The sequence below is a fragment of the Apis laboriosa genome, unplaced genomic scaffold, assembly GCF_014066325.1.
Source record: "Apis laboriosa isolate Shangri-la unplaced genomic scaffold, ASM1406632v1 scaffold53_cov140, whole genome shotgun sequence".
Classification (NCBI taxonomy): Eukaryota; Metazoa; Arthropoda; class Insecta; order Hymenoptera; family Apidae; genus Apis; species Apis laboriosa.
In genome coordinates, this window is record NW_025223656.1 from 831 (window position 1) to 70,551 (window position 69,721).

The 69,721-nt window shown below is 40.0% G+C and overlaps 7 protein-coding genes and 1 long non-coding RNA gene across 14 annotated transcripts in view; 3 read left to right on the forward strand and 5 right to left on the reverse strand.

Annotated features, from left to right (window-relative positions):
• The first annotated feature begins 1,560 nt into the window (after nt 1-1,560).
• On the forward strand, nt 1,561-4,919 carry LOC122717623. Its single transcript, XM_043941862.1, has 3 exons — nt 1,561-1,690; nt 3,618-3,762; nt 3,855-4,919. The coding sequence occupies exons 1-3, from the start codon at nt 1,633-1,635 to the stop codon at nt 4,012-4,014; spliced, it is 363 nt and encodes a 120-aa protein (XP_043797797.1). The 5' UTR covers nt 1,561-1,632; the 3' UTR covers nt 4,015-4,919.
• Nucleotides 4,920-4,957: 38 nt separating this feature from the next.
• Nucleotides 4,958-22,303, reverse strand: LOC122717621 (CAD protein). Its single transcript, XM_043941858.1, has 26 exons — nt 22,153-22,303; nt 20,731-20,869; nt 20,316-20,601; nt 19,899-20,215; nt 19,262-19,826; nt 18,857-19,090; nt 18,130-18,774; nt 17,502-18,054; nt 17,059-17,434; nt 16,577-17,003; nt 16,304-16,502; nt 16,070-16,221; nt 15,884-15,988; nt 9,979-10,227; nt 8,955-9,206; nt 8,678-8,842; nt 8,431-8,592; nt 8,134-8,305; nt 7,943-8,058; nt 7,307-7,724; nt 6,821-7,164; nt 6,611-6,752; nt 6,470-6,540; nt 6,202-6,380; nt 5,914-6,118; nt 4,958-5,604 (listed from the first exon to the last, which is right to left on the reverse strand). Exons 1-26 carry the CDS (start codon nt 22,271-22,273, stop codon nt 5,407-5,409), a joined length of 6,792 nt encoding a protein of 2,263 aa, XP_043797793.1. The 5' UTR covers nt 22,274-22,303; the 3' UTR covers nt 4,958-5,406.
• Nucleotides 10,756-15,672, forward strand: LOC122717622. Of its 2 annotated transcripts, none has more exons than XM_043941859.1 (5): nt 10,756-11,037; nt 11,249-11,509; nt 12,530-12,834; nt 12,924-14,647; nt 14,981-15,672. In XM_043941859.1, exons 2-5 carry the CDS (start codon nt 11,283-11,285, stop codon nt 15,545-15,547), a joined length of 2,823 nt encoding a protein of 940 aa, XP_043797794.1. In that variant the 5' UTR covers nt 10,756-11,037; nt 11,249-11,282; the 3' UTR covers nt 15,548-15,672. The 2 variants fall into 2 exon arrangements, with proteins under 2 accessions (XP_043797794.1, XP_043797796.1); XM_043941861.1 differs by lacking the exon at nt 10,756-11,037 and adding an exon at nt 11,071-11,178.
• A 458-nt stretch (nt 22,304-22,761) lies between the features above and the next one.
• On the reverse strand, nt 22,762-24,415 carry LOC122717633 (pyridoxine/pyridoxamine 5'-phosphate oxidase). The gene is made up of 6 exons (XM_043941877.1): nt 24,119-24,415; nt 23,614-23,756; nt 23,429-23,528; nt 23,290-23,364; nt 23,026-23,228; nt 22,762-22,963 (listed from the first exon to the last, which is right to left on the reverse strand). Exons 1-6 carry the CDS (start codon nt 24,188-24,190, stop codon nt 22,834-22,836), a joined length of 723 nt encoding a protein of 240 aa, XP_043797812.1. The 5' UTR covers nt 24,191-24,415; the 3' UTR covers nt 22,762-22,833.
• Nucleotides 24,416-24,499: 84 nt separating this feature from the next.
• Nucleotides 24,500-37,163, reverse strand: LOC122717631 (atrial natriuretic peptide-converting enzyme). 2 transcript variants are annotated; one of them, XM_043941876.1, is made up of 14 exons: nt 36,528-37,163; nt 34,983-35,197; nt 34,772-34,935; nt 30,533-30,716; nt 28,027-28,240; nt 27,359-27,730; nt 27,021-27,253; nt 26,715-26,921; nt 26,424-26,637; nt 26,201-26,346; nt 25,956-26,127; nt 25,629-25,876; nt 25,091-25,209; nt 24,500-25,002 (listed from the first exon to the last, which is right to left on the reverse strand). In XM_043941876.1, the coding sequence occupies exons 3-14, from the start codon at nt 34,871-34,873 to the stop codon at nt 24,826-24,828; spliced, it is 2,388 nt and encodes a 795-aa protein (XP_043797811.1). In that variant the 5' UTR covers nt 34,874-34,935; nt 34,983-35,197; nt 36,528-37,163; the 3' UTR covers nt 24,500-24,825. The 2 variants fall into 2 exon arrangements, with proteins under 2 accessions (XP_043797811.1, XP_043797810.1); XM_043941875.1 differs by having other exon boundaries at nt 34,772-35,197.
• A 438-nt stretch (nt 37,164-37,601) lies between these two features.
• LOC122717630 (armadillo segment polarity protein) lies at nt 37,602-44,794 on the reverse strand. 5 transcript variants are annotated; one of them, XR_006347235.1, is made up of 8 exons: nt 44,635-44,794; nt 43,672-43,735; nt 41,955-43,591; nt 41,700-41,879; nt 41,290-41,592; nt 40,187-40,283; nt 39,622-39,683; nt 38,603-38,691 (listed from the first exon to the last, which is right to left on the reverse strand). XR_006347235.1 is itself a non-coding variant. In XM_043941873.1 (7 exons), the coding sequence occupies exons 2-7, from the start codon at nt 43,706-43,708 to the stop codon at nt 38,507-38,509; spliced, it is 2,436 nt and encodes an 811-aa protein (XP_043797808.1). In that variant the 5' UTR covers nt 43,709-43,735; nt 44,635-44,794; the 3' UTR covers nt 37,602-38,506. The 5 variants fall into 5 exon arrangements, 4 of the variants coding, with proteins under 4 accessions (XP_043797808.1, XP_043797806.1, XP_043797807.1 ...); XM_043941873.1 differs by lacking the exon at nt 39,622-39,683 and having other exon boundaries at nt 37,602-38,691; nt 41,700-41,876; XM_043941871.1 differs by lacking the exon at nt 39,622-39,683 and having other exon boundaries at nt 37,602-38,691; nt 44,635-44,793.
• Nucleotides 44,795-63,642: 18,848 nt separating this feature from the next.
• LOC122717548 (zinc finger protein 91) overlaps nt 63,643-69,721 on the reverse strand; it is a 31,364-nt gene continuing 25,285 nt past the window's right edge. Inside the window, exons 9-10 of the mRNA XM_043941749.1 lie at nt 68,599-68,776; nt 63,643-64,804 (exon numbers count right to left, since the gene is read on the reverse strand). Of these exons, the coding sequence (XP_043797684.1) occupies nt 64,565-64,804; nt 68,599-68,776 (418 nt within the window). The 3' untranslated portion in view covers nt 63,643-64,564. The remainder of the gene's footprint in view (nt 64,805-68,598; nt 68,777-69,721) is intronic.
• LOC122717550 lies at nt 64,669-67,283 on the forward strand. The gene is made up of 4 exons (XR_006347230.1): nt 64,669-65,046; nt 65,229-65,307; nt 65,441-65,558; nt 66,601-67,283. It is a non-coding gene; the product is annotated as an uncharacterized LOC122717550 (long non-coding RNA).

The window sequence follows — 69,721 nt, forward strand, 5'->3', positions numbered from 1 at the left end:
AATTTTCGGCCAAAAGTTTTATTCATTTGATCATTTGAAAAATTCCCAAAATTTTTATTATTCCGAGAATTTCATTTCCAAGAATTATCCAAAATTCTTAAAAAATTTCTCGAACAATTTCCTATCAATTTATATTTTTTTAATATAAAGTAAAAATTTCAGCAACAATGCAATTGTACAAAAATAAATATCTGTTAAATTAAAAAGGAAGTTTTAGTAGAATAGCATTTTTTTATGAAATATGAAGAGTTGCATTAATTAATCTGTTAAAAAGATATAATTTTAATTTTGAAAGAATGAAATTAACTTCCACTGATTTTTTTATATATCCATTTCTAAATAATACGAGAATATAAATTCATATATATTCTTTTTACTAAATTATTTAAATTTTATTTGATATTTTATCATTTTTCGCTATATACAATAATAGAGATATAATTCGTGAATAGTATCAAGTGAAATATCTTATATGTGGAAATGAATGGGAAAAAAAAAAGGAACATATAATATAAAGAAATAACACAATATCTTTTATTCATATTTTTATAAATTCTTAGAATTAAGAGAAGTATTGCTATAAATTAATATAATTTTCTTTTTCTCTGTTTTCAAAATGCAGGATATCCACATTGATAATACAATCGAAAAATAGTAAAATTTTATCACTCAAGTTCTTGTTTTTATGAAAATTGAAATTAAATATATATTAAAAAAAAAATCATATAATTGGCAAATTGTCAAATTCAATTTTTTTTAAATTAATTTCTATATGAAAAAAATTTATTCTATATTTTCTATACATTATTATATATTTTCACATATATAATTACTTCTTTTTAATGATTTACTCATCAAAAGGGAAACTCATATCTAATCGGAATTAATCACTTTCATTTGTTGAAAATTTGTTGGACTTGATTTATTTTAAAGCAAAGACTCAATAGAGAAAATTATGTTCTTGATTTTTTTTCTTATTTCTTCATTATGATTCATCTTTTCCTAAATTATTTATTTGACATTCTGCATATAATCTCTAAAATGGCAAAATTAGTTAAAAACTTTTGCCTTAAGAACTAAAAATTCTTTATTCTATTAAATTAATAATTAACATTTAATATTAATGTATTATCACGTAAAAGTAAACGAGAAGTAATAAATTAATTGTTACAAGATTTCTTATTGTTTTAATAATTAGTTCCACGTTAAAAGACATAAAAACTACTAAAGGTAAAGGAGAGTTTAAAAGAAATGATTATCAAGCGAGGTTAATTGTACATGCCAGATTGTACGTGAATCACGAACGGTGAATGGAAGTTATATGTTGATCCTCATGGAATCTCAGACGGAGACCGTGAGGTTTCTCTTTCCTCTCTGCCCCTCCTTTCTCTTCCCGCAATCCACGAAGCGTAGCTAGCCTTTCTTTCTTCTTCTTGTTGGCTCATTATTGTCGGTCTTCATTGCACGCTTGCGGTTTCCGTTTGCCTCGTAGAGGCCTCACCAAGCGTATCACTTGACTCGAGGCATGTGGCGGACAGTTTACTTCGTGATTTCGAACCGGTCAATTCGTGGACGATTCCGAACGCTTCTTTGCAAATAAAGTGAAGTAAGAAGAAAAGATTCATCGTTGATATGGGGGTGCACGCCAGGAATGTCAATGACAGTCTTGGAAATGCGTTATCGACCAAAGGTAATTGTTATTAATTCGATGTAGACTTATTATTATTTTTATATCAAAATTTGGTTAACAAAATTTTATTACAAAATGGCTCGTTTAAAATGAAACGATTGATAACTTCCCTTCTTTTCTATTTTCTCGCTAAATTCATCTAAAATTGAGACTAAATCTTACATCCTATATGAAACGCAACAGGTGGCAAAACGTGAACGTTGCTTTTCTCTCGTTGCCTATACACATACCTAGATAGTTTGTATAAGGGATTGTATAAGGGACGAAACGTATAGAAAAAATTATTCCGGTTTTTCTACTTATTCTTGTAACTGTAACATAATATTAATAATATCATGAGATCAAACTTTATTCTGAGAATGTTGAATTTGAATTTGATATAAATTGAGACATGTTCTATTTCAAATATATCTGGTGGGATTTTAAATAAAAAAAAATTTGATTTATGTATACTGACGTTATAAAAGAGGAGAAGGTAATCAAGTTATTGAATGAAAACAAGTATTTGCTTATAACAAACAAATCGCGACACCAGAGGAAAGGATAGGTATACACTGGTACTGGTACGTACAGGCATCGATAAAGACTTATTGTTATACTCTGCTAACCTGTCGTGATCACACGATTGTAATAACAGTTATGTTGGATCTGGTTACATGACTACTTATTGCGATATTTATCATTCAATATTATCAGTGTGATTTGTTGTTTTATTATGAAGTAGAAATTAAAAGCAATTGCGCAAATGTGATAAAATTTCTTGGTAACCTACAAAAATATTTCCTTTATATGTTCATTGAAAAGTCGTTTTCATGAAATTAAGATAATATCCTTTCCACAAAATATTAAGAATAAAATCTAAAATAGATTATAGATTATTAATAACATATCATTTTTTACGTACAAATTTATCGGTATAGAGCTGATACCAATGCATCTAACGCCCCTCGTATTAATCAATGGGCGTTAAATATATAAATTTTCATTTTCAACTGAAAATATTACTTTCAATTTATTCTATCATAAATTGAACATAAAAGATTCTATCTTTTCAAGATAAAATTATAATTTTAAAATTATTCATTCCTGAATAATGCATATATTTGATTCAAACAATTGAAAGTTTCTAAATACTTGAATCAATGATAAAAGACTTTCAATTTCTTCTTCGATGCATCAAATATCGTAATTTAAAAAGTCCATAGAAAATAGATTTTCTTCGTGAATTTTTACGATACTGGAACAAACAGTGATATTTCATCAAGCGTGTACAATCTTTCCTGTTATGTTTAATCCTACCAGAACAAGTTTTAGCTTCGATGATTTACTGAATCTAACACGATAGTACTCGTATCGCGAACATGTACCGTTAATGCGTTATTCCAAAACTGCCGACCAACTTTTGATACAACGGACTTTCACGAGTACACAGCGTGTATGCGATAATGATGCTTTCGAATAAGTACATAAGACGTTTTTCGTTCGCCAGTTTCAGTGATTGCATTCCAGCAAACAGTTTCAGACCCTTTCATTTCCTGTTTCGTCTGGCCGGTCGAATCTGATCAGGGTGGCGTACGTGCTCGAAAAGACGTCATCCGCAACTTCTTACGAAGAACGGAAGCTATGGGATGACGTCAATCGCGTCGAATTATTAAATCTTTCGTCCTCCCTTCCGATATGTCCAAACCTGTATATATCGCGTGAAATTTAAATATGCAAGACTATGCTTTTTCAGTAGTTGAATGTTGCAAGAGATCAAACCTTGCAATATCGTTTGGTCATTGACCGGAAATTTATATAAGCTGTTAGGAAATAAGCAAGAATGTGTGTAAAAAATTTTTCGAGAGGCGAAAGATTCCATTGTTTTTAAATTTGTATGGACACATTTGTCGTTATTATATCATGTATTTTTTTATATGTTGGACAGGAGAAGTGTCGTGGTCAACGACAGAGGAACCCTTTACTCCCGAAGAAGAGGACGCGATAGTAACGCTGGTGGTAGTCGTGATCGGTATCATCATAGCTATAGTGATATTATTCTCAATGGGAATATTTATCGATTGCAAACATCAGTACGTAATTCGTTTCCCTTTTGGGAAATTTTTTTCAAGAAAGAGAGGAAACAGATGATCGATTCGTAATTTAATTTTTATTGCCATTTTAGAAAGAAGGATGTTTTAAAGAAAAAGAAATTGAAATTGAAAATGCCACCGTTGTCTCGAATGAGAAAAAATCAAAAGGAGGACGCGAAATCCTTGGCATCGGATATGTGTCCAAACGGTGCTAGCGACGCTGGCTTTCGAACACGTGATGTTATAGTCTGACATCTTTTGCGATACATCGATTTTCAACGCGCATAAGGAACGAAATGCCACCGGTTCAATTTCTTCGTTAAACAGGAAGAAAGTCGTTATAAGTACAGTTCGATGAAAAATTAAAAAATGAACAGAAGAAATACGTTACACCGAAAATTGTGTTAATCCAACATAGATCGAGTGGACTTATCGTGTTTGGATAAATGACGTGAATCAAATTTTGCGAATAACCTATCTTTCACAAAGTTGTTCAACTCAATATCGTTCGCGTAACTGTGATTTTCATGTTTTTATTTATATCTTAGTTATCAACTCTCTCGATCGTATCGATCGCATATTGCGATTGCTTTTAAAAATGAACATAGAAATTTAAGTAATAATAATTTAAATAATAATTTTAAAAGGATTGAAAGTCAACGATACGAATCTAAATTTTAATAATTGCTCAAATAATCGAATATATGTATAGATATTATTAACTCAATTATTCAATCTTCAAGAGAGATAAAATAAAGATGAAAGAATGCGATCGCATACTCGAATGCAAATCTGTTATGTAGAGTATGTACGTAAAGGCAAGTTTTCTACGAAACGAATTGAATCGAATCAAATCGAATCAAATCGAATCGAGTTGAATACGAGTATTTTCATTTATACAATATCATCTATTCTTTTGAGGTCTACTTATTCTTTCGACCTTATAACAATTGATAAACGATGAAACATCGATGTTTTAATCATCTTATTACTAATGATTCGACTAAATGATGATTAAACTGATAAAAGTATGAAAGAAATGCTAATGTTAAAAGCGAATATATTCGCTTATTATGATATGCGAATATACGATATACACATTTACCATTTAATGTGTAATTGTATATTAATTCTAAACAAGTATTTACTTATACGTATATTATACGTGTACATACGAAAGAAAATTGTAAATAAATGTATTGTCAAAAATAAAAGATTTTATTACAAAATATAAGGTTTTATCCATCTGTGTACAATAATATATGGAAATATGGGGGAATCGGTGATAAATTTCATTCTTTTTGTAAATATATTACACAAAGATAAAAAATTATCAAAATATACTCTTATCAAATTACGCAGGCATTAATAAAATACCGTTTTTTTTTTTTCCATTATAATTTGGACGAATTTAATATTTTTGCCAACTCGCGTTGGCCAAAATATTTTTGCTTATCATTTAGCTATTTCTATTTTTGAAGATGTCATTTGAGGATATTTATTCCTTTGATAAATAATATCGTTATCTCAGTTAATTGGAAATGCAATTGGAAATATTTTGTCTTTTTTATATGTTATTGATAATACATTTAAAATCAAGCTAATCTTGATTTTGATCAATCTTATTCCTTATTTTCGAATATGTCACGCACGTCCAAGAACCATTGCCAAAAGTGCCATTCGAACGTAGACACCGTTTTCGGCTTGTCGAAAGTAAGCAGCACGTGGATCCGTGTCAAATTCTGTACTGATCTCGAATACTCGTGGCAAGGGATGCATCACTACCATTTTTCTTTTGGCTCGAGACATTAACTGTGGAGTTATTATAAAATGTCCGCAAACCTGTAAATATACGAATATCCTGTTATACATTGTACATTTAATTAATGTGATATGAATTTTTATCGAAGATTTTATGATGTAACTTTTCGAAATGAAAAAAATGCCTATCTGCTTACGATTTCGTGATTTTTTTTTCATATCTCATTCTAAATACATAACATTTATCTTGATAATAAAATTTCAAGATCGTATAACGTATATCGCAATTATCACGTTAAGAACAAATTTTAAAATCAAAGCCTATCGTAAGCCTGCAATATTCAATGTCAGATATCGAAGAGAATTTATAACCATATTGACGGCTTATACTTTTTTATACTCCTCTTGAGAGGCGAAACGTTCTTCTTGAATGCGTGTCATGTAAAGAACATCAGTGTCGGGAAGAGCTTCTTCGAGTGTAGTAAAATTGTCCTGACGTATTCCATGATCGGACACGTACTTGACAACATGGTCAGGCATACCAAGGCCAGATGGGCACACGTAACGAAGTTCAACGTTGTACAGAGTCAATAATCTGTAACGCGAAACGAATATTTAATAGCAGCTCTAAGTCGATTAATTATAGATTCTTAAAATTACACGCAAATAATTCCTGACCTTGCGAGAGAATGGACCGTTCTGCCATGTTTCAAGTCCCCAACCATGGTGATTGTCAACCCATTCACCGTACCGATCTCGTCTCTTATCGTGAAAATATCGAGTAACGCTTGAGTCGGGTGTTCTCCAATGCCATCACCGGCGTTCAGTAAAGGTTTTCTACAGTGTTGGGCAGCTCTCTGAACACGAATCATTTACAGCAAATAATATATTTATATTTTTAAATATTTTCGCATTACAGCAAAAATAAAAAATTAAAAACATTTACCGCAATGGCAGTAGACTCGGGATGTCGGAGCACCACTACATCCGCGTAGCCAGCCATCATTATTACCGAATCTGTAAAAGATTCGTTCGTTAAGTTAAGTTTTGATTGCGTTCAATTACTTATTCGTATAATGTTGCAAACCTTCCAAAGTTTCTCCCTTTTTTACCGACGATGTTGTACCGTCCATGTATATCACACTTCCTCCAAGTCGTTGCATGGCAGCCGCAAAACTGCAAGACGTTCTCGTGCTAACCTCGTAAAAGATCGTCGCCAGCAACTTTCCCTACATGCGCAAAATCAACATAGTGAAAATTGAAATTAATCGTGAAAATGGAATATATACGTTCTTACCCGTAAAATATGATCCAACAGTCGTTCCTTTCTAACAGCGCTGCGAAGAATTTCCGCAAGGTTAAATATATCTTTTAACATGTCTTTGTTGAAAATATCCACTGTCAAAATGTTATGTCCGACTAGATTGTGACAAATGTGGACCGGCGTGATTGGTGGGACCGAGGTCAACAGAAGATTGGGATTGCTGTCGCTTTTGTGTTTTGTCGCATTGCTTATGGGAAGGGGTGAGATCGTGCGTTGTTGACTTGTTAAAAGTTTCGAATGTTCGCGCGTATCTACATCCAAGGCGAAGTGAACGTTCGATTTGTGCGCCACTGTTTGCAACAGATGCGCGTACGATTCTGGAAACGATGAATAAAATCGTTATTTTATTATTAATATTATTAATTATTATTAATATAATTAATATTTTATTATTTATTAAAATCGTTATTTTAATAAAAAATGGCTCGTGTTTTCTCGATCGGAAATAGATTTTCATACCGTTTTGATCTTCTTCCGACATATCCGTTATCCGCTCGATATAATTGTTGTACTTTTCGTAGTTTGGCGACAAAAGGCCATCCAATGCCGAGTTTGGTCGACTAGTGGTTACGTCAATGACCGGCGCGTTTACAATTGTTTGAACTTTCATTTTCGATTGAATCTCTCTAATATCTTGGCCAAAGCCAGGATTCACCAGAACTTGCCCCTCAACGTAGGCAACTTCTCCTCTAAGCACTACACGATGAACGGAACCACGAACTTTCATTCCGGCGAAAGGCGTCCATTTTGATTTGCTGAAAGGCATCGCTTCAGGAATCGTCCACTCATCGTCGAGATCCACTTCGATGTAGGTGTTTGATTGATCTGGCACGTTAAAGATCTTTTTCGGATTTCTGTAGAGTTTGTCTATAATGTCCTAGAAGAAAAGAGAGACAGAGAGAGAGAGAAAAAAAAAGAAGTAAAATTTCTTTCTATGCTCAAAATGCTGATAAAAAAAAAATCTAGTCGAACAAGATACGAATCAATTATCTCACCACAATGATATATCGAAAAGGAATGTTTTTATACGATATTATACGATATCTCGATCGGGATCTTAAATTATCGTTAATTTCATAAGTATATTATAATTACTTCTATCGTTAATTTTCCTTCGTGAACCGCAGTCAACAAAAGTGGGAGCATAGTTTCGAGGCCGGGGAATCCAGGTGGTGGTTTCTCGCTCGATTTTTCTTGCAACGTGTGGGGTGCTTGAAACAAACAAAGACACGTATTTTTATTTTTATTTAAATTAAGTTTGAAAGAGGAAGTAGAATAAAACTAACCATGATCCGTAGCGAAGCAATCGATTATATTTAAATTATTCCAAAGAGCTTGTTGATCTTCCTTGGTTCCCAACAATGGCCTCACTTGGCCTCGGCCAGGTCCTATCCGTTCAAGATCATCCACGCACAGGAACAAGTGATGCGGACACACTTCGCAAGTGACGGCCATTCCCTGCCAACCAAATATACAAAATGATATACAATGTGATATACAAAATGTGAAATCATTATCGTAATAGAGATAGAAATAGAGATTGGATCATTTGTAAATGCATAATGACAACGTAATAAGCATACTTTCTCCTTAGCCGCGCGTATTATTTGAATCTCTTCCTTTCGTGCTACATGGCAGACGTGAATAGGCCTATTATGCAACCCAGCCAGCAAGAGAATCGCTGCAGTTGTTTGACCCTCGGCGTGAACGCATAGGGGATATTTCTTTGGCCAACTTTGGAAATGCTGAGAAGAATAAATAAATTAAATTAACATTTCGATTAAACGAAAAACGAATATATATATATTATTCTCGTTTCAATAATTTTACCTTGATCCACACGGTAAGATCGGACAATCGAAGTGTTGTGAAAGTCTCGTTGAGATACATTTTAAGACCCGCCGCTAGGGGCGCTAATTCGGCCGTTATGTTGTGATTATCAGACGAAGCGCCGACATAAATTGCATAATCGCATCTAGCGTTTGAAAGGGCGCGCTGAAAAAGAAAAAAAGAGGGGCGAATCTCGTTATTAAACTTGCAAGAATTTTTTTTTTTTTTTGTTTTTTTTTTTACTCAGCAGAAAAACGATTTTTTTTTTTCTTCTTACTTCTTTGGCCAGAGCGAATGATTGATGATCGACGACAGCAGGATTCGTGTTGGGCATAGCAAAGATCATGGTGATACCTCCGGCAAGAGCAGCGGCCGTACAAGAAGCGAAATCTTCTTTGTAAACTGCGCCTGGATCACGTGTGTGTACGTGAATATCGATCAAGCCGGGAAGTTTAATCATCGTCCGCGATGACATACAATCCGTATGAGTTTTCATTCGAGGTGCACGTCCGCCGAGCATTCTCATAGCCTACGAAACAGAATGCATATTTATTGTGACGTCATTTCTCGATAATCATAACAGTGCCAGTGCCGCTACCTCGTCGACGATTACATATGCTCGTTTATTATATATGGCTGGTTACATGCAGGCTGAATAACACGTTCAAGCCGATATGAATTGAAAATGAAAAAATTAGAATAAGTAAAACTTATAAAATTTTTTCGTCTATAGCTTTTATTAAAATATTTTTAAGCGGAAATGAAATTGGTTAATTTCCGATTGGATATGAATTATCGTGATGAAAAGTTATTCTACGAATGAAAGTAAAAATAAATAGAAAACGAAGAGTAAAATTTTATCAAAGTAATTCCACGTTTTTGAAAAAATTCGAGTTACGAATATATATATGTAATTAAGATATTATGTAATCGATGATTTATAAAATTCACATTTAATTTTTTCTTATCTTTTAACCATGAATAACTTCCTATCGATTTCAATTCATTGGAAAATAATTAATCAATATAATCGATTTCATAATCGAACTCGAAAATTTCGAAAGAAACGAAATCTCCAAGGAAAAAATTTTATTCCATTTTTTTTTATTCTTATTTTTTCAAGGAATTATGATGACTGCTTGTTGTTCGGTCGATTATACGTCACTTCAACGACAAGAGAAAAAGGAAAAGAAAAAGATAAAAAAAAAAAAATAGTTCTACACGTGCCAAATGTAAACGATAATTGAAATTATTACGAACCTTTTTAGATGAGATATAATTATATCAAACTTTACACTCACTTCAACGAGCAATTTAGCACATTTAACATCCGTGATTAAAGGAACGGAATAATCGACGGCGAGCCTCCTCGTACGGTATCCGTGTGTCATGAAATTGGAAACTCGGCGTGCACCGCCGTTCCTCATTGGTAAATTAATCACAAGATCAAATTGTTTCTTCGATAGAAAGTCGGCCAAATGTCGAAGTTCGCTCGGGCTGGAATCTTCGTTGACGCTGATATTCTCGAACGTCCATTGTACGGGCTCTACCTAATATTTCAAAAGAAAAAAAGAAAAAGAAAAAAAGAAAAAAAAAAATACAATTCATCGTTTCTCTTCAAATTTTGTTATTCCTATATGTGCTCTTTCATTTCTTTATCTTATTTTTTTTTTTTAAGTAACATTTATCCATTAGATTCTATCTGATCTATCGTATCTACATCGATAACGAACTTCTACGCGTTAAAGCTTTATTGAATCTTTACGAAAAATAGCAACACGGATCAACGAGGAACAAGCAATTATTTTATAATTTGAAATTCCAAAGATGAGAGAAAAAAAGGAACGCGTATATGTTATACTTAAAATACAAGAATATTTTTTGATTCGATATATATATATATATATATGTATGTATGTATATAATAAAAATAATTATCGATTGATTTCGATTTAGACTTGAGATTAGATAAAGATTTCATTTTTTTTAATCTTACGAAATCAATATATATGATTATTCGTGAAAGAAAATTCATTCTACCTTGATGTCATCGCATCATTAATTCTAATTCTTTTCCATTATTAATCCGCAAGAACGTGAGATAATCTCGCATGCAGATTAAATTTATCGAAATCGTGTCCAATCGATCTATAAAATCAGATATATATACAAATATCAATCCATTTTTTTCTTTATCGATATTACTTATTAATTATTTATTTTTTTTTTATTTTTTTTTTAGATCTTAGATGATTTACTTATGCGAAAACAAAAACCGCTCTTGTACTATTTCTCCCGATATAGTCGATAGCGAGCGAGGCGATTAAAACGTTTAAAGCTGACCGTGATGATAACGATAGGTAAGATGACGATATATCGACGATACCTATCGACGATACTCGATTATTGTCTCGTTGAATACTTGTTACACGTTTGTGCCTTTTAGACGCGTCATGAACGCCGCCGTTTATTCTTCGTCAAAGTGTCCGATTCGAGAACGAGTAATATTTTGCGAGGAGATGAGAGGGAACACAGTTCACAGTTTATAAACCGCTTGCTTCTTTTTTTAAGGGTGAAGAATCGCGTGAAGAGACGAGAACGAGAAATGGGAAATTCGAAATCGAAGATCAAGCGGACAGAGAAAACGAACGCGAAGAAAAGTGGGAAAAGTGCTCGGTTCGAAAGTATTTCTAAATCATCCGATAATTCCATCGAGGAATTCGCTAATGATCCGCAATTATTGTTATTGAGACAAACCATTAAAAGGAATCCAGAATTGTTCATACTGAACAATCTCATGATGTGCGTTCAATTCTTCGGGAACTACGAAGAGTAAGATTATGAAGATATATATGTATATATATATTTTTTTTCAAAGATCGTTTGCGCAACGTTACGGCAATAATAAGAAATCGATTCGATCGGGCGGACTATCTTTCGATTTTTAAAAATACAATTTCTATTTTCTATATTTTTTTCGGCAAAAAGAGAGAAAAGAAAAGATGATTCAAAAGTTCTTTTTACCGCGTGATTCACATTCCGTCACACAGCGAAAAAATTTAATTATCGTTATTTTTATCAGATTATTCTTTTTTTCCCCCGTTAATTTTATTATTGCAAAAATTGATTCCATATTTATCGATATTCATTTCCTGTTGTTTTAGAGATAGATTAACGACGAAGTAGATATTTTTAATATACAGAGATATTGACTTTAAATATCAATAAAAAAAAAAAAAAAGAATTGCGTATTAATGAAATAAGATTTAACCAATGTCAATTAAAATGTAATGATAATTGTCTCGAGTAAAAAAAAAAAAAATTGGATTTCGGCATACGAACTATTTCAAAGAGAATATCATATCATTATCTCAAATTGCATTTTTTTCGTATTCATTCATTCGTGTTCGTGTATATATATATATATAAGATAAAATAATATAAAAGTTATTATGACAAATTAGGTCGGTTTTAAAGATCATGTGTCATCAAAATTAGATCATAACTTTATCACACCGATAATTTTCTCTTTTAAAAAAATTTTACTCTCAAATATAATTCTATATATAAATTTCGAGGGTAATTTATTTTCCGCAAAGTAAAAGAGCGATATTTCAATAATAAACTCTCGAATACGTGACAATATTAAGATATATCCTCATTATCAATTAACTAAACACATTCCTCTTCCGATAATTATTAGACGAGCAATTTTATTCTTCCGAATGACACATTACATGGTTGACCTCGATAACGCGATTAACACGTGTAGACGATAAAATTCACAACGATTTATCACAACGATCGATCGGAGAAATAAATATTTGATCACGACTTCCCCATTTTTTTCAGGGAAATCAAATATCTGAAGAAGACGCTGAAGTCCTCGCGAGAAATGAAAATGAACGAACAATTGAATAAACAATCGCAGAAACGAGTTTTAGTTCCAGACATTCTTCAGGAGCACATCACCCGCCACGTCGGCTTCATCTCGAGGCGACAAGATATTCGATCTACGATCGAACCCCTTCAACCGGTTCGCATATACATGGTCCACGACAACATCGATATCACGGAGGAGAATTACTCGTCCCATTACAGCAACGTGAACGATTCCATTACGTACAACATACTGTTGAAACCAACGAAACACGAAGGTGGAAAGTTATAAAAATAGGATAAAATATAAACAATATAATATTAAATCCACGATGACATAAAGTTGGCCTGTTTTCAATTTTTACAGGTTACGTTCAGCTTCAAGTGTTGGACGACTTGAACGATTTCTTGTTGAAGAAAAAGTCGATCAAGGAGGATGACATGGATCTATCCTCCATACTCGAGGATGACGACGAACTGTACAGCGACGCCAGTATTTACGGGTCGAAGGCCCGATCTAATATATCCGTCAGTTCGAATAGATCGGCAATCTCGAATAGATCGAAGCAGGATATGCTGAGAAGCAGGCTGAAGCACACGAGATCGTTGCCAAACTTGACCGAGGATTTGTCCCGCCCCGATATCATGGATTACGACGGGGTTTCCTCGCCCCTCGAGGAGCGAAGGAATCAGAATCGATCGAAGATGGGCGGGAATCAACGTTGGCAGAAGGACGCGCAGCAGTCGAAATTCCAGGTGAATCAGGATCATCCGAGCAGCAACAGTTCCGGATACCGATCCGACAATTACGCGATATACAGCGAGAGCAATCCGAGCCAGAGCTCGAGAGTTTCCCAAGCATCCTCCAGTTTCGAGGAGATAGATGAATCTTGGATAACGAACGGGAGATTCCCGAAGCGTTGTTTCAAGAAGGTGACGTACACGAGCGACGGGAAGATGTACGACCCGGCCGAGGAGAAGATGAACATGTTGAACAGTAAACAGCGTAGGATCAAATTGGCGATGAAGCGGCACAACTACGATCTGTTCTACATAAGCAGTACCGAGTTTATGAAACATTTTATAAAATTGTTCGTGTATAAGTTGGGGTATTCGTTGTGCTTCGATCGAGAGACGGTGGAGGACGTGAAACGGGAGGGATGCGTGCTCTACTGTGACAAAATTATGATATCGGACGCGTATGATAAGGACAGCCAGATAGAACAGTACGAGATAATTCCCGCCATATGGCTGAAATGGCCGATATGCGGGCAGGAATGGTTGAACAGGTCGCGGGAAAGTTGGCCGAGCGAGAAGGACATTGACAAGGTGAAAGATTTCGGGTGTTACGTTGTGCCGGAAGGGTACGTGCCGAAAAGTGGAAATAGCAATCTCATCGAGGATCTCGAGTGGCAGCTCACGTTCCCGACAGCCGAAAGGTATCTCGAGACCTGCATGACCCAGGCCCAAGTGCAGGTATACTTGATCGCTTTGATGCTTCACAAGACGTTCATGAGGCCGATATTCGACACTATGTTCGGGATGACTACGGCGCACATAAGGCACAAGTTATTTTGGATGATCGAGGAGAACGACAAGCCGTCGAAATGGCCCGAGAACGGGACGGGGGAGTGTTTGTTGAAGTTGCTCAACTCATTGTACTACAATATCAGCCAGAACGAGCCTATATTGAGGGATTACTTCATCAAGGGTAGGAATCTCTTTCAAAGGATACCGTGCGAACACCTTCTGCACACGCAAAAGCAGTTGAAGCGCATCACCGAGAACCCGATAATGTACGTTTTCCACGCGATGGAAAATATTCAGTACAGAAATAATTTTTTCCCGAGATTAGATTTCGAGCTGTTGTTGAGAATATTAACGGGTGAAACGTTGACGTTGATCAATCCGACGTTGAACCGATACATATCGAAACAGTTGCCGCAAAAGTATGCAAATGTCGTCCAAGAGGATAAATACGACGAAAGAGGATTTTGGGACACGCAACGGGTCAAACGTTCCGTCAAATCGATTAGATCCAAGACGTTGATCAACGCTCGCAAAGCTACAGATTCGATCATTGAAATCTCGGTGAGCTCTTATTGATCCGTTATTAAATTATTAATTGTATATCGAATTAAACGAGATATATTCTTTTTGAAACAATTTGTACAGATATATATATATATATATATACAGATGTCTTTGATAAATGAATTATTTCTAAGTACGATAAGAAACAATACAATTGAATTAGTTTATTTCATTTATGTTTCTAACAAAGTCTAATCTTATCTGAATAATCATATTATCTATAATCCTACGATCTATCATATGGGATGACATTTTATTGATTAAAAAGAAACTAAACGATTTATTCATCTCTTTTTTTCTTCTTTTTTTTTTTTTTTTTTTTTTTTTCAGACTCGATGCGCCGAGTTGGAAGGTCCAAGGCTGTGTATACTTTTAAACTTCTTCATAAAACATTTCATAGAAATCGCTGAATGTTGTATTCAATACGAAGCGTATCGACAGAAAACAATATATCTGAATCAAGCCGATCGATTGTCCATTCTACTTTTCGAGGGTGAAAATTACAGGAACGACGCTCAAACTTATCGCGAAAAGATAAAAAGTCTCAGGACGATGAATTCAAAATCGAGAAACGAGCCGTCGAATAGTTCCCTAAGAAATGCGGAAAAGGCCATATACGTTGAATCGTTGAACGATCGCTTTACATCGAGGCCCGTTCGTCCGACGGAAACGAAAGAAAAATTGTCAGAAAAGCGATCTGATCAAGAGAATAATCGTACTCACGTTGTAAAGGCGATTATTCACGAGAGGCAATACGAAGAACTGGATAAATTGAACGATAGAAGTAAAAGCGTAACGATTAATGAAAACGAAAATCAAATTTCAAAATCGAAACGCAATAAGCCTCAATCGCTGCCATTTCTAACTTCTATCAAATTAAATGATACGAATATTTAAAAATTGCCAAAGCCAAAGCACACACCGATCCTTTATTATCCAATAAATTTCTCAAGCTTAGAAAGTAATCCATAATTTATTTAATTTAGAAATTATTTATATTAAAAAAAAAAAAAAAAAAAAAAGAATTAGAAAACTATAGTTTTTATTTCTTATATATTTAGAAAAACTAATACGTAGAAATAATAGAACGAGTAAAACGAAATTTAAATTATTTAAATCTATATGTAAATTAAATTTTCGATTAGTTAACTTTAATCCGAATGTAAATATTTAAATATTCGTATGTTTTAAATTTGTAACAAAAAAATTTCGTAACATGTCCCTCTCACTTACCTTCACTCCGTGTTCTGTGTAGAAATCTGCGGTACCCATACTAGCGTATAATTTATAACCCATCTTATGAAGACTGCGAATAGATGGCAACAGTTCCATCTTGTGCTGTAATTGAAATAAATAATAACGAATTAATTACGATCTCTAATTTTATTAATTTCAATCTTTAGACCACGAAAACCTTACTTTAAAGCTTCCTATCGAAAGCAATATTCCTCTCTGAGGTATGTGAAAACCGGTGCTCATTATTCCCTTCAAATAAGCTTCGTATCGATTATCCCCGAAACAAGCCACTTCACCAGTGGATACCATCTCCACTCCCAACATCACGTCAGCCCCTACGCAAATTATTATTATTTAAATATATATTTTCACATATGATTTGAATGATTTTTTCTCAATATATATACTTGCACATACCCGCAAGACGAGAAAAAGAAAATTGTGGAACTTTAACCCCGACTTTGCCACATCCAGCGAGTACATCAACCGGTTCTACGGCCTCTCCAACGATCAATCGCGTAGCCATAGCAACGAAATCGTGATCCAAAGTCTTCGATACAAAAGGGAAAGATCTTGACACCCTGACGTTACATTCGATGACTTTAAGCTCGTTATCCTGTGGATAAAACGCGTTTAATAATTCTTTGCTCGACCCTCTCATCCTCCAAGAAATATCAACCGTATTTTTACCTTCGCGATCAATTGCATATTAAAGGGGCCGGTGACGCCGAGGGACGCGGCAATCGCCTTCGACATCATTTTGATTTTCGTCAAAGTTTCCGCGTTAATATCCTGCGGTGGCGTGACCAGAGTAGCGTCACCCGAGTGAACGCCCGCATTCTCCACGTGTTCCGACACCGCCATGCAAAGAATAATTCCGTCAAAGGCAACCGCGTCCACGTCTATCTCCTTCGCTTCGAGGATAAATTTTGATATAACCACTGGATGCTCCTTGTTTACTTCGCTTGCGCTCTTCAGGTACGACTCGAGATCGTTATTCGAGTGGGCCACGTTCATCGCAGCGCCACTTAACACGTAAGAAGGACGTACCAAACATGGATATCCAACTTCCTCGCAAAATTCGATCGCAGATTTCAAGTTGGTTAATTCTTTCCACCTGTAAATACGTTTTATGTATATCAATTGGATAATGGAAATAATTTTACGTTTACCTGGGTTGCGAAATTCCAATGCCATCCAGCATACGAGAAAATTTGAAACGATTCTCAGCTCCATCGACAGATTCAGGCGAAGTCCCGAGAATTCTCGCTTGCTGTCTGTGAAGATCCATAGCGATGTTATTTGGTAATTGGCCGCCCATTGATAAAATTATCCCCTCTGGACATTCGTGGTCGTAAATATCCATTACAACTTCGAACGATATCTCTTCGAAGTACAATCGATCGCTCATGTCGTAATCGGTGCTCACTGTTTCAGGATTGTAATTCACCATGATCGTTTTTCGCCCCAAATTTCGCAATTCCCGCAAACAACTGACGGCACACCAATCAAATTCTACCGAACTACCGATTCGATACACTCCGGATCCTAGAAAAAAAGAAAGAAAAAAATATGCATATGTCCAATTCATCGAAAATTAAATTTTATTGCTTACCTATCACCATTGTGTATCCACCAGGGAATTCGACATCGTGTGTAGTGCCATTGTAAGTTAGATAAAGGTAATTAGTAGTGGCTGGCCACTCCGCGGCTACCGTATCTATTTGTTTCACCATCGGTCGTATATTGTTCTCTTGCCTTTGTATCCTGACAGCCAATTCCGAACTTTTAACCACGGCTGCAATTTGCTTATCCGAGAAACCAATTTGTTTCGCCCGTAGCAAAACGTTGTGAGACAATTTCGTGTGATCCGTATTTTCCAAGACCAAGTAATAGTCGATGATGTTTTTCATCTTGTGTAAAAACCACTTGTCTATTTTCGTAAGTTCGTACAATCGATCGATTGTATATCCAGCTTTTATAGAGGCTGCAAGTACAAACATTCTTTTGTCCGTCGGTTTTTCCAATTCCTCGTCGTTCGGAGTTTTCACGTAAGGGTCGAAACCGTTGATGTTCTCGTCGACCATCCTTAAAGCTTTTTGAAAAGCTTCCTCGAATTTACGACCAATCGCCATAACTTCCCCTACGCTTTTCATGGAGCTGCCGATCTAAAAATCGAATTGGAAAATTTCATCGTTTTCTGTTAAAAATAAATGTTGTATGTAATAATAATTGCACATTACCTTTGTGCATACCCGATGAAATTTGCCTAGATCCCATCTGGGGATCTTAACAACGCAATAATCGAGGCTAGGTTCGAAGCAAGCCGTGGTCTTTCCAGTAACGGAATTGTGAATATCCGGTAAACGTACACCAAGAGCTAGCTTCGCGGCTACGTAAGCCAATGGATATCCTGTTGCTTTGCTTGCTAAAGCCGAGCTACGAGATAATCTTGCGTTCACTTCGATTATGTAATATTCCTCGGTATTTGGATTCAGCGCGTATTGAATGTTGCACTCGCCGACAATGCCGAAGTGTCTAATCACGTTAATAGCTGTCGTTCGAAGCATATTGTATTCTTTATTGGATAAGGTTTGGCTTGGAGCGACGACGATCGATTCTCCGGTATGAATCCCAAGGGGATCGACATTTTCCATATTGCAAACTGTGATGCAATTGTCGTACGCATCCCGCACGACCTCGTACTCCACTTCTTTCCAACCTTTTAACGATTTATCGATGATCAATTGATTCGAATGAGCGAACGCTTGTTGAGCAAGATTTCGCAACTCTTTCATAGAATTTGCAAAACCGGATCCCAAACCACCAAGGGAGAATGCTGCCCTAGCCATTACTGGATATCCTAATTTCTCGGCCGCGTCTAATGCCTGATACACGATATACGATCATGATGTTTTTAAACTCGTGCCAAAGTTTATTTTTCAATTTAATGAAACTCGATTATCATACCTCCTGGATGGAGTACACCGCTGCGCTTGGTGCCACCTTTTCATCGATCTCTGCTATACGTTCTGCAAAAATCTTTCTATCCTCCGTCTCTATAATTGATTGTATAGGCGTCCCTAGAATTTTCACATTATACTTCTTAAATATCCCGTTCTTCTCAAGCTCGACGCCACAATTGAGAGCAGTCTGTCCACCGAATGTTAATAGCACACCATCCGGCCGTTCCGATTGTATTACCTGAAATAAAAATTTGTCAGAGAGAGAGAGAGAGAGACAGAGACAGAGACAGAGACAGAGACAGAGACAGAGACAGAGACAGAGACAGAGACAGACAGACAGAGAGAGAGAGAGAGAGAGAGAGAGAGAGAGAGAGAGAGAGAGGTTAAAAATTTTTAAAACATTAATTACTTGTTCCACGTATTCCGGTATAATAGGTAGAAAATAGACTTTATCCGCCATGCCTTTGGATGTTTGCACAGTTGCAATATTAGGATTAATCAACAACGTTTGCACGCATTCTTCCCGCAATGCTTTAATCGCTTGTGATCCAGAGTAATCGAATTCGCCGGCTTGTCCAATGCTGAGGCCGCCCGATCCCAAAATTAACACCTTCTTCGGGCGTACGGACAATTTAAAATTTTCTCCATGAAAGCTCAATTCACGATTTAATCTCTCTTTGATAGAAAGTTGTCCTCCTTTTGCATTATCGACCACGACATCCAAAAAGACGTCGAACAAGCATTCTAGATCTTGTGGGCCGGCTGAATGTTCGGGATGAAATTGAACGGAAAAATAAGGAAGCGTCGAATGTATTACACCTTCGTTGGTGTTATCATTAGTATTGGTAAAAAGCGGTTCCCAATCGGTTGGCAATTGATTAGCGTCCACGGCGAATCCATGATTTTGCATAGTCATGTAGCAACGAGTGGTTCCATGATGTGTAACCGGTTGATTATGACCGCGATTTCCGTAACTGTATATAAAACGTGTATGCTTTCAAAGAGAAACTTGAACGTGCAATTAGAAGATAAACAGGAATACATACTTCATCTTGTATGTGACGCAACCGGCGGCAATGCAAAGTAATTGATGTCCGAGACAAATACCGAATATCGGTTTTCTCGTTCGTGACTCGAGAATGGATCGAATATTTTCAATCGTCGTCTCACATTTGGTCGGATCGCCTGGTCCATTACTGAGAAATAAGCCGTCGTAATCGATATTCTTTAAATTGTTATTCCAAGGCACAACATCTAATCGGGCACCTCGACTAATCAAGCACCTCAATTGATTGTACTTTAAACCGCAGTCTACTACACATATGCGAGGATAACCAGCGGCATTGTACGTTCTTTGCGCAGACTAAAATTCAATGATCCATAATAAATCTCAATGGGGGCGATGAAGGCTAGGAATAGCATATTATATCAAATCGTAATATAATAAATTCTTTGCTGAATACCTGAACAACTTCTGCAACGAGATTTCTTTTGTTCGGGTCTTCTATCGGAGGAATTAAAGAAGGAATGGGATTAAATGTTGGCAGATCAAGCACGATTCTACCTAATAAAGTGCCCTTCTCGCGAATAATTTTTGTCAAAGCTCTGGTATCGATTTCGTATATGCCAGGAATATTTTGTTCCTTCATCCATTCGGACAGGGTTTTGATTTGACGCCAATGGCTCGGAGTTTCGCAAATTTCACCGACCACCAATGCAGCGGCCCAAATTTGATCAGATTCGAACCAACTGTAAGATAAAAGTCATATGACTTTGAAAAAATTTCAATATTATTTATGGAAAATGAAGTAATAAAAAAAGTCGAAAAATTTTAAATTGTTTCTTTTTAACATTAAACATCGTTTTTGAACGTCTTACTATGGGATTTTATGTTCATCCGTTTCGTGGGCAAACACTCCATAATTTCCGACCAGTGGATACGTGAGCACTAGAATTTGAGCATGGTAGGAAGGATCTGTAAGCGACTCTAGATAACCCACCATACCGGTCTGGAAAACTGTAAAAAATGTATCAATGCGAATAGTGTGTATATGTACACATATAGAATAATTTAAACTCTAACAGTAACGTTCGAAATGTAAATATTTATATCAAAAAAATATTGAGAAAACAATTAAAATATATAAATTATTAAAGAAAATGCGACACATTTGGAATATTGGTAATTTAGCAAAGTATCTAAAAAAATTAATGTTATCTTAATTTGTAACATCGTAAATAGTAAAAATGAACGACTTACTAATCAATGATATTTGTATAAAAATTGTAATTTTAATATTTCTGATTTAATCTCAAAAACAATTTCCAAAAGTTTTTCAGCAAGAAAATATAATTAAAATTTTAAAATAGATTATTTAATTTGCATTTAAATTTTATGATTTCATGTGAATTTTGCAAATATTCCGAAAATATAAAATGTGACACGAGTATTAAGATATTACAATTCGAAATATTGAAGATGAAAAATAATAAATGATACAATTGATATCGATTAATCAATTTATAAACAAAATGATTGATTGATAATTTGAAATATCGTTATTTCAAATTATTTTAACGAAATCCTTATTTTATATCATTTTTTAATTAAATCAAAATTTCAGACACTTTATGTTTTTTAATACTATTCAAGATTTAAAATATAATTAATTTATTAGTTTTCCTATATTTTTATGTAATTTTATTTTATTTTCCAATCTCTGCAATAATTTTTTATTCGTCTTGACAAGATGATATTCTTAATAAATTATTTTATTAAATTGCTGTGTATATTTAAAATAAATCACATATATATATATATATATATATATATATATATATATATATACCTTAATATATATATCTATAAATATCTTCAAATATATCATGTGTTTAAATTTGAATTTTGCTGTCAGCATAAAGATAAGTATCACAGAAAAAATAAACAAAACATGTCTGATACATAAAAAAATTTCTTGCATGAAGTGCAGTAATGCGATGATTGTTTAATAAACGATAACATATGAAAACAGAGTTGTAATAAAATGATTTTAATATATCCACGTGGTTATTTAATATTCACTGTCTGTAAAAATCACGTATAAATATTATTCTTGTTTTTTTACTCAAGCATCCGTTTCAGAATAGCTCAATTAAAGGGAACAACGATCATGCTTATTGAATTAAAATCAAATGTATATATACATAACAGAAAAATAACGACAGATAAAGTTATATCATGGAAACAGCCATGCACGTGCGTAGACGTAATGGACGAGCACGTGTTGCTCGTACACTCACCTATTTCACCATCGACCGGTCTCTCCGCGCCGAAATGTCTTCCCGGGAAGACCGAACCATCTTCGAGGAGAAGATAGGCGATTTTGTGTGTACGATTAAGGTCGGCCGCATGCTTATGCATTTTCTTAACGAATCACGGAGTACTTTTAGCGTGTTCTCGATCCGATGACCGGTGAACACTGTTCATAGTATAGGTCAAAGGTATACTTTATACATCGAGGATCAAACAGGCTCTTACGGAATTGCTTTCAGACCTGCGCGCGACGCTATAAAACGCGGCTCCAGCCGATAGGACTTCTCTTATTCGTTCTTATGCGTACAATCCTTTGCGCATGTCACGTGACTAATATCGGTTCGATACACTGGAATTTATTTAAGCGCCATTTTATGGCACCAATTGAATTTAAATTTAAAATGCTCATGTAGAAAATCTTTTTCGTTTTTTTTATATTTTTATCCATAATAAAAATATAAATAGAGAAAATTATTGTATTTAATTTGTATAGATTCGATTATTATGGATTTTCTCATGTGTTAATGATGGAAATCAATAAAAAAGGGATAGGATGTAGAATAATTAGATTTTAAAAATAATTTTTTTCTAAAATTTTTAAATATTATTATGGAAATTTATTATGGAATAATAAATTGCAATAATCATCTATCATTTAATGTATGATATTATGCCGCTATACGATGTTTCTTCCAAGAATTATTCAATGTATCTTTACGATATAATATACGATCACCTATAAAATAATCTCTTGCAAAATAAAATTCCATCATTGTCGGAAAAAGTTTGTATCCAACGCTGAAACAACATTTAAATATGGAATATTCATTATCAGGTTAAATGTTTGTAGATAAACTTACAAATGATCCGGCATCGGTAAATCATTTTCTCCTTTATGAACTGAATCAAATATTTCATCATGTCGCTGTTTTAGTTCATCCCAATCGATATTATGTCCTTGTTTGCATATATGAGACCGGATTTTACAAAACAATGGCTCTCTATCATATAGATGCTTGAAATTTTCCTTCTCCAATTTTTTCATAATGCCTTCTATTCTTATCTATAAACGTTATGATATTATGTGTTTATTAAACATACGATTATTTGATTTTATTATGCACCTGTTTGCTGATCTCCTGATCCTGCTCATTTACATAAAACCAAAGATAACACATTGCAGCATATGGAATATTTTCCTATAATTATCAAAAGTGATTAATAAATAAAAAAGTCAAATGTTAAAATTTCGTATAAACTTACTAAATTATCAATCTTTTTACTCCGAATATCCGTTACAATTACAAAACCATCATTATCAAATTCTCGAAGAACAACGTTTCTTGCAGACACTTTACAATCTCTGTAACAAAGTCTTTCATTAAAAAAATCTATATAATACATAATTCATGTACAATACGTAATTCAAGATAACAATCAATACCAACTTTGAAGTTGTAGCCAAGCAACAGGCGTCTGGCGCTCTCGGATTGTATCTTCGTGCTTCATCGTGCCAAATCCTGAACAACTCAATCGGATGATCAACAATCTCCTCGATTTTTGCTAAGTCCGAAATATTCCTTTTTGACTCCTTAAGAAAATATTTCGATAAAAAAAATCAATTCTTTTTTATAAAATATTAGTGATTGGTACTTTAATTAAAAATTAAGATAATGAAATATATAATTTGTCTCCAACTTAATATCGTTAATTGTTGTCAATTATATATAAAATCTCTGATAATAAATTAATTTGCATGTATTACGCTTAATTTATAATTATTTAATATATATTTCATTGTATATTTGTGACAAAAATAAAAGTATTAAGTTGCATCATTTATATTTGTATTTATTTGAAACGCGATATCTCTTAAAATCTATATTACAGTTACGTAATATTTTCTACAATTATAAATAAATCAAAGAATTTTATTAATAGAGATTTTCTTACCATATTTTTGGTCACACTGAGTAAATTGGATTCGATTTGATCTATACACCGTCGCAAAAACTGACAACGCATTTGCAGAACTAAGACTCTGCTCCGCACATGAAGAGCATTATATTAAGTAACCCTGATTGAAACCTCCCACCATTTATATCTTGACTCTGCGCACAACTTTCTTCGCACAGTAACGATCATTAAATATAGAATATCAACCTTACCAATCATACTTCACTATCTATCTTCATTATTCTATGATAAATTTTATAAAACATCTATTTATATAATAATAATAATAGAAAAAATATGATTAATAGAAAAATATACATATTGCGACATATACATAGTGCAACAAATAAATTTATCTTTAAAAAAGAATTTTGCATATTATTTTTTTCGACTATACTTTAATAAAACAATTTTTGTTTTTTTTACAACGCGATAACATATACGTAGATATACGAATAATGATATAACAACGAATCTTTGATAAAACTATACAATCGATTCAAACCGAACCGACACGAAAAATGTATGCCACGATAAGATGACACGATTTTACGCAATTATAAATTTACAATATATGTATATTTTACAGTCTATTAGATACAATAGAAAAATTGGATGAAGCGAAAAATGATTCTATATTGTATATGTATATGTATTGCAATTTCAGTCCCTGTCAGTCCATATTGATTTATTTAAATAATATTTTAGATAAAAATCGTAGATTTTATCCAAGCGATATTAGAGGAAATTTTATCGTACAATCGTGGCCTTTCAGTACCGGTCTTTGAACATGCTATTCGCCAACTACCGACACCTGTTAGTGCCCATTTATGACTGTCTGGTTGAAGACATAACATAGGACTTCCAGCAAATTCTTCTTCCTGTAAATATTTTAAATAAATAAATAATAATTTTATGATTTTAGATGTTTCTTTATGACTTTTTATATAGTAATCATAAATCACTTACATTACAGTCGTCAGTAAAATATGCCGGTTCTGTGCAAATACTATTTACCGATGCGATACTAATATTTTCGCATCGTTCCATCGCACTGTGTCTAAGCTGCACCCTTTGCAGCAAATCTCCTAGTTAAAAAAAATCATTTTTTTAAGAGACGATGAATCATTAAATGAATTCTTACATATTTTATTAATCGTAACGATTTCTTTTTAGTAATATATCAATAATATTGTAAAGTATTTACTAATATTTATGATTATAAATAATAATAAATTATTTTATTATATTGATATATATATTCTTATATCGGTAAGATCACTTTATGAGGTCATAATAACCGCAACGTGGATATTGTATAACTCGTTTCGCTTTAGCATTCTTTTCTTGATGTAACAAATAAAAAAATACACATGTGTTACATATATATGTAATATATACATATATTTTTATGTAATGTGTATCGAAGCAATGATATAACATAATCTTAAAATTTCGAGATACACCTAAAACCTAAGTATCGTATATAATTAAAATTAATACTCACGATTTCTAGCCCATCCGAGGGTATTACAATGAGTTGAATTCATTGGTGGATCTTGATTCGAAGGCAGACATATCGGTCTTACAAAATCCGAAAATGTGGTCACAGGTCGATCAAGTTTTAATAAAACAGTTGTGCTTCCTTCTACCGGTGATTTAATCATACCTATGATTCTACGCTCTTGTTGCCATGGCGATATACTCGAGAGTCGTACAGTACCCATTCTCGCTGACCATTCTGCCTTTGGCTGTCTGTGATTGTATTATACAAAGAAATGCTGCATAAACATTATTTTTATATTGGAAATAATCTAAAAATAAGAAAATATACCCTTGAAAACAAGATGCCGTTGTAATCAACCAATTTTCCGCCACAAGTGTGGCGTCACATACGTGTATCTCTTCTTTGAAGAGAGCTACGTGCCAGGGCCAATCTCCTGGCTCGGCCATTTTATTAAGACCTCGATTATCACTTTTTGCATGTAGAGATTGTACACCGCAGTCTAAACATAAGTTATATTTTGCAGATTCATATAAAATAGGAAAAACAAAAAACTTTTAAAGCTTGCCTCGTACCAAGTTCAGAACATCGGATGTACATAACTTCTTTGCTCGGACAGGGCGCTCTAACGAATGTGATCTCTGTTGCTAATGGATCCTGCATATGCACATATTGAATATTCTCTTCATCGTCGATTCGAACTTCTACGGATTTCATTCCTCTATAAAGAAAAATGATTGTTTTTGAAATAAATATTCACATGCTTTGTTTACAAAAATCAAAGCATGATATACTGACGTATAAGTCAATATACTGCATAAAGAGTTGGCAACAGTTTGAAGAACGTTTTCCATTTCTGTTCCTGGTAACGTTGCATTCAAGTTCGCGGTGCAAAGTTTACCAATAGTACCTTTCTCGTTAAATACTACAAACCCTTCATTGTTATATTTTGTCGTGAACGGTGTATCCGAAAGTTGCGATTTAAGAGATCGAATACTTGGTGCTAAGGAAACTGAAAAAAATATAGAGAAATTCTATTACGATAAGAAAAAATAACTAGAATGAAAGATAAATCTGAAAGATACATACGACAATCTTTTTCATCACTGCCATTGGCGCAATCCATTTTTCCATCGCATCTTTTGCCACGTGGAATACAAGTTCTACCTACACCACAGTGCATATAACCGTCTCGACAATAAGCACAATTTTTCTCATCCGAAAGATCAGGACAATCAATTACACCGTCGCAAATTCTCGGTGACAATGCTTTTGCTTGAAGCGCTTGCACACATCCTATATATACATATATATATATAATAACGCTCAATAATTATAGAAATTCATTCTATTTTTCATTGTTTGAAAAATAAATAAAAGGTTATGTTCCTTTACCTGGTTTTGCTCTACAACCACCTTGATCCACATATTCCGGGAAATTCGAACAATCCAATAACGGTTTGAATTTATCCGGAAGTCGATTGCCACATCCGTTCCAGAATTCTCTACAGAAACTTCTGCAAGGTAACTGCAGTAGATCTTCCGGTTGACTGGATATACATGTCGGTTGTAAAATCTGGCATACAAAGTCGTATGCCAAACGATAACATTCCGCATCGACTAATTCTCTATAATGAAAAAGTTTCTGTAATAATGTAGAAGCGAGATCGTATGAATCCATAATGATCATGCATTTGATAAAATTTGTTTCGAGTTCGCGAATAGATATGTACCTGAAAGCGATCACATCCTCTTGCACATCAGCCAACGAATGATGACCCAATATATTTGGATAAGATGTAACGTTGTATGGTAGATGCTTGCAGTAAGACAAATTTAAACTGGTACATCTTCTAGGAGGTGGTGGTGTAGTTGTTGGAGGAGGTGTCGCAATGGTCGTTTGTAGACCGACTTGAGCATTGAGAGCTTTCAAGCTCTCTTGAACTTCAAGACTTGGTAATTCGATCGTTAAGTTTGTTAAATATTTTGAAGTTTCAGGATTTATTTCTTGTGTAAGAATTTCAACAATATCGGCGGTAGTAATAGTCTGATATCGTGGATCAAATCGAATCTCGAAATGGACCACCAAATTTCCACCTTCGGATCTGCATGTGTACAATAAATAGTTAAACAATTAAGAAAATAGTTTCAATTTTTCGAAATCAAGAGAATGTCATTTATTCGTGAATTGATTATTATGATATATATTTACATATTATTCATAGTAAATTATATAATTTCAAAATCGATTCTTCAAATATGTTAATTTTTTTTAAACTGTACTAAAACGTACTTATGATTTCGAAGTAAAGTTGTATATATCTATAGATTTGAACAAGCTTCAAATTCTTTATTTTTTTCTTTGACATATTAAATTGCTGGTTTTATTAAAAATACTTACCCATCGAGTGCTAATATTTCCACGGCAAGAAATGAAATTCTCACCCAGCTACGACGAAATATTAGATTCAATCGATCACGATACTCTCGCGATCGTATTCGAAAGGCTTCGGAAGAGGGATCTGTTAATTCTGATACGAAGGAATCACCTTCGATCACTCGGAATGTAGCCAAGAAGATTTGATCACCTGGAGGATCCGACGTTAAAAACGTGTCTAGAAAAGAAAATCAATAAAAATCAAACAATTAAAAATGACATTTCTAAGCAATTATTTTAATAACAACGATTATTCATTCGATACAACGTTACGATATCTATTCGATATATATTCGATATCTTATTGTTGAAAATAAATGGAAAGAATCGATACTTTTATCTGATATTATAAAATCTATTATTTACGATGTCAATACGAGTCAAATCGATTCTTTTTATCGTAATTGGCAAGTAACTCACGACACGATATAGAACGAATGAACAAGTTTCACTTTAGGTTAATCGACCGATTTCCATTTTAGCAACTATCAGGGAGATATTGTTTATGTCCAATGATACTTTCTAAATATCCATCTTAAGACAAAACCTTTGTTTGAATGTTAGTACTGCCCATTGTTTTATATCAAAATTATTATCAATTTTTCAACGTAGTTAACATTCAACGAATCAATAAATGAAAATACAAACTAAGGAATTGAGGGCAACCGGGCACGTACAGCGAGACGGCTCGAGGCTCACCTTTCACCGTTCCTTTGGTCGATTATTTTTACGCCGCAAAGATTATTTTTTCAGTTCGCGATACAATTTCTTGCGGACAGTGAACGATCTTCTGCGGATTATGGATCGGGCAAACAACAACGCTAACAACAGATATTTTCATTACACTTAGAAGTAACTTTCGAGTATAGAATTTTTCTCCTACAGAGAACGCAACAAGAAATACGAAACGAATGAAATGTAAAATTGACAAGCATAAACCAAAGAGGTTAAAGTACAATCCTCATTGGCTCGTGCGTTTTTACTACCGAGCGGTCAATTGGATGTATAGTGTAATAAAAAGGACATTCTCCATGGTCCGCGCAGCTCAAGAAAAAAAACTTCAAAAAAATTTCTTCACTCTCGATCTTTATCTAAGCGTACATATTATATATTCTGAGCAAAAGAAAGAAAATTAAACATTAGAATAAAGCTTCAAAATAAAGGCTCGTTCTCGTCGCTGTCCGAATATTTCTTTTCGTTTCTGAATCTCCATATTGTTTTATATGTGCAACGGAATACACGTATGAATATCACATATGTACAATGGAATTAAATTCGACGTAACGAAAGGTTAGCAACTTCGATCTTCTTCGATAATCCTTGAACGCGAAATACTTTCGAAATGGGAATTCGGTTAGTATGATGAAGCATCGAAATGATTCAAGGACACGGATCCCCCCTTTGAGGTCGAATGTTGGAGGGGTGACAGGTAGGACGGCTCGATAACTCGGTCAGACCGTTAACTCTGCTACTTTCAAGGCCTCTTTGCTGGACTCCCAACACGATCGTGGATCTTCTTCGACCTTTGCCTCTCTTTAGTCGCGCAGCATGAATCGTAGACTGTGCTCCATACGCTGTTATATGCGCTTCGTCACGGCTGTATTCGCTTTCTTCCCTGGCAAATCGATTCTCGTCTAAGAATCCATGTAATTTTCGCGCTTAAATCGTCTACGGATAAAACATCCAATCGGTGTACGTAAACGTATTTTCTCGGTAACTCGGCCGAACCGTTATGTTTGCACGCTGAAAGACCTCAATGGGCTCTGGCCGCATCATCCACTTCTTCTTTTTTCTCTTAGCTTACCAAACTCGATAAGATCACTATATAGATCGAGATATTCTTTTAACGTCATAATCAACTAAACAGTTATTCGACGTCTATTCGATCTCGTCTATTTTTCCATATCATTTACATTTTATAATTTCTGAAATATCCTTAAAAATCTCTTAGAATTAGTTTACCGAGTATCGTAAAGTTCTACTTATTTTACATTCTTTCTCTTCCATTCACCGTTACCTATTTATCAACCGTGCATTAATTAGACGAAGATTCTATTTTTCCGCTATTTCTTCGTTACCTGTTTATCGTACGCACGAATGCAATCTCAAGGTGAAGTGCATACGCATTCACGAGGCGGAAAGCACATTCTTACAAACGAGACGATCACACTTCACGCTTCACAAAATGTTCAGACACCGTGAATAGCTCATCCATTTTGTAAAAAAAACAATACATTTCATATCTAGCAAATCATCGGCCGTCGGTTAACCGACGGTGGAGTAACTTCATATTTACAGTTTCGCTCGAATCGACTTCGTCGTTCGAAGTGGAGAAAGCGCAAGAGCGAAATTTCTAATGCGTTTAAAACTTCCTTGGTTGAGCAAACATCGAATAGAAATTATTAAACGTTTCGAATCGAAATTTCTATTTCACGTTTAAACGCAAGAAACTTGAACTTGTTGTACTTACATCCGAGATATATGGAGACTCCAGAGAAGAGAAGGAAAAGTAGAAACGCGGCTAACACGCAGCATCCGCAACGATACTGTCCACCGAGTTTTCTCGTAAATCGAATGTCACTGTCCGATGACAGGATCGAACTCGGTGTCCCTGCACGGCTGAATCTTCTCGTGCTTACCGTGCTTACCGATATCTGAAAAGAAAAAAAAAAAAAAGAAAAAAAGATTTCGATTAATTGGCTGTGTACGTACAATTATTTCGATGAAAGGAAGAGAAAATTACGAAAGAAAAGCTCGATTAAAAGTATCAGGTATGTATCGTTTGGCATCGTTTCTCTGGTTCGAAGAAACGTTGGGAATCTTTCCCTCCTTTCTTTTGCCTCTAGATTTGTCTAGACACGACGACGGAGCAGGCATTGCCGAGATTTCTCGGCGAAGCACGACTCGCATTAACAATTTCTCTATTTCCGTCTTGCAATCCAAATGAAACACAATTCTTTTCTTCTTATTTTCTAATTTACTTATATAGGGTGTTTGATGGAATCAAACTTATAATTACAGTATTAATAAGAATTATAAATTTCGAGATTTTTTTCTATCGTTTTAATTTCTTCCTTTTGCAAGAATTTTGAACACATTAAACAAACAATCGATGAAAATTATTATTTAACGAGTCTTGAAAAAATTTTCCTTTCAAATCTCTTCGACATAAATTTATATGAATTCTTTTTTTTTTTCACTTATTACCGACCCAATTACACACTTCCATTCCAAACGAAAGAGACAGATTCGAAATTCGAGAAAAATCAAAAAGAAATGAAATTTACACATTACAGATTACGTATCTTTTGAAAGGATTTTCAGACTTCACCATTACGGCAAATAGGTTTCTCAATAATTTGCATGTCTTAGAACCGGACACCTCCTATAAATAAATGAAAAAACGTACCGTCCATAATATCTTAAAGAACGCTTGTAAATGTTCCGCGATTAAAATTACGAAGTAATTCTCGAAATGTTACGTAACAACAGGTTCGAAGCGTGCGTTCAAACACGTTCAAGTTGCGTGCGATTTTGCGCGTGCATTTAACACGGAGTGCCACGGATACACGATATAGCGCTACGATACGGCGATGTGTATGTGTGTGTGCGTATATATATCGCGTACGACCACCAGTTAAACATCCACGTCGGGAGCAATGAGCTTATCTTCTGTGACGCGCGCGCTAAGTGTGTAAGCGGCCGTGTAATCGTCTTGGCACCGATGCGCGTGCACATTCGTCACCAACACAGTCACAATGCTCGCGTGTATCCGCGCGAATGCACAAAGGGGCCTACGCCCTCGTTCAAATGTTACGTTCGGCACACGCTCCGTACCAAAGATGGATCGCTACCTTTTCCACCGATCCCGAGTTTCGACGCTTCTTTCGATGCATGAATATTCGTTTAGACTCGTTGGTCTCGTAGGGTGCGTATACTAGTGAGGATAAAAATTGCTATCGAAAATTGAATATTTATTTTTCATTATAAAGGATATCGACGGTGTCCATTAATCAAAAATAAGTGAATTATTCTCGTTAGGGAATTAGAGAATTTTCACTTAGTTTTCCACTTTCTTCGACGCTTCTTTCAACGCGATTGGAATATTCATTTAGACGTTGGACTTAGGTCTAACTTTCAAAAGTTGTTCTTTTGTCATTAGTGGACATTGTTGTGAAAATGAGTCTTAGAGAATTATTTTTAGGTTTTATTTTTTTCAATAGAAAACATCGATAATGATTGTAAGAATTTTCACTCTGAACGTAGTATTCGTTAATAAAAAATAACAAGGAAAATTATTTCAAAGTGAAAGTATGCAAGTACACAATTTTCACTCTCGATGCAAAGATTACTTGGGAAAAAATAATTCTTGAGAAATTCTTTTTTTTTTTCTTTCTTTTCTTTTTATCCTCACGTGAATTCGCTAAAAATCGAATGTTTACTTCCCGAATACTTTCTTGGCGAGGAAAAGTAAATCTTTCGTCTTTCGTCATTTTCGTTGCATCATCATTCCTTTTTAGAAGAAATTGCGAGTCACAGGTTGGAACAACGAGCGATAAAAGCGAATAAATCAGGCATAAAAGCGTGTTCGAAACTAAAGACAAATAGGGATTTTATTCGCGTACGTTGCGTAATTAATCGAGACAAGGGGTGTCTTTGACGAACAATGGCGATATTACGAAAGCCGAATGAAAGTTTGAGCACGAAACCTTTGTACTCTTCGAAACCTGGCTCGATAATGGAAATCTTGTAGGTTCTCGTAGGAAACGCTCGTTTTCACAATATTCCTTACAGCACTTTTTTTCATTAATCGAGCACGATCGATCAGAAGGAAGATACGCGAGTGCAAATTATTATTCGCAACGAAAATTCTTTAACGGGCGGCGTTAGCGCGCGGTAAAAGTATTTCTTTCCTCGGCGATGCAACGCGGCTGAAAGGTCAAGAGACTCGATCTTTTCTTGCTGAAGGAACGGCGATGAAAGGCGGATCCTATGATCCAACGCGAAAAAAAATAGGGAATGCACGGATCGATAATTTCGCGACCCGTTTAAACAAGGATTTAATCAATTCAACCGATCGATCGAAATTTGAGCGCATCAGGTTGGAAAGTAGAATTCAGTGTCGGTGAACGAACGAAGAGATCAGAGAGATCGGCCGAAGAGATTAAGATGCGCTCTTAAACTAGTTGAATCTAAGAGAACGCTTCCGTTAATGGACACGGTCGATGGCTTTAAGGCCGAGAAAAATGAAGAGCTGACAGTGCACGTTAGAAAAGCGCTTTCCATCGGCGATCAAACTTTCGCGAAAGTTTCTTCGTTCTGGTTCCGCAAGAATAGAATCGAACGATAATCAACCAAGAAGAATCGCAAAAAATCGATTTTGATCTCCTCGTGTTTGTTTCCATCGTGTTGCCCCGTGTCGCCCCCTCCCACCCCCCCCCGTGTTTATCGTTCACCGTTTCGTTTGGAACGGGACGATCGTTGTTCGAATTTCGTCGATTTCGAAGAGATAAGAATAGAACGTCCGTCTGTCGCGAAGAAAGAAACGGTGTCATCGACCCAAGGAAAGAATCTACCAAGTTTCATTGGCTCGCCCGGTTCCTCGTGACTTTCTTGACCGTTATTACCGTTATTCCAAACGTCTGAGTACCTTTCCAAAAGAGCAAGAATCTAGGAACGAGTTCTGCTTGCTTTAAATTACAATCGGTTAGCGGTCTACACTGGCTAGTATATATATATACGGGGCACGTGCGTGCACCTAGTCTGATGGCTGGGCAATAGGATAAACGCAGAGCAATCGTTATCGCTTTATCGACCGTTATCTTTACGAAATGCGAATCGTTCTCTTTCTTTTTCCCTGTACATTCCCTCCCTCTTTCACTCTCACACACACACACTCAACACACGAACACAATTTCCCTCGAAAATTGATTCTCACTACGCCAAGAGATCGTGTGCGATTTAATCCCGCTGCTCCTCCCCGTGAATAATGACAAACGCCACCTCGCGTTATAATTCGAACGGAATGCCGGATCGAAGGATTGGGCAACGGTCGGTAAAAGGAGTAACGGTGCATCGCGAGGAGAGGAGGGCCCAACCCAGGGTAACCCAACCCTGCTAACGCATCGTTCTTTGTTCCCTGTCCAACCTAGCTTTCCATCGAGGAACGCGTAGGCATTTGTTTGTGACTTAATATTTTCGCGGTTGAAAAGATCCTTTCCGATGAAATCGATCCCTACGTTTGTTTCGCGCCAAAGTTTCGTTCGTCAAGTTTGCGCAACTGTATTGGCTCGCCGCAGCCCGAGTATAATTCAGTTAATGACCAACGGCGCGCTGCGACGCGACCGCAAAAAATAATTCGCACACAGCCCGTGTTTTCTTTCGCAGCCGTTCCCCCCTCCCCTCCCTCCCGCTCCCCCTATAGAGAGAAAAACGTGTTAATGGTATGCCGAAAGTTCTCTGGCGAGAGAAGGATCGTCACACTTTCGTGGCGAGACAATGTGCACCTTGTGTCGTTCGTTCGTCGTTCATCGAATTTCTCATCGAACTTTTTTTCTTACATTTTCTTTCGCGCCCGATTTCACACGGCGGCCAACGACGTTCGTTTAATTAACCGCGAGACGATTCGAACGAGTAACGAGAGGAAAGCTTGTACTACTACTACTACTACTACTACTATTAGGGGGAAAGTGCGCCACATACGTCTCACCTTCGAGTCCCACGAGCTCTTACGCTTGTGCTCCATCGCGACAGTCATCTTCGACCCGTTAAAACGATCCTCTTCTCCTCCATCAACGTTTCCTCGGTACATTAGCCGCGGCGTGCAGGCGCATCAACATCATCGTGAAATTCAATTTTCGTCTTCAACTCTCTGTTCAACTAACTGTTCAACTCCGTCTTCTATATATATATGTATATATATATATATCGATTCACGCTTTTCAGTTTCTATTCACTGTTTTCTATTCACACTAAATATCATCTACGACGAGTACTTCCTCTCTTAGCGAGAAATAACCCTCTCGATTAACTCCGTGCACTTTCTTTTCTCCACCTTTTCTCCTCCTTCCCCTCCTCCTCCTCCTCCTCCTCCTCTTCCTCTTCGTCCAATTCAATATCGTTCGCTTCTTGACACCTATGCAAAAAATCAACAATTACAATACGGATGACACGCGCGGGCACATGTACACGCGCGCACACGCGCGCGTCACGCAACATATTGTCACGTTATTAAGAATCGCACGATACGAATCGCGATCGAAAAAAATCGCGTAATACGTGACACCGAGTAACTAGATATTTAGAAACCTTATTCGCATAGAGCACTTGACACTGCTGCATTTACCACGATAAGTATATATATATGTACGTTATACCATAGCCTCTTCTATATAGCTTCTTCTACGATCTGATCTTTTATTCGAAGGATCCCTTTTCTATTAAATTTTTTCCTTTTTATTTGAATATACGAATAAACGAGATATCTCAGTCAACAATGCGTTTTCGAAGGAAAACGAGTGCGCGAAAATCTACGGTCTCTCGAAAATAATTTAAAAGAAGTTTTCGACGTTTGATCGATATAAATAAAGTTCGATCACCGAGATTGCGACGATTTTTTTTTTTTTTTTTCGACGGACTTGAGATACGAGTTAAGGAGGCTGTCTCGAACGAAACCAAACTGCCAAGGGAACGGGGACCCGCCGTTTGCTAGATCGTTCCTTCGCTTCTGGATGCACTTTCACGTCATTACCGGTTCTCCACGACACGACACGGCACAACACGACGCGGAGCGCCGCGACGCCTCTATTGCATACACTTGCTGGAAAATGGAAAAATCGTCTCGTCGTTTCGAACGAAACGTTGTTTTCCAACAACGATATTCATGGAATTCGAATTCGAGACACGAATAAACTATTCTGACACAATTCCGTTGTTTGTCGAGAATGTGAAAGGATGCTGGAAAAAAAAAAAAAATAGAAAGGTATCCAAAGAATATTTTTAGCCTTTAACCTGTTCTCAAGGAATTTGACTGCAACCGAAACCGCTCGTTCGAGACTTACTCTTCAAGGGTAACTAGTTAAATTAAACTACGAGCAACTTTAACGCCTTTCTTATTCACCAGACAAGGGCTTGCCAATGAACTTAATTCTACGTTGTACGATACGCATGTACATATTGCATTTTTAATATAAGACTATTGAATTTCAAGGGTAGATCGCGGATGGAAATTAAAGCTGTCCTAAGCAGTATCGATTTCGATTATGCACAAGCGCACGTTACTTCGATCATACGATTACGATTGTTCAACAATAATTATGAAAAAAAAACGTGTTATACATTGAATAATAGAGAACATGCAAAAAAAGAAAAGAAATATTTTACAATTCCACATCGAAAAAAAAAAATATATATATATATATAGAAATGAAAAATATATACAAAAAAGTACTGCATGTTAAACTTACTTTCGTTTATCTTCGTTCGTATAAAAATCTACAGTTAGATTTGGTCGATTTGGTTCAATTTTCGTGTACCAATTTTACATCACTACACGATCCATCTTAAGCCACTATCCAACACATACTTTTCTTTTTCTTTTTTACGACGGGAGAAATATCGAATACGAGCGAGATGTTCACATAAAATTCATCGTGGTATCATATCGTCTCGTTCCACTGTGTTTGACGTTGTATTGGACGACAGCTGCGTCGACCGTACCGGAAACGTTTCCCTCTTCGACTACCGGGAACGTTAAAGTTAGCCTTTCACACTCTACGAAGCAACCGTCAAGGCGATCCTCTTTCTTCGTGTCACAGAAAGAAATAACCGTTAACACGACAGCCGAACCTTCGAGGAGCGAGGTACACGCACGAATGTGCGCCGCTCGGTCTACCGCCGATTAATGACCCGGGGGAAACGTATACGCGCCCTTCTCCAACACATAACGCTTCCAGCGTATACCGTTTACTATCCGCTCTTCGATTAATTGTTTACAATCCTATACGAAACTTTCTTCGCTCGTTAGAGAAGCATCATCCTTCTGGAAATTCTTCTTTAATTTTCTTTTTTTTTTTTTTTTTTAATATAACAGAACGTTTTATTTTCTTCACATCTTTCTTTAACAATCAATGTTAAAATAAATGTTAAATTACATGTGTGGGTGAAATCGAAAATGTCGAAAATTCTTTTCCAGGAAATTATCTCTATAAGATTTTTATTGAAGGAAGAAATTTTTTTGTTAAATTAAATTAAAAGAACATTTAATATTCTATCCATTATAATTTTAATAATCTTTGGAAATTTCGACATTCTCGAATTCTTTCCAATATATTTTTATAAATAACACGTTAAAGATTAATTATTAATTCTTTTCATACGTACTATTAGTTTACTATCTTACTTGCGATTCAATGACTTCGAAGTTCGTTCAAATTCGAAATAATTTAACACGAGTTTCTTCGATCATCTTGTAAGTTTCCCGACTTGTTAATTTCCACAATCCAAAGGAAGAGCGGGTGAGAATGGAACGATCAGTGCAATTTGAATACTTAATCGTTCAGTTTATTCGTATGAACAATTAAATGATACATATACATGGTGTGTATGAATTACGTGTCTCTCACTTAGGTCTAATACATCGACAGCGATCAGAGGCGCGTACAGAGCATCGAACGAAGCAAAGTACCGCCACGATTGCGTAGCTACGTTAATGATAATAATAAAAATTAAGTATAACTACCCTGTAAAATACGTAATGCGAAAGTTCATTGATATTCATTTATATTTATACTTGATTGTAATTCACTGATACTCAAGAATGATACTATTCGTTTCGGAGTTGGCGGTATTCATAGGTAATCGCTTTCTACGATTCAGGAATAGGTTCGTGAAATTTCGGAGGAAATTTATAATACAATGGCCACTCGAGCAATCGACAACGAATCGAAACAATGGTGGGTAATGTCGAACGAACGATAACAAATTTTATTCATGAACGAAAAATCCAACGAAGTGGAAATATATATATATATATAATATATATATATATATTTACGATACATAATACTGATTAATTAATCAACGATGATTTATCCAATAAGTGATTTATCGCACCTCGTTGGACGATCGTTATCATTTGTTTAACATTGTTGTGTCGTGACACTGTTCGGCATTGTCGATTACACGGGTACCTGTCACATCATAGACCTTCCTTGAAATGCAAGATCTTATTGAATCGCAAGAAAAAAAAAAAAAAAAAAAAAAAAAAAAAAAAAAAAAAAAGACGAGTGTCTATTTATACCGCTAACCCCGAAACGAGTAATTTCTAGTAATAGTAATTTCAATACTAGTCTCAAAGCTAGTAATTTCAATACTAGTCTATATTGAAATTACTTAAGAGCCTCACGGATTCGTTTCTCTGGCGAGATACGATGCTGGCACATTTTCAGAGATCGGTGTCGTACCAAGCTGCAACCTGGTTATTATCTTGTGGCGGTGCAGGAAGCTCTCCTAAATGATCGAAACTCAGGTCACCCTCGTGCGCCACGTCCATAGTGTCCATCGCGCCATATGTCGACCCTCCACCTATTTCCAACCCTTGCATCGAATCTACTGGTATCTGGTCATAACCTGTTTTATACAATAAATTTTTAGGATAAATCCAAACGTTTGTATAAACGATTCGCATAAACTACATTAATCGACAAGAATACTACATCAATCGTAATTTGGAAAATATATTTTCACGTAACTTGAACTGTAAATATTCGCGCTTCTCTTTTCTTGAAATTGAATTTTTGTTCTCTAATTTTTTTTTATTATCAGATAAAACGAGTAACTATTGCTTTGATCGATTTTAATATCCCTTTTAATTGACTTAATGATACTCGATACTCAACAACAAGGCAGGATAAAATTAATTAAATTTCGAAAGAAGATAAAGAATAAATGACAGCCACGAGGAAGGAAAAATTTAAATCGCATATTTCACCGATGAGAATAAATTATTTATTTATTTATTTATTTATTTTAACAATATGCGCTCGTTCCCGCGATGGCAAACAACGACAAACGTATCTTATCTAATTACTTACGAATACTTATCTATGCTTCTTTCCACCACAAAGTACGATCACTTAGAGAAAAGATGATAAAGATACAAATATACCATGCATAAAACTTTAAAGATAAATTAAGAAAAATGAAAAAACACGCTACAATGAATCCGTTATGTTTTTGAAAGAAAGAAATTAGAAAAAATTAAAAAAAAAAAAAAAATAAAAATAAAAAAGAAACAATACATTCATAAAACGTGCAATGTATATATATATATATTTATATGTATGTATGTATATATGGTATATGTGTATGCGTGTTCGTGAGCGCGCACAATACATGTTAAATACAATAAAAAAGTATCGCGATCAAAATAAAGAATTTAAGATGCGAATTAAAAAAAAAAAAAAAAAAAAAAAGCATTGTAGAAAAACATGTAGCGATACATAGCGATTAATAACAAAGCAGATAATAACAGAACAGTACGTAAGAGCTGAGTATCACCTATGTTACTGCGAGATACTGTTGATAGCCTGTACTTTAATATAAGTCCGTGGGTTAAGCTGCTGTTAAAATAACATAGAATTAAATGCATTGCTTTCTTCTTATGATCGATTGTTTTTTTTTTTAGAAAAGAAAAGGGTTAAAAAAAAATATTTAACTCTCGTATATACCGCACAAGTAGGGGAGAGGAAAGAGAGAGAGAGAGAGAGAGAAAGAGAGAGAGATAGAAAAAAGGAAACACGAAAAAAAACACATAAATCCGCATTACCAATACCAATTCGATTCTCGAAATGCAGAAATGAAGAAGATCTCAATAATGGATGATTTGTGGGTTACAAAGGCGTATCAAAAGTTTCGAAGATCGCACCGTTAAACAAAACGCGAAAACAGAAGAAAAAAACATCGTGAAAATCCATTTGTTTTTTTTTTTTTTTTTTTTTTTTTTTNNNTTTTTTTTTTTTTTTTTTTTTTTTTTTTTTTTGAAAAATTCATCTACGCCCGATCGATTCTATCGATCGATCCGAAAGCAATAACTGGATAAAAAAGGATAAGGTTCGTAACTTACCTTGCGGTTGATACCCTCGGCCTCCATGGCTGCTGTGTACACTAGGGGGTCCTTGTCCATACATACCATCATAGCCTTGATCAGGGCCAAGCATGTCCTGAAGAGATTAGGTAGCTCAGATCAACACAAAACGTATTCTTCAACACCAGTATCACCGACAAGTCCGCGTAGAAAATCGTCGTTTTTTCAAAATACATACATCGAATACGCGTTTTTTCAAGTTTTTTTCAAGAAATAGTAATTCGCGGATGGCTATGTTACTCGGTCTAAGGAGTAGGGGTAGTGGAACACGAATGGTAATGAAACGCATTCTCATGCATAACGTTGCAAATGAAGAATATCGCAGTAAAATAATCTCGCTGTACAATATTAATACATATTCCATTGCTCCATTAGGCACGATGATCTTATGATCCGTTTTGAATCCCCTTATGAGCATGTAAGGTGTGTGCGTAATGGGTACGTTTGCAGTGAATATATAAAAAATTATACATTAGCATTTCGTATTTCAGTTAGATTATGATGAACACATATACAATATTTCTCATAATCATAATATAATAAGTGAAAGTTTGTTGTCAATTGTATACTTGGATTTTTACTAATTGATATAATTGTATATATATATATGCAATATTAATTAAATTGTGCAAAGTGGAATAATGGATGACATTCACATTTGCAAACTATCTAGGTACACATTTCTAAACTTACATGAGGGAAAGATTATGCGCATGTGCCTGTTACTAATCGAGATAAAATTACGATATCGTTATTATGCCCTCGTGGCTCAATTTACTTATAACACGATGTAACCAAAATGTAAAGGAAAGGAACGTTGAATGAATTAACATACGAACCTATGACGAATTGTTTCGCAAATCGGCTTACTTTGTACGATTTGTTGCAATCTATTTTAAAGCTGGCACGGTAAATAATAGCGTGAATAAAAATTTTATCGCAGCAGCACATGCCGCTAGATGAAAACAAAAAAACCAAAAATCGGGGCTATGTTACAAAGTGTTTTGTTGTGAACGAAATAAATTTAACCACGACATAAGCGTGAGACAACATGCATCGGTACAACGTGAACTTTTGCATACCTGTAGATCTGGACCCATCCCAAAGTCAGCGTTATTCCAAAGATTCGTATCTTCGCGCAACAAAGAATTGGTAAGTTCCATGGACAGTCGTTTCTTGTATTCTTGTGGTTTATCCTCGCTCATACGGAATAAAACAGCTGCCGCGTATGTCGCGACGCCTTCGTTCCTAGAGTGAAGCAGTTCTGTTAAAGGAGCTGTAGCACCTTCTTGTTCGATCATTTCAGCACCTTCCTTGTCCGCGGCAAGCTCGCAGAGTACACCAGCCGCGACACGTTGAATATTCTCAATCTCGTTGAACAATAACTGCAAAAAGAAAGAAAAAAACGAATTCAGATACATGAATAATCAATAGACAATTTAAGCAGATAATTATAAAAAGAAAGGTAAATGGTATTTTTACATTTACAAACCTGTACGAAAATCGGAATCACGTTCTGAGATCTAATTATGACCCTATTGTGAGATTCCCTTGCGAGAATATGAAGTGCGCCCACAGTACCCTCCACTATCTCTTCCATTCGGACACCACCATCTGCGTACGCACCTGACGCTTGCTGGCTTCCAGTACTTGCCACGGACGAGCGTTGCTGCTAAAGAAGAATCAATCTTTTTTATTCGCATCCCAGGTATGATCAGTAAGAAATAGCATCGAAAGCGATGCTCACCCGTTGCGTTTCGGGGAAAGCACGCATCAGAAGCCTGACCAGATGATGAATCGCGCCGTGATCGCGTAGAGGGCCGTGATTTGCGGGGCAAAGTGCCAGATTGCGAATTAATCCTATCACCGCTTTAACCAACGGCCAACGCGAAGGCGGGTGTAAAAGTTTTACTATAACCTGAATTCCATAATTTAGGCGGACAGAATTCTGTGCCATTTCTGCCTCCACGTGACGTGACGTTAAATGACGAAGCGCGCATACTGCTGGCTCGCTAATCTCTTCCCGACTATCCGCATAGATGATCGTACGCACAAGAGCGTCAACACCTCCCACTTGACATACCGTTACTTTGTTACGTTGATTATTGCAAGTCAGATTAGACAAAATACCAGCGGCACATGTGACGACATTTACATCGGTAGAGCTAAGAACTTGTACAAGACTTTGTAATAAACCTTCCAATCCGTCGACTTTGGTGCCAGCGTCCGATAAATTTCTTAACGTCCACAAACAATTTTGGACGAGTCTTTGACTTGGATTACCGAGATGCATCGCAAGTGCTTGCATACCACCAGCTTCGACTATCACCGGTTTATTACTAAGGCAAACGGACAACACTTTCAATGCTCTCGAAGTCGTCCACAGAAGCTTCTCGTAATCGTAAGAACGCATAATGCGTACCAGTTCTATTGGCCCTTGAGAAGCTAATATAATTAATTTGCTCTCTTGATTACCATACGCAAGAATTTGCAAGCAATCAGTTACTATAGCTAAAAATTTGACATTATCCCGTTGAAGCAGAGCAACCATCTTTTGTAACCCTCCTGCAAGTCGTACAGCCATTTTGGAACCATCCTGATGTAAGAGTAAATTATGCAGTGTCGTGATTGCGTAAAAGAGAACGGATTCCATTGGGGAACTCAAAAGCTTCACAAGAGCAGGTATACCGCCACTCTTAAAAATAGCCAGCAGACCTTGCCTGTGATGGGACAAATTGTGCAAAGTACCAACTGCTGCCTTCGTCGATTCGAGATCATCACTGTTTGAAATGGCACGGACTAGGGCAGCTACCATTTGTGAACTGTTCATAATGGCGTGACGAGAAGCTTCCTTCTTGGAAAGTTGATGGACTACCATTGCTGCCTTAGATACAACGACTTGATCCTCGTCATTTAACAATTTTATTAATTCAGGTATCGCGCGGGTTGCAAGATCTGCGTCATCCTGATAATTTATCAAATTGACAACTGCATGTTTCAACATTTGACTTGGTTCTGCCAATCTTTGAACAGCGGTAGGTTGAGCTGGATCGTATTGCGTAGAGGGAATTTCTATACCTTCTTCCAATGTTTCTGGAAACATTGCTGCCCGAACACGTTGAGATCTTGTATGATTCAATTGTTGATTCATTTCATCGACTTGATCTTGCGTAAAACCTTGAGCAAATCCCTGATCCAAATCAAACATCAATTGATCACCTTCCATCTCATCGTCTTCTTTGCCCGATAAAGATGGTGCTTGGGTAACGGCACCAGAATGAATTCCAGAGTCACCCAAGTAAGAGTTTTGTTGCCACATTAAAGTTTGTTCTTTGGCAGAGCCCATGGGTAAATCACCCAAACCTTGATAATTTCCGTGAGACACTACAAAGTTAATTTTGCACAAAGTAATACAAATTGTTTGTGTAACTTTTGAACACGAATAAAATGAAAGAATTACTCACTTGGTCTAGATTGATTCGAAGACATTTGATAACTCATGGCTCCTACGGGAGAATCTACCCACACCTAAAATAGAAAAAAAAAATCATGCTATACAGTTTTTAAATGTGACTTTTTATTTGTGATTAACCTATCACGATAAAAAGAAGTGTAATAAATTGTATATTAAGACGAGAAAAAGGAAGAAAAAGGAAACGTTAATACAAAACGTTACAATATATGATAAGTATTTAAACATGAGAACGGACGTGTTAACACGATGTTTCAAACGCATTCAATGTAGCGTGAATAGCGCGGAAAGGAATACAGAAATATAGTACGTGTGGAGTACACCTCTCGTCGATTGGCACAAGATTAACTAAGAAAAGAAAAAAAAAAATCTCCTCGATATGACGAAGGAAGGAAGGTTTAATCTTCTCGTTCAAAGTTTCAAAGACGCCACGACGCGCGTAGGGTCAGTGCACTGTATCACGAAGAATGGAAGGAGGATGCAACTACATGGAATGTGGGCACGATCGAAAGATTCCTCTAAGCGTTGTTGCAGCTTCCACTTTTATTTTGGAACACGAGCGGGGGCCGCGTTGATTCGATCGAATCCGGTATGAAATCGTATCTAGAGATACACACAAGGCGCGAAAGATGCTCGATTTCCAAAGGTAGAGGGACGCGCGTGGGCGTGCGGCACAACAAAGGCTCTGAGAATGCAATGCATCACCATTTTCCGAGGATCCACGAGCGGCGGAGAGTGGAGAGCGGAGAGTGGCAGGGAAGCGAAAACGGAAGGAAGGGGCAACACACAAGAGTGCTGACTATGATACACTAATGGAAGAGAGAAAGCGAACGAGAAAAGGAGAGAGAGGAAGAACACTTTGACACACCCAGCGTAAACACCGCCGTCACGGAAATGACAATTTTTTTCCTATCGGTCGATGTAATGGCGAATGATAAAATTATACTTTGCTTACCGTATCGCGAGGATCGACCGAAGGCGATTTCGTGAATCGTGCTCGAACAAAGACACGAATTATTCACTACCTTACGCTCGATCCACTAAATTCCCTTTTGCCCCCGACGTTCAATCCACCTATCTCTTCTCCGTACGAAGCTCTTGGCCTTTCTTGCCTCGAATCCGTCAACTAAAGATGGCGGAAAACGACGCGGAACCTTCGATTCTACCGCCACCTGTCGACTGAACTGATTCGACGAGATTGCAGAGGTGCTCAATATCCATATTACAACCTCGATTAGCTGGTTGTCCGTAGAAGAATATTTATCGATTTTTACCCTTTGCGAATACTCGATCGTATCTAACTCAAACCCGTTTACCGTATTTCCGGGAATTTTATAACTAATTTACTTCTTTTTGTATTCTTGTTTCTTTTTTATACGTATTTTAAAATACTCGTAAAATCAGTTACTCGTTGCATTTCGATTTTAAGGTTATAAACTCGAAATTCGACGAAAATAAGAAATAATACTATTAAACGTACGTATTTTTTTTTTTTTTTTTTTTTTTTTAATGAAAATTAATTGATCTATGATTTGATCTATGATTTTGTAAACGTTGCATATAACGCGAATAATTAAATTTAACGAACTGTTTGCTTTATGCATACCTTGGTGATTGAAAAAAAAAAAATCTATTTAACCGATCAGCCGGTATGTCAGAAAAAAATAGAACGCCAGATGGTGAAACTGGCAATATCCTATGATGCGTCTGAATATCTCGTACGTACAAAGACTGAAGGATAATATTCTGCAGTCGGGGAGATCAATTTCAATTAAAAGACAATTCCCTAGGACATGGCAATTTTTTAATGGATTCGCGGGTATTTGTCCATCCACGGTAGTCGAGAATTTCTGATCGAGTTCAGGAGTAAATCGTGCAGTTGGACAGCTAGAATGCGCACAAAATAACAGACACCGGAGTCCAAAGTAAAATATACTGGCCGTTTGGCGGGAACACCATTCGTTATCGGCTGCGCCCACGCCGATTAATTTTCGGATGCGTGATGGCGGTACCGTTCCTTCCGTTCCGTACAGTGATGATACATTTTATGTCAACGCTGATATTGAACGGATAATCGGAAAAAAGGAAAACGCGTTTTGAAATACATCATCGTGCCGATATTGAAATATCGAAGCGCAAAGCTTCCTGGAATAAATTTATGCCCGTTCTTTCAATTAATGACAAGCAATATAACTACCGTTTGTATAATTTGAAAAATAAAGGAAATGGTTTTCCGCGTATAAAATTTCTCGATCGGTTTATGTAGCAAATATTTGTCTTTCCATTTAACGCATCAAACGTGAAATATTAATTCGAATTCGCATTATTCCTCAATTCTTAAATTCCATATATGCAATAACCAAAGGCATATATATATCGAGAACGAAAATTTGAAAATCTATCGACTCTTGTATGATATTAAAATACACTTTATAAAAAAAAAAATTTTCTTCAAATCTTAAGGAATTATTATAATATTATATCGAGACAGGCAGATATTTTTACCACGATTCATCGTACAAAAGAATATTTTTTGTACACTTTCTTTTCACCAAACCATTTATTTATTTAGCCCACGCTCGATCGTATCGAGAGAATACCGTTTTTGTCCCTCTCAACCAAATCGGTAAAATCGAACCTATTTAATATCTTTTCGGAACAGTAATCCATGCAGATCGATCGATCGATGCACGATCGATCGATTTCGTTTGAAATGACGGAACGAACCGAGGGGAGGGAGGATCGACGATACATCGTGACTTACATATATATATATATATATTCAGTTTTAAAAAAGGCGGAGCTTTCGTTTAACCGTTTCGTCCGATTTAAATACACGATCGATTCTTTAAATTTCGCACGGTCTTCGAAAAAAAGCAAGGCACCGTCTTGAAGGGAGACCAGGTAGAGAGCATAGAGGGTGACAGATGCCCGTTCAACGGTGTGTCTCCCCACCTACGCGGCATGCTGCTGACACGAGCGTTTATGTCTGCATAAATTCTCATTTGAGCCCCGATAATAAAGTAAGCACACGAGGGGGACGGACACACGTTGCCCGGTTCGGCGAGCACAGGCTGATACATAGATCACCGTTGAACGCGGGGCAAGAAAAGGGAAGGGAAGGGAAGGGAAGAGTCGGGCAGGGTTGTGAGAGATAGAGAGAGAGAGGGAAAAGAGTGTGTACGTGTGTTTATATGGAGGGAGGAGGGGAGGGAGAGAAAGAGGGAGATAGAGACGGGGACAGAAGGGGATGAGGAGCCGCTCGCAGGGGTGGAGGGAGCAACGATGGCTAGGCATATATTTATGCGTATCTATATAAGGTGCACACGAACAAACGTTCGAGTCTCTCGAACGAGTCAAGCAGCTACACAAAGCTGGACGCGTTCACGTACACACGAGATTCTCGTCGAGATGCAACGTGCTTAATTATATGCATTCTCAGAATCCGCGCTGCTCTCCACCGCTTAATGCCCGTGTATTCTCCAATGCTTCGTGTTTACGCGGCGAAAGGAAGGATAGTTACCGTACCTCATTCACCGTTCCATCTTCTTAACAGGGGGAGGGGGAGAGCTAATAAGGGTGCGCTTATGAAACGAACGCGTGCGTTCGTCCGATATCATCGAATTCCTCTTTTATTCCGCGACCCAATCGATTCGAGAATCGATACGCTCACCCCTCCTCTCCCTTCCCCCTCCCTTCTGCCCTTTCCTCATGGTCACGAGTGATCAAACGGACGAAAGTTTCGACCAATTCATTTTCTCCACGGGAAAGCGTGGATACCGTTTTCGGTCCCGGGGGGAGGGAGGGGGGGGCGAAGGAAACGAGTCAACCTCGGGGAGAAGTTTCGCAGGCGCACATTTATATATCGTCTGGCATCGGTTGATGGAGTGGTCTCGTGGCTAATGTCACGAGCTAGGACAGAGCTACACGCGATTCATCATCATCCCTACCGAAATTCCAACGAGTTGAAAAGAATGTGCATCGTTACGTATATCGTTACGTAATCCTTTCTCGAACCTGTAAACGATCGATCGCGAATCGAATGTAATTTAATAGATAAAGAGAGAGAGAGAGAGAGTTAAAAGAAAAACGAGAAAGAGCAGTGAACGAGAGAGGGGAGGGAGTAAGAGGCCGTGAGAGGAGGAGGAGGAGGAGAGAGATACGAGGGATAGGATCGTGGTACCGGGGCAACTCGTCGAGAGATGGTATCCGGGGCGTGCCTCGTGTACCGCGGCGTCGTCGAATCGAAACCCTTGGCGAAGGTCATCGAGATCAGCACGTACCCGTGCACGTCGATCAGACGATTTTGTGCGGCACACCTGCGCTCAGGCTTATCCGGCCTCTCACGCCGGTGCCCCCTCGCGCGCAACAGCGTGTGGGTGCGGGCTGACAGCTCCTATCGGAATGGCTCGGATAGGTTATTGGAGGTCCTCAAATGGTATCGAACAAGGTTCTGGTGGGCAGGCGGGGAGGGGTGATAAGAGGGAGCGGTTTCTCTAAGTATCGCGAAAGGCGCACACACGCAACGAGCGGCCATGCACGAGAGGGGGCCCGCGAGAGAGGCGAGAGTGTGCCGGGTTACGATTCGAGGCTGTCTCCTCGAGCTAAGCTACGTCGATTTCCGTATGTACGTACGTACGTACGTACGTACTCGTACGTATGCACGTACTCGGACGTGCGTATATTTGTGTGTGTGTGCGCGTGTACGTGTGTACGTCCAAGATTGGCCGGTCTACTCGATGCCGAGGGAAAAGATACTGCGGGACGTGGCCATCACTGATGAGCCAACCCACACCGTGCGACAGCGACAAACAGGACAGCACCGGGACAGGACAGGACCGTCTCGCTCGGTATCAGGACTGTAAATCCGGGATTTTATTCGCCCGGTATCGAGGTTTATAGTGTCCTCAGTGGTGGGAGTGTGTGCGCGCCGTTCGTGTGGCTTGAGTTATGTTCAACCGTCTCGCGGCAAGACGTTTGCATATCTCCGCTCTTTCGCTCTCCTATACGAGGCGACCGTCTTAGGACGGCGGAGACGAGCCGAACGCCGAACGGCGGAGGGGAGGAGGAGGAGGGGGGAGGAGGAGGAGGGGGGAGGAGGAAAGGACGTTCCCTCCCCTCCCCCCTGCCTCGTTGCAGGGACCACCGTTCACTTCCCAGGTCCGTCATCCTCCGCCTTATGTCCTCCGCGAAACGAGACCTTCCTGAAAAACGCGCGGTTTTATCTTGGCCCCCTTCGCCCCCCCCCCGGTATACACCGGGGTATTAACCGGCTGTCCGGCGAATCGAATTTATCGGACGGCCTGGCCTTTATCGAACGCCCCCACTTAACGTCCCGCTTAATTAGACACCGGCCGACCGGTGTGCTTAATGACGGAGGAGCCCTGATGACGCTCCTACTGCCATCCGATGCCTCTTTGACGCCCCTATCGCCACGCATGCGCCTCCCCCCCTTCCTACGCGCATCCTTCGATCCTCGATCCTCGGGGGAGGACCAACCGAAAAAGCTGAAAAATCCTTTGCCCAAATTTTGTCGACCAAGTTTTTTTCGATTTTTCTCTCTTATTTTATTTTTTTATTTTTCTTGTTTTCTCTTTTTTTCTCTTCTTCTTCTTCTTCTTCTTCTTCTTCTTCTCGCCTCTTTCGTTTCGACGCGGGTCACTCCTCTTACGGATCGCCACGCAACTTCGATATCGAGATGAGAGAGAGAGGAAAGGAAAACGGGAGTGGCTGGTTATATATATATATCTTCCTTTTTTTTTAATCCTGCTCCTCCTTTTTTCTCTTTCGTTTCGAAATACTCGACTATCGCGATAGGGAAAAAATTCGGAGGCCGAGAATTTCGAGGGGAAACGCGAACATGGGAGGAGGGGAGGGGACCCACGCGTCTTCCCTGTTACGTTGCAACAGGGAAATATCCTTTCGGGAAAAAGAGGGAGGGGAGAAATGGAAGAACGTTGATTACAGCTTCGAAAGTCGACGGCCACTTTTACGACGAGAGGTGGAATAATCGTATACGTTCTTGCTACCGGATAATTTTAATAAGGTAAAGAAGATAAAGCCGAACGCCTTGATGTTGGCAAAATGGCCGGGATGCATTACGCTGCTATCGGAGGAACCGATAATTTTCGCGTTACGCGACAAATACCGTTTCCTTTTTTTTCTTTATTCCCCTTCGATTATTATACCCCCGATGATTTTTCGGCATCGAAGAAAAGAGCGATTTGCATAAATTATCGCGACGTCGAATCTCGAACGAAACGAAAAAAAAAAAAGAGAGAACGATATGGAAGATCAAGTACGACGTGAATCGACGTCTTTTTTTCCCTTGATCGAACTAAATTAATTCACTCATTACACTCTCTCAATCTCCCCATATATATATATATATATATATATATATATATAGCGGCAAATTTCCAATTTCTCGAATCATTGACGTAAGAAGACGAAAACTTCGAATCTCTCCCCTCTTTCACTCTCTTTCATGCGGGCACCTATGTCAAAAATGGAGAATATAAGAAAATCGGTGGATACGTAACGGGGGTATATACAAGGGGGAAGGAGCCGATCGCGTTATCGATGTCCCCACGTTTGCCCCAACTTTAGCCCGAGCTTTAACGATAAATTATCGGGATAGTATTAGAAATTGATTACGCACCATTGATTATTCGGGCACGAATGCCGCCACGGTAAATACTGGTTATTCGGCAATAATTTATCAGAGATTAGTATTAGTTCCGTTGTTCTGGTTTACCGATACCCGAGCTATCGCGCGCGAAAGGAAAGTCTCCTCCTCCTCCTCCTCCTTCGGGAGGAGGATCGTTCCACAGGGAGTACAGAAGGGAGGGGGAGAGAGAGTTTCGCCTTTGCGGTCGAAAAGTCGCGCCCTTCGAACACGCGACGTCTCCTCTCCTCGTCGCGGAGAATTCGAACGATCGGCACGCAGGAAAGCGGCATGCAAGGGGGGAGGGAGGGAGAGAGAACGAGACTTATAGAAATAAATTCAATTGCAAGAATAATTATCGCCGCTTATCCGCGTATAAAGTAGGATATCGTACGGCCGGGACTCGTGACAGGTACCAATTACCTTCATAAATGAGAAGCATTCAATTCAATTTTCATAAATAAGAGCTATTCAAATGAGCGGGGTGAGGTGGAGATAAGAAGAGCGAAAGGGAGAAGGAGGGGGAAGAGGACGACGACGACGACGACGGCGACGAGGACGACGACGACGACGACGAGGACGAGGAGGAAGAAGGAGGAAGCCGTCCGAAAGAAGAAGTTCCGAAGAAGAATCTCGAGGAAGAAGAAGAAACGGAGGAGGAGGGGGAGGAAGAGAGAAACGGTGGAGGAAGGTGGAGAACGAAGGAGGCGGGCTGGCAGCGAGTTTTGGTGGCGGGGAAGTGATCTAAGCGATGCGACAGCGGGGAGTAAGCTGGATATATTGCCGCCTGAGAGCGCGCTGTTTTCAACCAATTATTTCTACTTGTGGTTGCATGACGGGTACGGGCATGGCCACGGCGGGGTGGGTCGGGGGCGGCAGCGTACGAGAAAGAGGCGAGTTAATGCCATAAATACATCAGCGTTATGGATGCCAGCAATTATATGAGCCCCGACGAGGTGGAGCGCCTCGTTGTGTATACGTATGTATGTATGTATACCTATATCTGTCTATATGTATATATATATATATATACACACACAAACGTATGTATATATATATATATATATGACATGATCCTTCGGCCCCGGATACCTCGGCCTCACCTTCGTTGCAACTGGTCCGGTTCTCACGTTAAATCGAATCCGCTGCCAATCGAATTATTTTCGTCCGTCGTGCAGCACTCCTCTTCGCGTCCCATCCGAGATGAGACAACGGGACTAGAGACTTTCCACGATAACTGACCCGGTACATATTCGAAGGAAGAGAGAAAAAGGAACGGTTCGAAAGATTCGAATATTCCGATACGAAAAAGATTCCCTCCCCTCTATCCGATGAAATACGTACACGCGTATACTTACGTGTTAATGTCCCCGGCCGCGAATTCGATACGAATTTAAGGGGCAGCTGTAGGCGGCGGTAAGGGGACACGAATATTTTTGACAATATTGCGAAAACGTAACGTCAGACTTCCGATCGTTTTCCCACCACCATCGGCCAAGATAAGGGACCAAGTGCACGGACGAAAATGAATCGAGTGATTTTATTCGCGGCACAAATCAAGAGATTATTTCCTCCTCGCTGGACCTTGGTTTTGCTTATACGAGCCCGGCCCCGTACTTCGTGGTCTTGTGAAATTGAATCGTTGCGTTCGCAGCCTTAAATTATACGTCGTCGCCAACACCCACGCGCACCTACCCCGGGATATTCGCGCGCGCGCGAAGAGAGAGAGAGAGAGAGAGAGAGAGAGAGTCCCTCGTGTTTTCTGGATTAAAACGTTTGTTTCGACTCGGGATTGCCCCGTCTCGCGACCTCTTTTATTACTCCCCTCTCTCTCTCTCTCTCTCACCTGGTAACTTCGCATCTTCCTCCCTTCGCAACAACCCTTTAAAAACCATCGTGCGTGCGTGCGTGCGTTCGTGCGTGCGAGACCGCTTTTAATTTTCGAAGATTCTCCTCTTCCCCTTCTCCTCTTTATTTCCTCCTCTTTCATCTCCTCCCCCCTCGAACAGTTTCATTTCTCGCGCCTCGAACGCACGCGTGACGACGGTGGTGGCGCGTAAATTCGAAAAAGAGGGCGGGGAGGGAGGGAGCGTTGGCCGGGACGTTTATCGATCAATCTTCGCGGAAGCATCCTCGTGGAGAACGTAAATCGCGCTTGGCGCAAAAGCTGAAGCGTCTCTCGGCAGAGAGAGAGAGAAAGAGAGAGGGAGAGAGAGAGAGAGAGAGAGGTTGGCGCGCGATTCTCGTGCGAGGAGCCCATAATTCTGGCCCGTCCATCGTGCCAGGCCTCCATCCGCGGAGGCGATTGGTCGTAGCCACGGGTGTTCCCGACGCTTTCTGGCCCTATACTCCCTCTTTCCTTTAACTCCTCTTGTCCTTTCCTCCTACCTTCGCCCGCCGTCGCCGCCTCTCCACCGTCTCCCCCGCATCCGCGCCCGCAGATCTCTCTTTTAATTCTTGGGGGGGCTCAATTAAAATCGGGACCAGGCCTCCTCCTCCACCTCCTCCTCCTTCCCCCCTTCCTTATCGCCATTATCTCAGGGAGGCGCCGTTGCGCTTTTCATTGCAGAGGCTCGAGGCTAGCTTACCGATCGCCATCCCGCCGGCGATTGCTAGATCCACGATTCCGTGGAAACGATTCCCTCTCTCCACCACCACCGCGATAACTGCTCTCCAATTAGTGCGAAAACATTTCTCCCCCTTCTTCCCTCCCTTTTTTTCCCTCCTTTCTTAAACCGCGAATGCACGACCACCGAAAGGGAGGAGGGGAAGAATCGCATCTCAACGATCTCGGGAAGGAAGGTGGAATCTCCTCGTGACTTACCTCAACTCTCTCTCTCTCTCTGTCGTGACCTCTCCTCGCGTTCCTCGAGAAGGAAAGGGGGAGAAGTCGTCGAAAATTTGCGAAACGGTTGAAAACAATCCGTAAACACACCTTGCGAGGAATAATTCTTTTTAAGAGAGAGAGAGAGAGAGGGGGGAAGGCATCATCGACGAGAAGACGCAGCGGCGGTCGGTGTACTGGCGTAAATCGTGAAGGGACCGTCCATTGAACCGGGGGGAGAGAAGGACCCGGCCGCTATTAGGACCATCACCGGGATGCTAAATGACATCGGTGGAGGGCGCTTAGTCCTGCTAAGGACGACATAAACTTGCGTGTACGAAAATGAATGTTTGCCGGAATTTATTATTGCCGGGCCCGGCTCGTAATTCAAAGAAGGCCTGGCGTTATCTTCATCAGACGATGCACCGGCTCGGACCAAACACCGCGTGAGCCCTCGCGATGTCCACGTGAGCCGCTCGCATTAGAAAGAAACAGCTCCCCTCCCCATTCTTGCGCTCCAAAATTTTTCCTCCGCGATCGGTCAAGCGTCCTCCCCTCCCCTCTTCTTCTTCTTCTTCTTCTTCTTATCTTCGTTCTACTTCAACGTCTCTTCTCTTCTCTCCAGCCGAATCAAATTCTATCCCGCGATACCTCCCACCACGAGGACATATATATATATATATATATATACACGTTATAACGTAAAATCGTATTCTTTATCTGATTCCCCCGCGCCGTGTTCCTCCCAAAGGTATTCCCCGAATCTGTCGATAAGCGGGAGGAAGATGCGGCTGGGTTTGGCAGCCGTTTCGTAGAAATGCTCAATATTTACGTCGGTGTTCGATCGGCCGTCAGAATCAGGTAAAGCCGGTGGAAAATAAGAGCAACGGAGGGCAAATCGACGTGGGAGTTACCCGCCGGTGGAAGAGGGCCGGACATCAGGCGAGTACGCCACGGCGGGTTGCCATCGGTTGGCGAGCTTTCGGCAAGATGGCGCCAATGGTATACACTGGGATCCGACTTCCGTTTCCTCGCCGTCGATCCTCTCCCCACCCCTCGTTCCCTCCTCCTCCTCCTCCTCCTCCTCCTACTCCTATTCTTACCCCTCCCCTCCCCTTCCCTCGGTGTCGATCGTGTTCGTACTCTTTTTTTTTTTTTCCCCTTTTCTTTTCTTTTCTTTTTCAAGAATCTCTGCCGTTTGGAACTCGTTTTCGAAAAGACGGGGGGAGGGGAGGGGAGAGATAGAAAGAAGAAAGAAGAAAGGGGGGGGGGAAAGGAAAGGAATAGAAAAGAAGAGGCGAGCGAGAGCGCCTTTGAGAGGTAAGGAAAAAAAAAAAAAAAGGGAACTCGGTCTAACCCAAGAGGTTAGGAGTTTAGGTTAGGAGAGAAAAGGAGAGGAGGAGGAGGGGCGTATAGAGGAGGCGTACGTGGATGCAGGAACGCGGGAAGGGAACACGAAGAGGGGAATCAGCAGGTGCTTTGTCACCGCGCGCGAGTCCCCGAGTTTCTGGGCCGAGTCCTTCCCCAAATTGTGACTCGCGCGATCCTCTACACGCGTGCTTTTGTACCAAAATGACGTCACTGAAATATGGTTGCCCCTTTCTTTCCTCGTGCTGAAGGAAACGGCCTGGGCCGAAGGTAAGAGGAACGGGCCAGGGAAGGAAGGAAGGAAGGAAGGAAGGAAGGCCAGTTCGAGGAGGGGTCGTGCGTAGAATCGTGGTCTTCTGCTGGCGAGTGGAGCGCGAGCTTGCGCGGGCCCACGGCCAGGAAGGAGGAGGGGGACGTTTTTGTTTCAGCGGTGACATTTATTTGGGTGCAAGGGGACGTGGGCTTCTCGTTTTGCATAAGTCAGGTGTGCGTTTGTGTGTGTGTGTGTGTGTGTGTGTGTGTGTGTGTGTATACGCGCGCGCTCGCGTAGAGTAGAGGCACCGTGATATAAATCCTCGGCGCGAGGAGACCAGTGCCCAGTGGCTACCTCCATCTCTCTCTCTTCCCTCCCTCCCCGTCTTCATCTCCATCTCTATCTTTTCGTCCCCAATCCCTCCCTCTCTCTCCCCCTGTTGGCCAGCGACGCCACGACGCTCTCCGTCTCCTTCTCTCTCTCCCTCCTATCTCCAGCCCCCATCTTCTTCTTCTTCTTCTTCTTCTTCTTCCTCTTCTTCTTCTTCTTCTTCGCCTCCACCTCTTCTTGAGCCACTTGACTCGGCTCGGGCGCACTATGGTGCACCCTGTTCTGCATATAATGCACCGGCCACCGTTCTTCCACCCCTCTTCCTTGCCACCCCTCCGTACCGGGTACAGGTACACGGACTCGCCTCCGCACATGCATGTCCACCGGCGTAACGTTGATGACCCACGAAAGGATCATTACCGAGCCACCTCGATCTTTCCCTCTCTCTCTCTCTCTCACGAGCGCTCGGCCCTCGTAGCGCACGAACGGACGGTTCGTTTAAATGCCGGCACGGCTACCGAAAACTAACGAGCCGATAAGCTAGCCTCGAGGAGCCCAAACGCGCGCTCGCCTTTCGTAAATTAGATCGTCCTGGTGCAACACTCCGCACCCATCGTCCAGTATACAATCCCCACTACTTTCGCCTCCTCCTCCTCCTCCTCCTGCTCCTCGTCTCTCCTTTGTCGAGCATCTTTGCTCGACATGTTCGCCGACTTTATCGATAACACGGGTCTCCCTTCCCCTCGAGAGAGATTTCACTCGATATATTATATTCTTTCCTTCTTGTATCATAGACAAATAGTTTTAGCGATTTTAATATCTCGTTATAAAACGAGAGAGAGATGGTTTGTTTATGTCTGCAACGAGTCGCTCTCTCTCGAAAGGAATTTTATTCCTCGATCCTTCATTTCCTTCGGAATGGAAAGGTCGAGTTCGGGAGGACAAGAGGGGAGGAAGGAAGGAAGGACTTCGAGCTCCCTCCTCGAGGGAGGAGGGGGGAAAGGAGAAGGAGAAGAAGAGGGAGGAGGCGCCGGAGAGGGGAAAAAGAAAGACGAAAAGAAGACGACGAGAACGGCGACAGTTTTGGCCGCGAATAATTCAGACGGGGGAGTCGTTTAAACGTCGGGGCACGTCGGCCGACAGGTGTAGGCATCGATTAGCATAAGGTAACGACGCCAACGAGCACGTAAACACGTCCCGGCCGGGCGATCGATGGATCACGATCGCGCCGATCTTTCCAGCGATCATGATTAAAGTGGGTCTTTAGAGTGTTCGACGTAACGGATCGGCCGTTTCGTCGTAACAGCGTGTCCGTGAGGGACCCTATATGTGTATATTCTTCGCTCGATCCTCTCCCTCCTCCTCCTCCTCCTCCTCCTCCTCCCCCCCTTCCCCTCCACCGTACCGTTCTCCCAAGCTTCTTTCACCTGTACGAGTGAAGCCCGGGTGACCTTGGCTGTGATTAACACCCAAGAAAGTAGAAACACCGGCTCGCGTATACGCCGACCCCGAGTCCAGGTTCAAGGTCATCCGCATAAGGACTATAATCCCCTTTCCAAACTATTCTCGCGCCTTCCTCTTCCTCCTCTTCATTCACTTCGGAGGGGAAAAATGTTTTAATCCAAGCAAAAATTTCCATCAACCGGATATGCAAGAACCTCTCGTTACCTAAAACGGCCCCGACGTTTAACAAGGGAGGGGGAATTTTTCCTCGAGCTCGCACTCGTGTGGACCCTTATAAGGCTTGTCACCGTGGATATAGGATAATAAGATACGCTTCTGGATCCAGGGCGGGGGCCCAGGATCGTGACCGACGCCCCCCCCCCCCCTCTCCTCTCCTCTCCTCTCCTCTCGATCGGTGGAAAAATTCGAGAGGACGGAGAATGATGAAGAAATATAATAAATAGAATAATAAAAGTCGAATTAATTGAAAGGGGAGGGAGGGATACCGAGAGTCCCGAGAGCGACCTAAACCGATACGTTACGTACGTGGTGGGCGCGTATAAGGTGGTGGTCGAGCATCGAAGTTCACGGAGGAGCCCGGCAAGATCGTATCTCGCGAGCGAGTTTACGTAGAAATCCGCGTTCTACCGACGAGCCGGACTAACCTAACTTAAAACCGCTCTCGGAAACAGTCAGCCCCCCCTTCGGCTTCTGGTATCGCGCCGCTGAATCGTCTGCTGAATCTTTGCCGCATATATTATCGTGCGGAGAGTCGGCCGCGGAATTGGAATCGTCTCTCCGGGCGAAGATTATCGACTTGGTCTGGAGGGGGATGCTAAATTGGCCCTAATTCGTACGCTTCAACTTTCCTATTCTTTTCCTCGATATATCCTCGAAAATCGAAACGATATTAACTCGAGTATCCCTTACGCGGTTACACTTATATACCCTCTCCCCCCTCCCCCCGAACGCTTTATTCCTCGACGTTTATGGGCCCGTGCGGTGGTCGGCCGAGGAATGGTGATCGGTTCATAAAGCATCCGACCGCGTGTACCCTGGTAGTCACAAATCAACTCAACTGGATCGTTTGGGCCCAGTGTTTCAGCGGTCTGTGGTGTAGCCAAGCTATATACGTCCCGCGCTACCCCACCAAGACAAACGAACGTGGTATAGGATGGATACGAGCGATGGAACGGTCCCAGAGACAACACCGTACCTTCGTCCTCTTCGTGGTCGAATCCTCTTCTCTTCTCTTCTCTTCTCTTCTCGTCCGGTAACGGACGAGCCGCGGTGTGATACACGTAAAGCGACGCCCTTAAATCACCACGGACCCGAACGCCACATCCTTCCCTCCCTTCCCTCCCTTCCACCACCACGCTCCCTTTCGTTCTCTCCTAAAGGAAAAGGTGGATTCGCAGGGATTCACATTTCCTTACGACGCCTCTTATCGATTAATTCCTCGCGATGCATTAATCCCTCCCCCGAACGTGTGTTTTTCCATTTAAAAGCATGCCAATGGGTTTTCGTTCGAGCTCCATCGACGTATTCGCGTCGACGATTCATTCGCATTCGTATGTGTTCGAGCGCACGGTGAAAGATGTAATCGGCGGGAACGGGCGAAGATCGATACGATATAGAGCAAATATGACGGCGCGTTAACTGGGAACGCCGGGAGGAAGATTTTCCGATGACATCCCCCCTGGGACCTGGGCAAAATGCCTCCGCGTCCCCTCTGTGTTCTTTATCACCGTCCCGGAATGCTTGATAACGTTTGATTTGTTTCAATCGTAAATATCAAGACCGCGCCAATATGCCTCCTCCTCCTCCTCCACTTCCTTTCCACGAGGGGAGGGGGCAGGGGTGGTCCAGAACGCGTACGTGACGGAATTCCACGCGAGTCCTCCTGATTACAACCCCGACGATTATTAAATTATTCCCTCTCTATCCATCCATCTCGAATCCATATCTCCTCCCCTTTCTTTCCCCTACTCGCCGATTGACGGTTAATTTATACACCCTTACCCCCGGTGTTCGGATTTGGACAGGGCGATCAGGATCGATGGCGAAGAAATCCCCCGTTCCCCCGTTTCCTCGAGCGAGCACGTGGCCTTAAATCGTCGGGATACAAGGACATCGTATAGGAGGGGGGAGGGGAGCCGGGAATACTTGCTATACACGCACGAATGCGCGCATCGTTGTGTGGTTTTTTTCAATCGGCGTTTCGGCGTATCCTTTAATTCGTCGCCCGAGGATAACACCCTCCCTTATCCTCTCTCTCTCTCTCTCTCTCTTTCTTCCCTCCTCGTCGTGTCGTTGCGGCGACCGCTGGTCGCCGAAACGGCGATGGCGCGCTGCACGTACACGCACGTACACGAGGGAAGAGGGAAGAAGGGAGGGGAGGGAAGGAGCCACGTTTCTGCATTTGCATTCCCGACGCAAGAGGTGCGCGCACGCCGCCAAGACAGGAGGCATCGAATGTTTAATTCAAGATACGTGAGAGTGTCGGGCTCGAGAAAGGGGAGGGAGAGAGAGAGGACGGAAGGACAGGCTTAGGCCACGGTTAGGCACCGGCAAAGTGAGAGAGAGAGAGAGAGAGATATATATATATCGGGGTAAAGGGCGGAGAGATACAGAAGTTGCGTGCGTATAAGCGGAATCTTGGAGAGAGAGAGAGAGAGAGAGAGAGGGAGGGAGGGAGAAAGAGAGAAGCGAAAGCGTAGGGTAGCAATTGATGGGACAGGGTGGCGCGTTTGTTGAGCTAATTACTGTAAGGCGAGGCGCTTACGCGCGCCGCTACATACAAACGGCATTAAAGGTGGTGGCCATCAATCCCCGCGGGTCCCCTTTTCCAGTCCTGGCAACTCGCCTCCTTTCTATCCTCCGTCTTCGGGGAGCGTCCTTCCACGCGATACGAGATTCGAGGTATTAATTGGACGTGATCCTCGCGTCTCCTCTTTCGAAAATTCAAGGGGAAGGGGAGGGAAGAAGCGATCCAAGGGGAAGATTATTTCATCGGTTGAAAATGTTGCATCGATTCCATCATTCGAAACGACGCGAGAGGATGTTAATTGATTAACTCGAGGAACTCCATCGAAATGAGAGATTCTTTCGTTCGTCAAAATGGAAAAAGATCGAGGATATCGAGGGAAGGTTCACGAAGGATTCGATTGTTCGCATCGAAGGACAAAACGAAAGATTCTTGCGTTCAAAAAAAAGTATGTTAATCGAATGAGAAGAGGAAGGAGAGTATTAATTATTTGGCGATCTTTCGAGAATTCAAAGGTAAGAGATCTCCATCGTTCGCCGAAAGAATGACAAAATGAAAGATTCTTTCCTTCGTCAAAAAGAGCGGGATAGTGGCAAAGGGTAAAGGCGAAGGACTCCATCGTTCAAAAGACAAAATCAAAGATTCTTTTGTCGTGCGTTTATAAGAAAAGAGCAGGATAATGGCGAGAAATTAAAAATGGAAGAAAAGCAGAACTCGATATCGGCGAGGATGTTAATCGAGTGAAGGTTCACGGGTAGAAACGAAGGACTCTATCGTTCGACCAAGAGACAAAAGAGCAGGATATTGGCAAAGAATTCGAAATGGAAGAAAAGCAGAACTCGATATCGGTGAGGATGTTAATCGAGTGAAGGTTCACGGGTAAATACGAAGGACTCTATCGTTCGACAAAAGACAAAATCAAAGATTCTTTCGTGCGTTTGTCAAAATGGAAAAAGAACAGAATATTGGCAAGAAATTGGAAAAAAAGCAGGGTTCGATATCGGCAAAGATGTTAATCGAGTGAAGGTTCACGAATAAAGACGAAGGACTCTATCGTTCAACGAAAAACAAAATGGAGGATTCTTTCATCGTGCGTTCGTCAAAAAGAGCAGAATGGCGAGAAATTAAAAATGGAAAAAAAACAGAGTTCGATATGAGGATGTTAATCGAATGAACTCTATCGTTCGAACAAAAAACAAAATGAAAGATTCTTTCGTCAAAAAAAAAAAAAAAGCAAGATATTGGCAAGGAATTCGAAAAAAGCAGGGTTGGATATCGGCAAAGATGTTAATCGAGTGAAGGTTCACGAATAAAGGCGAAGAGCTCTATCGTTCGACGAAAGACAAAATCAAAGATTCTTTTGTCGTGCGTTCGTCAAAAAGAGCAGAATATTGGCGAGAAATTAAAAATGGAAAAAAAGCAGAGCTCGATATGAGGATGTTAATCGAATGAACTCTATCGTTCGAACAAAAAACAAAATGAAAGATTCTTTCGTCAAAAAAAAAAAAAAAAGCAAGATATTGGCAAGGAATTCGAAAAAAGCAGGGTTCGATATCGGCAAAGATGTTAATCGAGTGAAGGTTCACGAGTAAAAACGAAGGACTCTATCGTTCGACGAAAGACAAAATGGAGGATTCTTTCATCGTACGTTCGTCAAAAAGAGCAGAATATTGGCGAGAAATTAAAAATGGAAAAAAAGCAGAGTTCGATATGATGTTAATCGAGTGAAGGTTAATCGAGTAAAAACGAAGGACTTTATCATTCTACAAAAATTCTACAAAGGACAAAATAAAAGATTCTTTCGTCAAAATGAAAAAAAAGAGCAGGCAAGGGAAAAAAGCAGATATCGGCGAGGATGTTAATCGAGTGAAGGTTCACGGGTAAAGGCGAAGGACATCCATCGTTGAGGCAAAAGATGAGGAAGAAAAAGTTGAAGGAATCGGGGGAAACGTTGTTCGATGAGGTGGGCGAGTGTTGGCGAGCGACGCGACATAAATAATCGGAGCCGATAATTAAGATGGCGTTTCGGCGCTCGGTGCGTGTACGGGCCGACACCCGCTGTCTCCTCGCGACGTGGCATCGAGCTCACGCGTGTAGACACGCGAGCCCGTGTCCGAGCCATCCAGGGGAAAATATATCGCCCCATTCCGCCTCGATTCTCTCGCTGTTCGCCGTTTCGTTGTTCCGCGGCTCGGGACGACGTTCCCCGCGAATTTCGGCCAAGGCGAAATAGAAGGGTCCTCCTTCCATCCCAGGTAAGAGGGGGGGAAAGGTGACAAAGGGACAGCGGCAACAGAAGCGAAGAAAAGAGAGAGAGAGAGAGAGAGAGGGGGCCGACGGTCCACGGCTCTTCTGTCACGCCTATAAAAAGTATTGCGTGGATTCATCTGGATAAACCTTGGTACGATCAATCACCTCGCGGATTAAAACCGAACTTCCTAACCGAAATTGAACCGGGACGTCGTAATTTATAGCCGCTTTTTCGGGATAAGATAAGGCACCACTGTTGGGTTACCGAAAAGGTGACACGAGCTCTACGAAACAACCTTTCACGATCTTCTTCCTTTCTAAAGGAAGCCGGTCGGCCGTTTTTCCAACCAACGAATGGGGCTAGCATTCGTTGAATCGTTCAACGTTTATTAACCGACTGAATAAATGACAGAACGGAGAACCGACACGGGGAGGAGAATCTCTCTCTCTCTCTCTCTCTGGTGGCAGTGACATAAGTTGGCGAGTGTAATTAGAGGAATAAAGTCCGCGGAATTTCGCGAGCCACGATCGTAAAGAGGACGAGTGTTCTGGCGTAACCCGAGGCCCGCACCCCGGCAGCACACCACCAAGTGCAACGGCGGCAGAGAAGCAGAAGCAGAAGCAGAAGCTTGAGAAGGGGCTGGTTGGTGGCTGGAGAAACGACGAGGAAGCCGCGTTGGGGAATGAAAGGGAGGGGGGCGTCTCGGTGCCGACGTCGTCGTGCCAACCCCACGGGGCGCCAGCCTCGTTATATCTTCATTAAGCGGTGTACCTAACCATCCTGTCGCGACTTCTTAGCACTTTGCAGTTCACACTAATTTCGCGTTACTTTTTTCCTTTCTACGTATCGGTTTCCTTGTTCTCTTCCCTCTTTCCCCCTCCCTCTCCTTACCCGGTGATAAACTCGCAATAAAGACGGGGAAAGGGACAGGCACGCCAGGCCTTCCCTCCTCTCCACGCTTTGTCCAACGCTTCGTCATTCTTTATACGCGCCTCGCACGATATCCTCCTCTCCCTCCCACCCCTCGATAATTCCTTCGAACGAGGACGGAGCGTTTACCACGAGTTTCGAGACTTCCCACTCGTCCGAGTCATCGTCCGAGGAAAGATGATGAGAGGATGTTGGGGAAAAAAAAAAAAAAAAAAAAAAAAAATAAATAAATAAATAAAATCGGGTGGACAACGACGGTGGTATAACGATGGCGGTAGATTCGGAAGAGGGACGGCACGAGTTTCGCAAGATTTAAGCGCGATCCTTTGTCCGAAGAGTAACGCCCGCGAGTTTCGTGTCGTGGGGTAGGGCGTAGGAAATTCCAAGTCCCCGAATCGCCGTAAGATCGGGACACGTCGTTATGGGTCCGCGCGCCCCTCCCTCGCTCGGTTTGTTTCGAAGGGAGGAGGGGAGGGAGGGGAGGGAGAGGCATCGGGATCGGCATCGGGATCGGCATCAGCATCGGCATCGGCATCGGCATCGGTATCGGGGCGGAGGACCCGGGTCCACGGGCAGAAGAAGGAGGACGCGGTCGTAAATATTCGGGCGCCAAATAATGCCGGTTCCGAGCGAGAGCAAGCGACCACGACTGCTGCTCGACCCGTAATGAAGGACATCCTCGTTAATTAGTCAATAAATTATCCTTCGCGCTCACGACGCCCGTGCTGTCTTTCTCTCTCCCCTCTCCGTCCCTCTTTCCGGCCGGAGATCTTGTCCTTTTTGCCCGGGAGAACTCAAGGGCCGCATACTTTACGACACCTATCTCGCGCGACAGCACGATGCATTTCTCACAATCAGGACCCTCGAAGACGGAAACGCGTCTTGTAAGACGATCCACGAGGTGGTCCGCCGCTGGCTTTCAGCCACGATGAATTTTTCAACGACCGTTTCGTCCCGTTTCCTCCGCTCTTCCATCCGCTTCTTTTACACATCCCAACCCCCCTTGTCCGCGTTTCCTGCGTTGTCGAGAAGAACAATTGGGAATGATGGGCGGAGGGGATGATAACACGGGGAGATTAACACCGTTCTTCTTTTTTTTTTTTGGAAATTCGTTCGTCTTTATTCGAATAAATAATGTCGAAACAGTGACATTTGGAAGTAGTTTGATCGCTTAAGAACGAAACCTAACCTGATCTAAGTCGTATTTTACTTACGTCGTTTTTATCAATAATATCTTTTTTCATATTTTTGATTCGTATCAAATTGTAATAAGTATCGTATAAAGTTATCCACGTGTAATAATTGTATATATACGAAATTTTATTTACAAAACCATTTTTAATTCAGCTGAAAGCTATTTCTACGAGAGATAAAGATAAAATTAAATTCGTATCTTTATATATGTTCTTCGTGTCCAACTTGATGTTTCTTTCGATTTACGACTTCTGCTTTGATCAAAGAATGTAGATAAAATTTAAATCAAATTCAAAATCATTTCATAACTATATAGATATATTTTTTAAATTCGTATCTATGTATTTATATACTTCACGTTCATTTCGATATACGTCTTTTTCAACTTACGAAACCAATTAGAACGTAAATGCGGGTTACGGCTATATATCCATGATAATTTATGGCGGATGAACTCGAACGATTCTCATAATATCTCAAAACTCGAAGGGATATAAAGATTCGATCGTATACGCGTCTAAAGTGCTTACGTATCGTGCCACGTGACCGTACATCACTTTAACTATTTCCTGGCGTGGTACAGGCCTACCGGTTCGCACGATCGCGAACAACGAGAGAGAACAACAACAACGCCACCAACGTCCAGAACTAACGCGCATCCGTGCGCTATGCCGGGTGCATCGGGGATAATTCAACGATACTCCCGCGAGCAATCGTCGATCCGAAAGATATATTTGAAAGATGTTGCCGCGGTGTGCCGAAGTGAACCGTTGCGGGTCGCCTTTTACCAATTTTAAGACGCACGTGCCGTCGTAAATTTTCAACGTTCCATCGGGAAAGCGAAACGATCGAAACCGATTAATTCGGCTCGTCGACGAAATCCGTGCTCCGATGGACTTTAAAAATCCCGATAACGTAGTCGTTCGCGTGGCCAGGCGTAGAAAACGTGTCACTGTGCACTTCCAACAAATGTGCGCGAAGTTCTTTCGCGAAATTCGTTCGAAATGGTTCCGGATTGTTCCCTTGGCAAACGTCGCATTCGTAAATCGTCTTGCCTGGATGCAGATTCGTCGACAATACGTGTTTCCTAAGATTCTCCTGAAACAGAAACGAAAAAATGACAGTGTTAGTCGAACGAATGAACGAGTATAGATGGCGGTATAGCACAGGAGAAGAAAAAGCAAGGCCTTCGGTTGCGATGAGAGAAAAGATATCAAAGACGTCATTGTGAATAACTTTTTCTTATAACTTGATCGACAATCTCTTATAATTTTTGAGATATTTGAAAGAAAAGATCGTTATCGTGTTAAATATTAATTTGTTCAACGTATACCTAAGAAGTAAGTATATCGCATTTAATAAACAAAATTCTACTTTCTCTATTGTACTATCTTTTTTCAACGATATAGTTTGCGAAAAATTATATTTCATTCAATTGTATTCATATAAAAATCATTCGTTACCGATTAAATAAAATCTGTCTTCGCTTCGAATTTCATAATGCTTATATCGTATATTTTAGGTTAGATTAGGTTAAGTCAACACGAGACTGCCATTTATCAATTATTATACGTACTCACAGTGACCAAAATGTATAACAGGTAATAATAACCTCTTCTATAAAGCATTACACTCGCTTATTGTACTCATTTAATGTTACGATCAGTGCAAAACAATGAATATCTGCCAAACCATCGTGCCACACCTACTCATCTCGTACGTTACGTGTATTAGATATCTCTGGACGCATCGTGGATAGAAGATCCGAATCGAATCGTAGTTGGATGTCAACCAAGCGAGAAAGGATTGTGCGTGAACGAGAGCGTAAGAAAATGCGGAGAAAAAGGAAGAGGTGGGTGGTGAATACGCGACACTCGGAGAGTGAGGACATTGGAGATGGAGAGCCGAGCCGGTATTGGGGAACGGTCAGGATGGTCGGAAACAGGGTTTCGTTGGTATCGGTCGGCGGTGAATACCTGGGACCAGAATCGGTCTGCCGCAAACCGGACGCGTTCATTGGCTATGCCATGGAGCATTTAAAGGCGCTTTACCCTCTCGGGCTAAGTAGCTGGCCGTAGTCGTAAACATCTTCCTACCAGGCGGGCTTATACGAGCCGTTGATGGCAACGGCAACATCAAATTTAATTTCCCATAAGTAAATCTTTCTGCACGGCCAGCGCTCCGTGACGGTCTCGGATAAAGACCCGTTCACACCGTCATGGGCGGTCGTCCACCTTTTACGGGAAATCATTCCAACCGTGGAAAGTGTGCAACCGTCACGCAATTCGTTCGTACACTTTTCATTAATCGGATCGATTTCTTTCTGATATAATTTTACATCCATGCTGTAAATACGTATAACTCGGTAACCGTAGAATATTCGATTTTACGAGGCACCGTTCTAGGATTTCAAATCGCGCTGCTTTAACTTCTCTCCTCTTTATTTCTTTCAGGATTCCAGTGCAGGGGTAATATTAATTTTCTTCTCTACCCGTAGACCACTACTGTGCGCGTAACACGAACGTAAATGTTCCCGTAATGTACACACGTATATAACATAATACTCGCATGAAAATTATCGAATATACGGCAAAAAATCCGATATTCCCTTGGCCGGCCGCTGACCGAAGAGGATTGTAAAATTATAAGCGCAAACTGCCAGGATCTTTAACCCATGTCAAGATTTTTATCGATGAGATATCGAATCGGCGGGCGTTTCCACATTTTAACCGATAACTAATAAATTCCGGTCGACGCTTATTCCGTTTCGTATATCCGAGTTTGTCGAGAACCATCCCTCCAGTTAAATTTTCGCCCAAGATCGCGGATAAATCGATCGTATCGCTTTCATCGGCTACCCGTCTCATTTTTATTATTTTTCGCTGTTTACACAGGACGGAGACCACCTAGAAGAAGAGAAAATTAAGGAGCAATAATGGGGAAAAAAAAAAAAGAGAGATGCATAGAAACGTGAAACAGATGCGAGAATAAGATTGCCTTCGTTGTCACGGTGAAATGGAGTAAGTTTTCCTAACTCTAGGAGGAGTGAAGAGAATGACATGCCGGACGACAGAACAAAAAGCTGTGTACGAGCATGGATGACAAGAGGAAAGAAGGAGCGTGTAGCCATCCGAGGTAAATCATAAACTGGATGGATGTAGGAAGGAAGGAAGGAAAGGTGGCACGTGTAATCTCGTTGACGCAAGGCAACCCACTCGTGGAAGAAGGAAATTGTTGAAGCTATTCGCACGTTCCTTATTAAAAGTTTCGTCGAGTAAACGACCATATTGCTTCTGGACTATTCTTATGTTGATTTGACAATTAATCTTTGATTGAGAATGGATGTAATTGTTTGCGAATACATTTGAGACTAAATCATATTAAGAGAATTATTTTTCACTAATGAATACTATGTTAAGAGCGAAAGTTATTACTTGGAAAAAGCTTTTACTTTGCTTTTAATTTCAAATGTATATGCATTTTAAAACTTGTTCAACGTTCATATGATTTCATATCTTTCTTGAAAACTGATCTCAGAAATTTTATCGATGCATGCAATAATACATCAAATGAACGTTAAAATTCATTAAAATTCATTAAAAATGATGTTAAATTAGATAACACGTTTCTAGAATCGTTTAAATTCTAGATATTGGTGTTAGTTAATGAAAATTAATGAAAAAATAAAATAAATTAATTATTAATCATAAACTATTTATGTATTTTGCAAAAAGAGAGATAATTTAAAGTTAATTAATATCCTAAATATCTTGTAAAATATATTTATGATATTATCATGATAAATAATGTCAAATAAAATGGAAAATTAAATGAAAAATATATAAGCAACAATAAATCATGTTTTAATATAAGTTAATTCACATTTTTTATTGTTAAAATGTAGATCAAAAATTCAAAACGAAACTTTTCTTGCTTTCCCTAAAATCAAAATAACGTTAATGAAGTTTAATTTCTAATCAATTTTCAATAGAAATCTTTTTTTGTGATTCATTTTATAATTTTTTTTTCTTTATGATTTATTATATTTAAATTTCGTACAGTTTAAAGTAATTTCCCAAAATTTACAAATACACGTATTACATTCAACTCTCAAACGTGTATACGTTTTTAGTATCGATTTAATTTAAAATTTTTCTTTTCGCACGAATCCAATTTTTCATTCCATATCACATTCAATCAATCAAAAAACCGCTCGAATGCATCGTTTGAATCGGCCATTATTAATGTAGCAATCGTCCAATTGGCGATCGTAATCGATTCAACCGCGAAGAACGAAAACAGGTTAAAACGAGCCCAGAAGGCCTTGTCATCTTTCGTATAGTTATGCACAGCGACTTGGTACGATTCAGAAGTGCCTACCGCCTGTATCATTACCGATGCAAGACGTACCATTCGCAATTCTCCGTACCGCGAGATTACCTTGGCTCAAGTTATCCCAGCGGCTGAGAGCCACTGGAATGAGTTTATGTCGCTATCAAAGAGACACGGAGCCCTCGTATGCGAGTCGCATCCTAACTAAAGCTTCAAAGGGCATTAGCATACCGGCCGCTCGGTATGACTGGGCCGTGCGTGTGTGGGCATCCAGTGAGCACAATTAACTCGTTATCTTATCGCGCCTCGGTGGCGGCAGAGGCGGCGGCATGGTCCAAACGTTAAGGTGTACTTTGCTTAATTTACGCCGCAGAGTCACCGCGGATACAAAAATTGAACTGCGAGTCAACCTCCGTTTCCCATCCCGTGTACACCGTAATAGAGCGGAATACAAGACCGATATATTTCTCCTTTCCGATTCGATCTTTGTTCGCGTTCGGGCCAATGACGAGGATTCTCTGTGTCGTTATTTATACTCGATTATATTCGATTCGACTTACCAAATTGTTGCTCGCGTAAGAGCAATGGCGGCACTTGTACGGCTTAGTGCCCGTATGGAGGCGCACGTGTCGTTGCAAATGAGAAGCGATCTTAGTACGAAAAGCGCATCCAGTGTATGGACAGGGGCGAAGATCCGATTTCGTGGCGTTCTCCGCTCCGTCGTGGCGTGCACGGTGGCTGGAAAACGAAATTAAAATTTTCGTGAGAGCAGCAATTCGATCGACGTTCTCGACGAAAGGGCAATTTTAAAGGTCTCGTAACAGCGGAAAGTTCATCGTCGTATCAGGGCCGATGATTACGAGCGACGCGATATGCGTGCGCGATATTACGAGGGAGCCATTGGCCATGGTTACGTGTATATCAGGTTCGAAATGCGTGACACGTTTAATTAAAATCCTCTGTGATTTACTCCGCCGCACAGAGCGAGACCGAGAGAGAGAGAGAGAGAGAGAGAGAGAGAGAGAGAGAGAGAGAGAGAGACGGGGAAGCCTGGCGGCCAGGAGTGGGAGAGGGAGAGGTGACACTCCAGGACAACGATGAAAAAGAGAACGAAAGAGGAACGTGGATAGGGGGAGAATGGGGCGCGGGAGGGGGAAAGTGAAGGATGCAGCTAGTGATGAGGGTTCAGGGGGAGGGAAAACGGAGGTGGGAGAGAGAAGGAGAGAGAGAGAGAGAAAGAGAGGACCGTGACACTCTGTGGCTGCGTTGAGTTCGACTCACGTAGTAAGTACTCAATTCGCGATGAAATATCGCGTCGACCATCGCCATGCGGACGATCATAACGGGTTGCCCGCACTTGGCCGACTGCTGCACGCAACTTCCGCTTTCGGCCTCTTTCTCCCTCCTCCCTCCGTGTCGCGCTGTCTCCCTCGATCATCCCCCCACCGTTCCTCTCTTTCCCTCTTTCCCTGTTCCTCTTTGACCGTGGTTCGTCGGACGAAAAAAAAAAAAAAAAAAAAGAGAAGAAAAAGAGAAGAAAAAGAAAAAAAAAGAAAAAAAAAAAGAAAGAGTTCAAAAGGACAACGAATCAAACGAGATGAAATTTATTAGAGGCCTTCCACTGTACAATGTCCTTAATAAGACTTAATTTAAATCGAATCGGCCGCTTTCGTGCGTAATCTA

What these genes read in the sequence shown, in the direction of transcription:
- LOC122717623 (XM_043941862.1), top strand. Translation starts at nt 1,633, where the DNA reads ATGGGGGTGCACGCCAGGAATGTCAATGACAGTCTTGGAAATGCGTTA. An exon ending in AAATGCGTTATCGACCAAAG is followed by an intron (nt 1,691 to 3,617) that starts GTAATTGTTATT and finishes TATGTTGGACAG; the next exon opens with GAGAAGTGTCGTGGTCAACG. An exon ending in TTTATCGATTGCAAACATCA is followed by an intron (nt 3,763 to 3,854) that starts GTACGTAATTCG and finishes TTGCCATTTTAG; the next exon opens with AAAGAAGGATGTTTTAAAGA.
- LOC122717622 (XM_043941859.1), top strand. Translation starts at nt 11,283, where the DNA reads ATGGGAAATTCGAAATCGAAGATCAAGCGGACAGAGAAAACGAACGCG. An exon ending in TTCTTCGGGAACTACGAAGA is followed by an intron (nt 11,510 to 12,529) that starts GTAAGATTATGA and finishes CATTTTTTTCAG; the next exon opens with GGAAATCAAATATCTGAAGA. An exon ending in ATTCGATCATTGAAATCTCG is followed by an intron (nt 14,648 to 14,980) that starts GTGAGCTCTTAT and finishes TTTTTTTTTCAG; the next exon opens with ACTCGATGCGCCGAGTTGGA.
- LOC122717621 (XM_043941858.1), bottom strand. Translation starts at nt 22,273, where the DNA reads ATGCATAAGCATGCGGCCGACCTTAATCGTACACACAAAATCGCCTAT. An exon ending in TTCTTTTTCTCGTCTTGCGG is followed by an intron (nt 16,222 to 16,303) that starts GTATGTGCAAGT and finishes TAATTTGCGTAG; the next exon opens with GGGCTGACGTGATGTTGGGA. An exon ending in GTGCTAAATTGCTCGTTGAA is followed by an intron (nt 9,207 to 9,978) that starts GTGAGTGTAAAG and finishes TCTGTTTCGTAG; the next exon opens with GCTATGAGAATGCTCGGCGG.
- LOC122717633 (XM_043941877.1), bottom strand. Translation starts at nt 24,190, where the DNA reads ATGCGTTGTCAGTTTTTGCGACGGTGTATAGATCAAATCGAATCCAAT. An exon ending in TCAGTGTGACCAAAAATATG is followed by an intron (nt 23,757 to 24,118) that starts GTAAGAAAATCT and finishes TATTTTCTTAAG; the next exon opens with GAGTCAAAAAGGAATATTTC. An exon ending in TGCTTGGCTACAACTTCAAA is followed by an intron (nt 23,529 to 23,613) that starts GTTGGTATTGAT and finishes ACTTTGTTACAG; the next exon opens with AGATTGTAAAGTGTCTGCAA.
- LOC122717631 (XM_043941876.1), bottom strand. Translation starts at nt 34,873, where the DNA reads ATGTACCGAGGAAACGTTGATGGAGGAGAAGAGGATCGTTTTAACGGG. An exon ending in AGAGCTCGTGGGACTCGAAG is followed by an intron (nt 30,717 to 34,771) that starts GTGAGACGTATG and finishes TTTTCTTTTCAG; the next exon opens with ATATCGGTAAGCACGGTAAG. An exon ending in ATTTTACTGACGACTGTAAT is followed by an intron (nt 25,003 to 25,090) that starts GTAAGTGATTTA and finishes AAATATTTACAG; the next exon opens with GAAGAAGAATTTGCTGGAAG.
- LOC122717630 (XM_043941871.1), bottom strand. Translation starts at nt 43,708, where the DNA reads ATGAGTTATCAAATGTCTTCGAATCAATCTAGACCAA. An exon ending in TTCGAATCAATCTAGACCAA is followed by an intron (nt 43,592 to 43,671) that starts GTGAGTAATTCT and finishes TTAACTTTGTAG; the next exon opens with TGTCTCACGGAAATTATCAA. An exon ending in GGATGGGTCCAGATCTACAG is followed by an intron (nt 40,284 to 41,289) that starts GTATGCAAAAGT and finishes TAATCTCTTCAG; the next exon opens with GACATGCTTGGCCCTGATCA.